Raw genomic sequence first — 72,089 nt, 5'->3', positions numbered from 1 at the left:
TGATTTCCCTCCAAAATTTTCCACTTTTGATTTTCCTTATTTAAACTCCAAACCAAACCCTAATACGCATTCTTAGGGGAGTGAACGGCGCCGGTTATTAATACTGTTTCCTTCCTCATTCTCAACTTATCTTCCTTTTTTTTTAAAGAAAATTTTATATATATATATAAACTATAAATATAAACTTCTACTTCTACTTCTACTTCTACTTGTACTATACTACTATTACTAATTTATAAACTACCAGCTCAGGCCAAAAAATTTAAAAAAACCTAGGCTCTGTCCTCGTTCGACTACTTAGCTTTTAGAGAGTGTGGTTGGAGTCTTCCTTGTAGTGTCGCAAAGCGACGGTGAAGCGATGGGAAGTGAGGAAAATTGCGGTTTTGTGGAGGAGAAAGTTGAAGGGAGAGAGGAGGGACGAGGGGGAAATAGAGATGTGGGTGGAGAGAACGGAGGGGAATTAGTGGGAAAAGAGGAGGGAATTGAAGGGAAAGATATAAAAAGTGGGGATTCGGAAGGGGAGGATGAAGACGTTGCTTTAAATAAGCTTAAAGAAAGAGGTAGAAAGAAGAAAGCGGCAGGTTCTTCTAAGAGGAGCAAAATAGATATTGAGGAAGAGGGTAATGTCGGGGGGAAAACTTCGGATTTTGCGGCTGAGAAGGGGGAAGTTGATTCGGGTGCTGCTGGTATTGGGGAAGGAGATAGCGGGGATGTTTTGAAGAAGAGACTGAGAACTGTTTCGAGGAGGGTTAATTATGCTGAGATTCTAGAATATGAGGATGACTTTGTAGATAACAAACGTAGACGCAAGGGCAAGAAAAAGAGGAAAGTTGTTCAACCTGGAGGTCAAGAAGATGGTTATAATGATTATGGCGGTAATGGGGCACCTGCAAAGAAGCTAGGAAGAAGAGGCAAGGCAAGGAAACAAGGTTCTGCAAGTGAAGGCAATGAAGGAAAAGCTGTAAAAGAGGAAGGTAAAGAAGAGCAAGAAGGCAATTTCGACGTAGCTGATGGAAAGAAGAGAGGGCGAAGAGGGCCAAAGAAGGGCCAAAAGAAGATGGAAGAGGAAGTTGCAGGGAATGGGAAAAGTTCGGAAAAACCAGAGGAGGATGGGTCTTTGGGAACGATCACTAAGAGAAAATATTCACTTAGGGACTCAGGAGTTCCCAAGAATGAAGAGTCTCTGCGGGATGCAGATAGAAAGAAGGTAAAAAAATTTGATTTTTTTAACTCTAGAGTTGTTTTTATGATGTCTTTTTCATTTTGTTTACCTGATGGATTCGAGTGTTGATGTGTTTGGTTTTTGCATTTAACAGTGGATTGCAGAAGAATCATCAATGTGCCATCAGTGCCAGAGGAATGATAAAGGCAGGGTTGTGAGATGCAAGAGTTGCAAGAGGAAACGATTTTGCGTTCCCTGCTTAAAATGGTATTCTTATTGGAGTGCTAACTGTATCTGCTCTTCCCTTAAAAACTGCTGCTTTTCCTGAACTACTTAGTATATTTTTCTGTTGCTGGCAACATATATTTTGGCCATCTTAATCGTAAGTAAATATCATATTGTTTCCCATCTAACTTACCATGTATTTGTTTTCTGGGGCTAGGTATCCCAATATGTCAGAGGAAGCAATTGCTGATGCCTGCCCCGTTTGTCGGGGGAATTGCAATTGCAAGTCATGCTTGCGCATGCTTGGCCCTCTTGAAGTTAGTTCTGAAATTCATGGCTTTACTGCTTTATTTGATGCATAATTGCTCATATAATCCCATACTTGATTTATGATATTGTGTACTTGATGAGTTGTAGGAATTGAAAGAGCAGGGCCAAAGTATTCTGCACTCTAGATACTTGCTTCAGACACTTCTTCCATACATTAAACAAATTAGTCAAGAACAAATGAAAGAAGTGGCCATTGAGGCAAGCATTCAAGGTATGTATATCTCCATGTTAACATGTTTTTTCTGCAACTTTTGTTATATTCTTTGCAAACTCTTGTTGATTTTGAAACTGAACATGGTTCTTTGTCTTCTTTGGAGCTTACTATCTGTGTATTTATTGGGAATAAATTTGAACAAGAAACTTCCAGATACTATGCTAGCCGAATTTGTTGTTTTGATGCCAAACTCTTTAAGTTGGCCTCTTGTTGATATGTGAAGCTCATTTTTTTTTTCTGTTCCTGATTTTAAGCAATCTGCCACTTCTTTATGGAAGTTGAACCATATTAAACCTACTCTTCTGTCTTTAGTAAACTAGGGCATCATATGAAAATTCTTTAGTCACAATATCAAATTTTCACCTTGATTTGGTGCAGTATACTGGTTGGTTTGTTAGGAATCATGTGCACCACCCTTGTCTCTACAATGTTATTTCTTGAGCCCTACCAATATCGGAAAACTGAACTAGCAATCAAGACTATGGAAGTTGAACCATATTAAACCTACTCTTCTGTATTTAGTAAACTAGGACATCATATGAAAATTCGTTAATTACAATATCGAATTTTCATCTTGATTTGGTGCAGTATACTGGTTGGTTTGTTAAGAATCATATGCACCACTCTCATCTCTCAAAATGTTATTTCTTGACCCCAACTATTATTGGGAAACTGAACCAGCAATCAAGACTATAAACTTCTTGTTATCTTAAAATGCATGTGGTATGATAATACATTGTTATTTATTTCTTTATTCTCAAATAAATATAGTTCATTTTTAACACATTTCTTGAGTGAGTAGGGGTTCTCCCAGAGCAAATACAGCTTACACAGGCAGTTTGTCGTGAAGATGAGCGTGTATATTGGTAGGTTATTATTATTTTCATGATGGTGAAATTAAAATGGGATCTTTTTGTTGTTGGGATTCGTTTTACTCAAGTTCCTGATGGCAATACATGTTTTTTTCAGTAATAACTGCAGAACTTCAATTGTCGACTTTCATAGAAGCTGTCCTAATTGTAACTATGATCTGTGCCTTACGTGTTGCTGTGAAATACGCGATGGACATTTGCAGGGTGGACGAAGGGAAATATTTAAAGAATATGTTGATAAGGGTTCTCGTTACTTGCATGGAGAACCTGTGAACCCTTCGTCTTCAAAAGTGGGGAATTCTCAAGAGTATTCCCCCAAGGAAAGCAACTCTCAAGAGCGGAGTGCTGTAACCTCTGGGTGGAAGGCAAATGAAAATGGCAGCATTCCTTGTCCACCAGAGGATTTGGATGGGTGTGGTAATGGCCTTTTAGAGCTAAGGTGTATGTTTAGAGGACATGCTCTTGTTCAGTTAACACAAAAGGCTGAGGAAATTGCCAAAGATCTCAATCTTGGGCATGGTCCTCAATTTTCTAACCAACAATGCCCTTGTTACAATCCAATGGGAGAAGTTAACATTGGCAATAATAATTTAAGGAAAGCAGCTTCTCGTGAAGATACCACTGATAACTATTTATATTGTCCAAAAGCTAAAGATATTCAGAGTGGAGATTTGGAACATTTCCAAAGGCACTGGGCTAATGGTGAACCTGTTATTGTCAGCAATGTACTTGAGAATGCAACTGGGTTGAGCTGGGAGCCAATGGTTATGTGGCGTGCTTTTCGTCAGATTAAGAATACTAAACATGAACTACAGTTGGAAGTTAAGGCACTTGATTGCTTAGATTGGTCTGAGGTCAGTTTGGTTATCAACTGTGTTCTTATTATTGGCATATGATGCTAACTTTGATTATTTGCTGTTTATTTTACCTACATGAGTCAAACTGAGTACTTCAGAAGTAACAGTAATGTTTGATCTCACTTCAACTGACTTTTTATTATAATATGTTTTGGCTTCTGTTGTCATGTTTGAGAAAAAGTTATATGACTCATCTTTTATAATTTGCTATACTGTAGAGTACAAATTCAACATATTTTGCAACTTGAAGCAAGGAGAATTGAATAACATATCCACGTTTGAACTTTGTTGCTTTTATTATATCATGATTATTTTAATATCTATTCCTAGTATTTTGGCTTTTATAGCGAATTAGGAAAGCATGCTTGTCTTTTCTCAATTGCTTTTTGGCTGGATTACCTTGGTTCTATAATCAGCTCTTTTGATGAAATGTAGGTAGTGGTCAATATTCACCAATTCTTTAGAGGGTATACAGATGGTCGTTTTGATGCAAAATCATGGCCTCAGATACTGAAGCTAAAAGATTGGCCTCCATCTAATGAATTTGAGAAGCTTCTTCCACGCCATTATGCTGAGTTTCTTTGTTGTTTGCCTTTCAAAGAATATACTAATCCTAGAAGTGGGCTTCTTAATATTGCTACCAAATTGCCAAAAAAATCTCTAACCCCAGATATGGGGCCAAAGTCATATATTGCTTATGGAGTTTTTCAAGAGCTGGGGCGTGGAGACTCTGTAACCAGGCTTCATTGTGATATGTCTGATGCGGTATACTCTCAGTTTTTCCTTTATTTTTCCTTGAAAATTTAATGTTAATAAATAGTAGATTATTTATTTGGCTGGAGTGAAAAAATGTTAATTAGGTTGTGTAACTGAAGGAACTTTCTTTATGTGGCTGCCTCTTTTTGTGAGTTACTTATACAGCTATATAATCATGGGCTACTGAGATTGCTGTTAGGCATCAAACTAGTGAATTTCATATCTGTTCCTGTTTCTCTACAAGTATCTATCTATGCATTTATACCAGAATTTTATAAGTTTTATAAGTTGGGCAGATAAAGTAAATCATGTAAGTGTTTTTGTAATGATATCTTTAGTACATAGGTGTCTTTTTGTTACAGAAAACCAGTACTTTTTCATCATCTGGATCAAAGGCCATTATTTCTTTGGTTTATTTTGTTGGCCCTAAGTATAACCAGAAGGTATTCAACATGGAAATGCTTTGAATGGCAAGCCATTCTTTCTGTTTTATGGTTTGACTGTGTACCGTTTGTGTTCATCTTTGAGCCTTAATTCTTGAACAATTCTTGTTCCTTCTATGCCTTTCAAGGACATCATGAGTACTGGCATAGCTTCTTCTAAGAATGATTTTGTATTTATTCAAGTTGTTTATGCATTTGCATAACTCATTAACTTCTTTTCCTTTCATCATTTGGTGGTGGACTTTACCTTTGCTTTTTGTGTGCGGATGTGTGGGTTGTAAGACATTGCATTGATTAAATTGGCTGAAAAAACTAGTTGGTAGACTGTTGGATGTTATAAGTGGTAACTCAGGGATCTAATCAATTAATTGTATAGCGTTGAGTGCTGTACTATTTTTTTGGTTAATGAGATTTTGCCGCATTCTGCTAACATAGCTTAATTGGTATGTCTAAATGTACCAATATATCAATTATTTTGGTTGGCCTGAGGCACATCCTTATTGGTAAAGCCACTTCTCTTGACAATGGATCTCTCATGCTCAAATCCCCACTTTTGCTAATTATTAGGGGGAAAAAAAAAGGGGTATCTGGGTTTCAATATTGTAGGCTTGTTGTTTCTGAATTTGCTTCTGGAGATCAGGTGCTATTTATGCATCTGTTCTTTTTAAGACGTGGAAAAATGAGCTTCTGTTGCCATTCAAGCTGACTGTTGCTTGTGGTTGTGGCTTGGCTTGCTTTTCCGCCTGTGCTATAAAATGTCATGCTAAAACAATAATAATTGTCGTTTGCTAGTTCCTAATGCATGTTTGATTGTATTGGGATTTCTCTTTAGGTGAACGTTTTAACACACACTGTTGAGGTGAAGCTTAAACATGAACAACTGACTAACATCAACGAGGCAAGAAAAAGGCACTCTATCCAAGACCAGCAGGAACTTTATGGAATGAATTCAAAAGTTGACTGGAATAAGTCTAGTGATAGAGGTGGTTTTCAAGGTGGGGGGGTTGTTGGGCAAGGTCAAGATGGTTATTCTAGTCTGAATGACAATAATTTGGTGAGGGAATTTGAAATGGTGGAGAGTGGAAAGGCCAAAATGGTTCAAGAAGAATGCTGGGAATCCTGGGATAATGGCAGATCATCTAAAACTTCTGGGAATACGATTGAAGAGCCGGAAGCTGTTGAGGGAGGTGCTGTTTGGGACATTTTCCGCAGGCAAGATGTTCCTAAGCTGCAGGATTACCTTAAAAAGCATTTTTGGGAGTTTAGATATGTTCATTGTTGCCCTGTTTCACAGGTACCTTTTCTACATTATATACTGAGCCAGAAGCACTTTGGTTTTTTTTGAATTATAATATAATATATGGGAGCCACATACTTCCTCTTCATTGGATCTTTCTACATGTTTATAGTCTCTTGTTCCCATTTCATTATTTTTTGAAATCCACTGATCTCAAAGCTGTGGCCAAGAGATGGATGTGATATGCTATTTAAGATGTGCCGCCTATTATAGTTACTTGAGAACAACGGAAGAAATGGATCTTTATTGTCTGTATGCACACATCTACTGGAAATGTCGTGGGATCTAAAGTCACAGCACTTTCACTTGGAGAAATTGGTGATTTCAGAATCTCATGTATGTCCTTATTCTGCTGGGTAAAGAATATGATCTAATGGGCATTCACAGAGAGGGCACTTGAATAACTATTTGTTGTTAGCATATTTATATGCTATAAATTTTAATGCATTAAATGTTTTAGGTCGTTGATTCTTAGACTTGGAAAACTGGTGACTTCTACATCTCATGTACTCTGCTTATTGAGCTGGGTAAAGAGCAGAATCTAATGGGAACTCACAGAGAAAGCTGTTGAATTTATACTTGTTTGTTATTAGTATTTTTATATATATATTTAAAATCTACTGTGTTAACTTTTATAGGCAATTGATTTTGATGATTGATTTATACTGTACAATTTACTGTCTCTTGGTGATATAGGTTTTTCACCCTATACATGATCAGTCCTTTTTCCTGACTATGGATCATAAAGCAAAGCTCAAGAAGGAATACGGTATGTTAAAATGTAGAGAAAATATTATTGGGACAAAAATACAAAACTTCAATCATCGGTTATGTTTATATGAAATGCTGTCACACAGGAATTGAACCATGGACTTTTGTTCAGAAACTTGGGGAAGCTGTTTTTATACCTGCAGGTTGTCCTCATCAAGTGCGGAACATTAAGGTGATACAAATTACTTGTATCTTCTATTATGCTTTTGTTTGAAAGAGATTATGTATCTCTAGTGTTTTCAACATTAATGTTGTTTTAATTGTAGAGCAAATCTCTTGAACAATATAAACTATATGTATTATGAATTTTTCAACATAAGTCATGTAAAATTTTTTGAAACACATTCAAGGAAAAAGGTTTGCCAACTTATTGTGTAGAATGTTTTTATTAGCATGCCTCTCATTTAGTATATCCCTTTGCACTTTAAGAAAGAAATATGTTCTACTTCAAATCATAATCTTAAGATCTATCGGTAAAGATGCACGCTTACAAATTTAAACAGTCGAACTTCTGGAGTCTGTTTTCTTGTTACTTTCTTCCGTGATGGTGTATGCTCTCACTTGAGCAAATGTCTCAATTAGGAATGCTTGGGCTAACAGCCCATTTAGTATATCCCTTTGCACTTTAAGAAAGAAATATGTTCTACTTCAAATCATAATCTTAAGATCTATCGGTAAAGATGCACGCTTACAAATTTAAACAGTCGAACTTCTGGAGTCTGTTTTCTTGTTACTTTCTTCCGTGATGGTGTATGCTCTCACTTGAGCAAATGTCTCAATTAGGAATGCTTGGGCTAACAGCCATGTAGTCTGTTGATAGAATGTTAGACTTTTAGTTTTTGTGATCAAGGGTCTAAACTTGGCAACATCAAATATCAAAAAAATAAAATAGAAAAAGAATCCTTCAAGCAAGTAATAGAAACATCAACGTAATGATTGGAGAAGTATTTATGAATCTTTCTTTTGAATCAATTTGAATTGTGTACTGATTTGAAATTCCTGTCAATGGTTTGACATTTCAATAGGGAAGAAATATTGGGGCATTTTTTAAATTCTAAAGCACTTCTGTTTTCTTGGTGTCATGTTTGATATCCTTGATGGGTTCTTGTGTTTGGTCATACCTTCTGTGGTAAAAACCGTAATTGCCCACCTATATATTTTAGAACTTCACTCAAAATGGCTATGTTCAGTAAAAACTAATAATGCTGTATGTTTTGTTCTTTGGCAACCATGCAGAATTGATATCCTGTGCTGGTAATTCAATATGTATAGGCTGTTTCTTTGATGCCCTAACATTTTTTTTTATATACCACAGTCATGCATAAAGGTCGCTCTTGATTTTGTTTCACCTGAAAATGTTGGTGAGTGTGTTCGCTTGACTGAAGAATTTCGTGTGCTTCCTCGTGATCATAGGACAAACGAGGATAAATTAGAGGTATGTGCATAGTCCTTGAGTGTTGAAAAATTGATGCTATAATATCTCTGCTTTTTCTGTTAGTCCTATGGCAAAGAGGGCAAATGGCTAGCTTTACAGTTATCTTACTGGTATTGAATTATCATACCTACTCCAGTTTGTATATATCCATGACATAATTATGAATCATTGCTACTTAGACTATGAAAACATTAGTCACCTGCACCAATGATCAATGAATGCTGTTTACTGTAGCACAACATACTCTGAATTGCAGTATTCCATTGACTGCAGCTGGTAATTGTGACATTTCCTAGCCGTGCAAATTATTTCCTTCAATGAATTGAGCTTCTACCTGTCAATGAATTGGGCTTCTACCTGATTTTTTCACCATCTGCAGTATTTTTGATAGTAGTTTCTTACGTGGCCTTAATTCTTTTCATTACATCCAATGTGGTTGTTGGAGTTCAACTAAGGTTGATGCTTTGTTAAACAAGTAGTTAGCAGTTAGCAAAGTCATAAAAGGTTTTATGGTCTGCACGTAACTTTTTCTTGAATTTTCAATTACTAGAGTTTATTTATCTTTTGAATGTTTTGCTTCTTTCTATCTGCCATTTGTAACAGGTGAAGAAAATGATTGTACATGCGGTGTGTGAGTCTGTGAATAACTTGGATAAAAATGCAAAGTAAGTCTCTTATGTGCTTATTTTTTGTTTGATTCTGAATATTGGTACTGTGTATTGTTTGGCTCTGAACCTTTCTTATATAACAACAATAATTTCTTTCTTCCCTTGAAATATGATAAACTATGATCCTGAATTTATTTCTTTATGATTCACTTCAGGCCTTGCTTGGTATAAAAGATGGAAAAGAGTGAGGATAGAAAATTTGTTAATCTACTGATTACGTTACAAAATAGCAAAGTGGTTATGTATCTTAATTATTTGATTAACAAGTTTACCATATTTGGTCCTTTCCATCCTTCATTCCAAGCAAAGCCTAAATGTGAAATTGAAATGTTGTCTTTTATGCATGCAAGGAATGCTGAAAAAGAATATTGTAGCTGTTTTATAAGATGGTACCCTTGTTAACATTTTGATGATCTTGTTGGGGCCTCTGGGTTGAGTAAATTTTATTATTTTATGCTTGGAGTATATCTGTTAGAAACGTTTCTACTCCATTTTTCATGTACCCTTGTTTCTGCATCTATCAGTTTGTTTATTGAAAATTTAATGATCCAAATAAATGTCTGTTTTCTTTATGCTATTTGTCTGACATCTGGTTCTTTTGCCGCATGAAAATAAAATTGATAAAACTTCTAATACTGATCTCTATGCCTTTTTAAGTCGTGGTTGTTGGTCGTAGAATAAATTTAACTCAATCCAGTTCTTGCATGCCCTGATTCAGGATTAAGCTCAAGACTAAAGCTGGATGAGTTGCAACTTTGTTCCGATATCTTAGCTGAAAGTCATACTCACACTTGTAAAGTGGGCAAACGTTTTGGTTTTGCGTTTTCTCAGAACGTAACTGGCTTTATCTGCAGCATCTAGTAAGTTGGTGTAACAAAGTAACTGCCGTGTATATATATAACCCTAAATCTTGCTTGCTTTTTATATTCTCTGGGCTGAGCTTGGTGGATATGTTTAGGTTGTCTGTTGTTTTAAGTGCTATTGATAAACAACGCACAACCTAGTTTTTGCAGCCTTTTTAATGTTTCCACTATTTTATTTGAAAATGGCAATGAAGGATTGGAGGGTGTAATGTTGCTTTACTTGATCAATGTGTATTTTAGCACAGGCGACTAGCCTGCTCTATAAAACGAAAAATAGTAGCTTTCCTTTACGTGCGTATACCCCAAATGAAACATTGAATAAACTATGCACTAATACCAAAAGAAAATTGTTGATCATGCCATTGGTTCAATGGTAAAAAATGAGTTTCAAGTTTGTTGGTTGCTATTTAGACAATGATTTTTGTGTTCATTTATTTATTGTAATGTAATAACATGCAAGGCTTAGTGTATTATTGTTATGTTTGGTAAGGTTTAGGGTTTAGACTTAGAGCAGGTTTTTATCTTGACACTTAGATGATATGCTTCTTCCAATATTGTAACAAAAAAGGGGGTTGTGTTAACAAAAGTAACATGTAGTGCATTATATTCCTCTAGATATCTCTTGTAATTCATACCTCTTATATAAAAAAAGACTTTTGTAGAAGAAAATATAGTAAAGTTAAAGGAAAAGGGATTGCTCAAATGTTGTGGAAGCGTGGAGCTTCTTTTTGGGGAATGTGTCCAAATATTAACTGGCACTCGAGGGTCATAGTTTTGCATGGTTGTTACTCCAAATGAACCGGGGTTTTTTATCCTTCAATTGGTACGATAAAGTTGAATATGGATTAAAGCAATAGTTAAAAAATTAAAATTATGAGAGTTAGATAAGATAGTTACTTTAATCAATAGTTGAGGGTTTAATTATTGTCTTGGGTGTAGAGTAGTTTTATAATTCGTGGTCAACATTTACTCCTTTTAATGTGCTTATAGAATGCGAAAGATTAATTATATATTTTGAGGAATAAATTGAATGAAGGATATAATTTTTTGAGAATTTTTTATGACCACACCCAATAAATTTAAAGTTAATGGTACGATGGGTTGATTTATTCGATTACTTTCTTTGCGTAATTTTAAAACTCTTTTTATGTTTTCATATAAAAATGAGTAGAAATAAACAATGAAAAAAGTATTATAATCTATCTGAAGTTTCTTCCTTAAATATACTGGCCACAACCACATAAATATTTTTAAGGATGTGCTTTTCTCTTTACTAATAATGATATTAAAAAAGTTATCTAGACATAATAACCCTAATTTCTAATTAACCTATCATTGAATACAACCTAATTATTATTAAAGTATCTATAAATATTTTTCAATAATGAGATCCCATCAAACTTTTATCGTCCCAATTTCTTAGTGTTGATGGGTTTTTTAGTTTTATTTTTGTGTAAAGGTTTAATTCATGATTTAAATATATTTATTATTTTAATTTTTTTTTATCTATACCTAAAATATTATTTTGTTATAATATTTTGTCCAATTTTCTAATCGACAATAAAAAAACCGATGCTTGTATCAACCAATAAAATGGCACCATGTGACATTTTTAATAAAAAATATATAATTTTTTTATTAAATATGTCAACTTTAAAATTTTATAAAAATAGAAATAAATATATTAAAAATCCAAAAATTATAAAAACATAGCAAATAATTAAATATTTTTAACCAAAAAAAAAGATAAATTTTGGGTTTCTCCTCAAACATGTTCTTCAATTTTTCTGGGTGATTTCAGGATAAATTTATTTGGTAAGGTAGTTGGTTTTTTGAACATTTTTCTTAGATTAAGATTTGGAATTTTTGAGCCATTTTTTATGAGAGTAGAGAGTCTTTACTAATTTCTGCAGTTCTTAGAGAATAAAATCAACCCAGTAAAGAAAGTGTTGTTCATTGTTCTTTGTTCTACTTCCACAGTCAATGGTTTTTGGCATTCATAAGTATTGTAATTGTGTCAACCGAAACAAAAACAAAGAAGAAAAACACATTGGATCAATGATGATTCTAAAAAGAACCAAAAATGGTAATATTGGTATCATCTTCCATATGCCAGAGAGAGAGGAAAACCAAATTGAAAAAGAAAAAAAAGTAGTTTTACCAATGAGAATTTTTGTTTGTTTCAGATTTTAGGTATTGGGGTTTTCTTATTCAGATTTCTAGCTTTCCTCCTTTCTCAGTTACAAATAGGAATGAGAAGGAAATATGATGTTGGATAAGAAGCTGAAATAGAGAACGTGGGGAAAGATAAATTAATATATATATATATACATATATAATATTTTTATTTTTACTAATAAAATCTATTTTTAGTTTAATAAATTATTTATCATATATATTTTTAGAGTTTATAATATTTTTTATAATATATTTTTTCCTGAATTTTTATATATTTAATTATTTCATATATATTTTAGAGTTTATATATACTTTTTATAATTTCTTTACATTTTTATGATTTTTATATATTTTTTAAATTTTCAAGGTTTGTATATATTAGATAAAATAAATTATTTTTCAAGAAATGCCAAGTGGTGCCTTTTTATTGGTCAAAATATGCTCATCCATTCGCCAAAACTAATCAATTTTTTTATAATTCTTAACTTAACTTAAGCATAGTTTAAATTTCAAATTGAAAAAAAAAAAATACTGAAGTGAAATAATGGGTAAACTTTAAAAAGTCAAATCCTAAATTAAGCCTTGTGTAAACAACTGAAATATTTAGGTTAAATCGATAAAAATAATACATAAATACTTGTTTTTGATACTAGGCTAAATTAATTATTGAATACATGTACAACCACTTTTAACTTTTTTTTATATATATAATTAGAGGTAGGGTTTAGTAAAATTCAATTCGACTCTAAATATTTGAAAAAAAGTTGAATTTCAAATTATTCAAATCGAATTAATTGAAACAACTCGATTTTTTTAAGTTCGAGTTCGAATCGAGTTGAATTTTTGGATTCAAATAATTCGAATAAATCAAATACCAAACATTTTTACTTTCCTTCCCCCTAAACCCCTAAAACTCTTTTTTTCTTTTTTTTTTTTACTTTCCCCTCAAAACTTTTATTTCTCCAAACTCTCAATTTTTTTCCTTTTGCTTTCCTCCATATCTCAAAAACTTTATTTAAAAAAATTTAAGTCTACTATTTATATTATTGAATTAAATTCACATTTTGTACTATTTATATTATTGAATTGTTTAATCATGCTGAATCTTTATTAATTTCTGTTAAAATTGAATTATTGATGATGTCATAAAATATAGTGTTAAAATTTTCTATTAGTATCAATTTTACATTTTATTTTTAAAATAACTTTTATTAAAAAATCAAAATTTTTTACATTTAATATATATTTTTTAATTTCAAAATACTTGGTGACAATAACTAGAAGATAATTGAAGCAATTAATTAAGCAAGCAAAGAATTTAACTCGTATATAAAAGATTAATAAATAAATTATGAGGGGATGAAAGTTAATAACAAATTTGATTACGGTAGGTAAATTTGATTATAGTGGGTGACAATGGCTACAAGGACCCAAAGTCATTTTTTTTAAAAATTTAACTCGAACAAATATATTCGATTTTTTTCGAATTTCATCTCACACAATTCGATTCAAGAAAATTTCAAATTGAGTTAGGATGACAAAATATGATTCATCAACTCGATTAAATCAAATTTTTTTCATTCGATTCAATTCTATTTGATCGAACGCTCATCCTAATTAGGGAGGGGAATGAGATTACTTGGTAGCGAACTCAAGTTCTCATACCTACAAGTTAATGCTCTTACCATTGAGCCAAGATATTATTGACACATGTAACGCCTTTAAATATATTTGAAATTAATATTAGACAATGATTTATTAAATTTTGTAACTTTTTCCTAGTTAGTTATTTATGAATCTTAAATTGACTTGTGAGTTGATTTACGAACTAACTTTTGTAAATACATCATTTAAAAATATAATAAAATAATTTTTAAATTTAATAAATATGATAAATTAATTAAATATATTTTGTTTAAAAAATTTAATAGCTTGATTATTACAACAATCAAGGTGCTAATCGAGCTACAACTCAATCAATATAAAATTCAATATTTACTTAGTAAATGAAGTTAAAGTAAAAATCAAATTATTTGAAAATTTATGTAAAATATAAGACAAAATGAGATACAATATGTCAATACAAAGATTATCAATGGGAGTATTTGGGATGGTTGGATGCGGTTCAGATTGTAGTGTTGAGAGACACTAGGGGTGTTTTTAAGTGTTTGGAGAAATCTGAACAAGATTTTTGGTAATAATAAGTGGTCCAACCTTCTTGGTGGATAGGAAAGGCTTAAAGAGTTTAGAGCTTGTTGTGAATCCCATCGAAGACCCTATTGCTTAGGCTTCAAGAGTAGGGTTGTGGGTAATCATGTTAAAGAGTGTCTAAGTTGATTTGATGCAACCAATTGTGTAAAACTTTGTTCTAGCGGGTTGGTGTACATAAGAAGTGATCCAATGGATTTCCTTGAGATTTTGCAGGTTCCTCCATCAAATCCTTATCGCGAAGTGGTTATGCAAAAATAGGTCACTTGGCTAGGTCTTTTTAGGAATTTTTATATAGGTATAACAATTACTCACTAACTAAAGGGAGGTTTTAAAGTTGCTTGCTACTGATAGTGAAATTGTTAGAGCGATGTGTGTTTTTGTGAAGAAAGAACCATAATGACGTTTGATTTTTTATTTGATTTATTCTAATGGTCATCTCATTGTTTCTCACCCTCGTGCTATTATTGCCTTTGCTTGCATTTTATGTGTCATCATTTGTTTGGTAGGGCTTGTGACACATTTCAATTATTTATTATGAACTTGTTTCATCGGTTAATGGATTACTCCTCGCCATTTGATTTTCCCACTCAAATAACCATAAGTAGGGATCCTATGGTTTTCCTTTCCTTATTTTCCTCTATATTTATTGTTGGGGATCAACTCGATTAAACAACGAACAAGTGAAAATAGCGGAAGAAATTGAGAAATTGAACACACAATTTTAATGTGGAAAAACCCCTTCAAAGAAGATAGAAAATCACGAGCAAAGATAATTTTACTATAACGGCAAAAGAACGAAGAGTACAAAAGATGAAGATAAAAACTAGATCCTGAAAACTTGAAAACAAAGAACCCTCAAAACGTAAACACAAAATTCTCTAAATGTGTTATGAGTTATGTGTTATGAGTTTTAATCTTTAATAGATGTATTTTCTAATATTGTAAAAGAGCCTATTTATAGGCTAAATTCATAGGTCAAATAATAATAAAATAATCTAGGTTAATTAGAGTTTGATTGAAACAAATAAACAAAGTTTAACTGGAAGGTTATTTCTCAAATTTGACTGAAATATTAGTCATACTCAACAAATCTCCACCTTGACTCATATTTCCACAACGTCATCTTTGCCAAAGCCCGCCACGGGCCTATCTTGAACTATGCAGGGAATTAACTAAGTTGAATTTGTGCTTAGAAACTGGAAGACTTCTAGCCTTCGACTTGTATACTGCCAAATTAAAGCTAAACCGGGTCTGATTTTCATGAACACAATGTTTTAACTTTTCAAAACCTGCGTCCAAAAGAGAACCTTTCTTCAACGAAACAATCATACATTTTTCCCCCCATGGCCAAGTTGCCTCCGCTCCAAACGAGTTAACTTTGACTCCATAACGGACAAGGGACGTCCGATTTCACCGGTCACTGTAGAACCTTTCAGAATATAAAGACTACCAGTTCTTTTACCTTTTAACAAAATGAAAGCTCCATGAAATACTTTAATGCCACTCGACTCGATGTTGATTCTGCATCCTTTCAAGTTTAAAATACTCAATGAGATGAGATTCTTTCGTAAATCAGGTACATACCTGACATCTGAGAGTGTCCTAATTGTTTCATCGTGTTTCCTAATTTTAATAGTACCAATACCAATTACCTTATTGGATGAATCGTTTCCGATGCGCACAACTCCACTTTTAACCGAACTGTATGTAGAGAACCATTCTCTATTGGGACACATGTGGAAAGAAGATTTTGAATCTAGTGTAATGACCCAAAATCCGTGGGCATCGAAAAAGTATATTATCGGGCCTCCGTCTTAGTGAAACGGGTTCGTAAATAATTATTAGGAATAATTATAAGTCTAGTAGTGTGTTTAATTAGGTTTTAATTAAGTGAAATTAGCTCAATTTAGAGTAATTAGTAAAAAGTACTAAATTGAATAAGGGGTAAAAATTGAATTATAGAGTAATAGAAAATAAATAGGACTAAAATGACAATTAAGCCATTTATATGAAATGAGCCGGCATATATGCATTAAAATTCTAAGATTTTTGTTTTAATTAATATATATATATTATATTATATTATGTTATGTTAATTTATAGAATTATTAATTTATAACTTAAATAAGTAAATAAACCAAAACATGTCAATTGTATGGTTATAATTAAATATATGTGTAAAATACAAGAAAATACACTTGTAATATATTTGTATATTTTTTTAAATAATAAGTAAAAGATATCTACTGATTATTATTATTTAATTGATATTATATTAGTGAATAAATTAATAAGTTGACAAATGTAGGATAATGAGATGATACATGTGTGATAATATGTATAATACAATTGTAATAAAAAGTATTATTTATTAAGTAGATATTTATTATTTATTATTAATAAGTTAAAGATATTTATTAGATAAATAATTAAAATTATAAGATTTTTGGTATGAAAAACAGATTAGATAATGACATTTGTAATAATATGAATATATACATTTGTATTATAATTATGTATTTACTTAAATTTTAAGTTAAATATATTTATTAATTAAATATTGATATTATAATATTTTTATTTGTTAAATAAATAAAAGAAAGACAAATGGATGGTGATAATAGTGTACAAATGTACAAAGATACATGTATACAAATGTATTAATTATATTATTATTAAATAGATATTTTATAATTATTAAATTAATAATAATTTATATTAGTTAAATGATAAAATAATACAAAGAAAATAAAATATAAAAGAAAAACAAAGAAAGCAAGAAAACAGAACCGAAGCATTTCGAAACAGGGAAGAAAAAGAAAGAAAGAAAAGAACAAAGAAAAACTAATGTTTTAAGGTTTAAAGCTTTGATTGGTAAGGCAATTAAGCCCTTTTTACTTAATTTTGATGTTTTAGAAGCTTTAGAATAAAGTTTTGATGAGATTAAGTTGAGGTTTTGGAAGTTTTTAGGTTTTTGAACATAGTTCATGTTGAATAAAATAATGAATTAGGGATTTAATTGAATGAATTTTAAGTTAGAATTGATTAAAGGATTAAATTGTAAACTAATCTGTAAGTTTTGAGTTTTAGGGATTAAATTGAAATAAATTCAAAATTATGAAAATATGATAAAAATTAAATAGTTAAATGTGAGTTTGGAAAGAAATTGAGTAGCAAAATGTATGAATTGAGAAAGAAAAATATATAGGTTTAGTTAGGATTAAATTGGAATTAAAGTAAAAGTTAGATAAAAATTCCAACAATTAAATTTTGTTGTGTTAATGATTGTGAAATTATTTTAATTGTTTGTAGCGAATATCGAGCTTGAAGCATCGACCCAAAAAGTAAAAGAAAAGATCGTTGAGGATTAAATCCGAAGCGAATTCTGGTTTGTATCACTATAACTCAAGCTTTATAATTAATATGTGTTTAATTTAATATGTATGTGTGGTAAGTATTTTAAGGTAAGTATTTAATGAATTGATAAAATTTGTGGTTGGGTATTAAAATTGAGATTGATACTGAACTGAATTATGGGATACTGAATATTGTTTTGAATACCGAATTGAACTGTGAAATTACTGAATATTGTTACGTACACTGCATTGAACTGTAAAATTTCTGATGAAACGAACTACTTATTGCTGTGAAAATTGATCGAAACAATAAATTATAATTAATATTGAATCGAAATGGAAATTGTACTGAAAAATGATTTGAATACCCTATTAACTAGTCGGACTAGTCAGATATAGTTGGCATGCCATAGGATATGGAAGACTACAGGTTTTTACCGGCTTACTAATCAGGCACTTATGTGCCGACTACTGTTACTGTTACCGTTACTATTACTGATTCGACACTTTGTGTGTCGAATACTGTTACCGTTACTATTATAGATTCAGCACTTTGTGTGTTGAATACTGTTACTGTTACTATTACTGCTACCGTTACTGATTACTGTTTAGGTACTGTGTACCGTTAAGGCACAATGTGCCGTACTGGTGTGTTGGTTGGAATCCGTGTATTCGCCGAGTCCGAGTCAAGTTAATAGGGACAAATGAAATAAATTTACTGATAAAACTAAATTTGAATGATATGACATATGTGAAAGGTGAGAATTGAAATAAAGAAATAAGAATGGTATATATATATTCAAATGATAACATAAAAAGATTGAATTGTTCATTAAGTGATGATAATTTTAATGTAAAAGTATGTGTGTGTTTTAATGTATTTAATTATAGATTGAATTATAGTGATACCACTGAGTATATGCATACTCAGCGTACGGTTGTTTCCGTGTGTAGGTTGTAGAAGTCAAGTACTGAACTAGCATCCAAAGCCAGACTCGACTTCAGCAAACTTTTGGTGATGTATATTTTCTTTTGGTAATGTGGCATGTACATAGGATGTGTATAAAAGTTATTATGTTTTGAATATAAATGGTTAAAAATGTTAGTATTACAAGTCTAAGAATTATAATGAAAGAAGTTTATCCATTTCAATTTAATTAGTACATTGATAAATTTAAATTGATATTATATTGATTGAGTTTGATTAGAAGGCATTTAAAATAGAAAATGAGTATGTGAAATGAGTTGGTTGAATTGGTTATATTTGAAATGGATACGGTTTTAATTGCAAGGGGTTTTATGTAAAAATAAGCAGAAATATTGTCGAAATTTATTAAAAAAAATTCGAAGTACTTAAACGAGTCCCGTTTCACTTTTAATGCATGTTTTAGACTTCGAGAGTTCATTATAGGGATTTAGTAATTAAATTATACTATGAATGTTATTTTATTTGTGAATTATTCGTAAGTTTTCTGATATGTCCGGTAATGCCTCGTAACTCTGTTCCGGCGACGGTTCGGGGTTAGGGGGTGCTATATCTAGGATCCACTCAGACGTAAGCTTGGATTTATCACTCATTGACACTAATAAGAAATATCACTCATTGACACTAACAAGAAATCATCACCGCTTTCATTGGCCAAATTAGCACCAGTTACATCTTCCTCGTTACTCTCAGCAACTCTTTTATTTCGCAGTTTATAACAATTTGCTTTGACGTGACCTAACTTTTTACAATAGCGACACATTTTGTCTCGCTTTTTTGATGCTACTAAAACGGAAGCTTGCCTATCTTTCTTGCTATCCAAACCAAACTGATTATCGAGTTTGTCTTTACTCAACAAATGACCCTTCACATCTTCAAACAAGAGTTTGTATTTGCCATAAATTAGGGTTTCCTTGAAAGACTTGTATGAATGGGGTAAAGAGCACAATAATAGTATAGTATGATATTTATCGTCAATCTGAACCTCAAAGTTCTTTAAATCATTTAAAAGAGTAACAAATTGACTCATATGATATCTAAGAAGCTCACATTTGTTCATGCGAAATGTAAGTAGACGTTGTTTCAACACTAAACGGTTAACCAGAGACTTAGTGTAACACCCCGTACCCATGACCGTTTCCGGAGTCGGACACGAAGTGTGAACGAACTTAACTCATTTATTTATACAGTTCATTTTATCATTTCCAGACAAGTTGGCCAACTGCGTCACTGCTACCTTAAAAATCATATCTCGAGTTACAAAACTCGAAAACCAGTTCCGTAAATTTTTCCTGAAACTAGACTCATGTGTCCATCTACAAATTTTTTTTCTAGAATTTTTGGTCGAGCCAATTAGTACAGTTTATTAGTTAAATTCTCCCCTGTTTCAGGGTTCAACTACTCTGACCTCTGTGTATTACGAACCAGATATCTCTCTGTACAGAGATTCAATGACTATGCCGTTTGTCCCTAATAAAAGTAGACTCAATATGGAATCTGTACATATAAAGTATGACTTCTAATTATCTTTTTAGAATTTATGGTGAATTTCTAAATTCGGGACAGGGGATCCAGAAATCGTTCTAGTCCTGTTTCACAAGATTTTAAATATCTCATACAGTATAGCTCATATACTTGTTTTACATCTTCCATGTAAAAATAGACTCATCAAGCTTAGATTCTATAATTTATCCATTATTTAATTCCATTTCTACTATTTTTAGTGATTTTTCAATTTCACAACACTACTGTTGTCTGCCTCTATTATTAGAGTAAATTTAGCATGCATATCACCAAGTATAATCATGACTAGCCATACCCAAGGCTAATCATTACCAAGCATTTCCTTACTACTCAATAACCATATCATGAGTGTAACACCGGAAATGATTAGCCATGACAAACGGCATAATAATTAAATAGACTTTAACCGTTACTTATAACTAAGTATCATAAGACCCAATTCAACTTAACATTTACGCCATTTTCGCATGGCTAAAAGTATACATACCAAAGTTCAAACAAAACATAATAGCCTATACATGCCGAAATGTTCTCTTAGACCAACTAAGAAGAAGATACCAAAAAGTTGCAAGCTGGTGCGATGACTTCGACGGTGATCCCGAGCACACAAAAATGGATCAAAGGAACCTAAATAAGTGACAAATAAACACACCAATGAGTATATAACTCAGTAAGTCATAAGCATTACATACCGTATAATTATAAGAGATCATAAGAGAAGCAAATAATGCAAAAAAAATCAGTTACTCCAACTATACCGAGCTACGCTATCATTTCTTAGAATTTCGATTCAATCTCATGCCAATTCCTACAATCAAATCAAACACCAAAACAACCCAATTGATTTAGACCCGATCCCTCAAAGCATGGAATTTTGATGCACTAGATAAATTTGTACCTACTCAGTACATGCCTCAAGTTCGATATTTTAGTTACTAGTTCTACCACTTCGTTCTTTCACGCTCACTTTATATTATTAATCGAATTTGCACACATAGTGCTCGTCACACTCGCACACATAGTGCCATAGCACACCGCACACTCAGTGCATTGGATTTTCTCTAATACTTCAACACCCAAATCGGCACACATAGTGCTACTTAATTCCGCACACATAGTGCCACATGTTAACTCATTTTGATAAGGAAATTTACTTAATTTAAATAGCACATATGGTCATATCAATAAATAGGAAAATTATTCCAAGAGAACTCCTAACGAAAGGAATCCCTTTTATGATTCACTAATATTATTTATATACAAGCTAATCAACCTCACAGGAGTGCTTAAGGACTTACCTTATATTGGATGAAATGATTCCCAATCGACTACTCGATTATCTTTGCTTTGCCTTTGTTTGATTCTCCCCCTTTGATGTCTTGATCTAGAATAAACACATTTAGTAGTTTAATTTTCTTGCTGGATACTTATGTGTATAATTTAATGGTTTTCACTCCATTTCACAACTATCCTTGTTCAAAATATCAAAACCTTAACCAATATTCGATTAATGCTTCAAGGCCGAATGTATTAACACTATTAAGGTAACCTAGTCTTAAGTATTTTTAATTCTAATATACAACATCATGAATCAACTCAACCTTATAAGCCAATATTACTCCTTCAATCGATTATTGAGAGTTAACAAAAAATATTATCACAAACATATACACCTATATGGCCGAATATTCCAAATTAAATTTAACCTTACTTATGTAATTACCTATAAGTTATTATACATCAAATTTCATACATTTAACCTTTTAATGCCTATTAACCATTCTTTTGATCTTAACCTAAAATGACAACTCCCATACTCAACATTTCAACCGAATTATCCCTATCACCCGAACTAAAATTCGCACCTTAACTTCATACATTTTTTTTATTTTTTATTATGACTTTCATAATTCATTCGGCCCCATCAAAGGACCCCTTTAACATACAAGGAAAATAATCATAGAGAAAGAAATTAACATTCTAATTAGACTCAATGTAACCGAATGTACCAAGTGCTACTAACCTACTTATTCAAAAATCTTCATTCCATACTATCATCCCCCTTTTATCCCATACAACATGAAAATGACCTCCAATGTTAACACTTAGATTCACGGCATGATGCCCAAACCACCATAAAAGCTCCAACTTTCTTAACATTACTAAGAGTGCATCCAATTACTAACTTAACCTATCATAAAACTAAATCAACAATTCAAAACTTACCTCTTACTAGCTAAAGAAGAATGCTGAATTTCTTTTGGCAAGTTCCCCTTATTTCTTCATCTCTTCATTCAGCCAAGAAGAACTGATTTCTTCTTTTGTTTTCATCACATTTTCATTCTTTTTTTTTTCTTTTATTATTTCCTTTCTTTTACATAAAATAATGACCACTTCATGGAAATTTACCACATATTCTAATATATGCTCCATCATGGCCGGCCACTATGTATAAAAAAGAAGTATTTGTCATGCAAAACCATTATTTTCACTACATGCTTTAAAAGGTCCTTATAGATTAACCTATCACATTTCAAAAGTGTCACACATAAGTCCTATTAACTAAATTCACATGCAATCGACTAAATCGAAGCTTAAAACTTTCACACATTCATATTCACATATTCTAGACAATAATTATCACATTCAAATACTTCGGTGACTCGGTTTAGCGGTCCCGAAACTACTTCCCGACTAGGGTCAATTTAGGGCTGTCACAACTCTCCCCCACTTAAGAAATTTTTCGTCCCCAAAATCTTACCGGTAAATAGGTTTGGGTATCGTTCTTTCATAGAGTTCTCGGTCTCCCAAGTAGCTTCTTCCATCCCGTGTTTGAGCCATAACACTTTTACTAAAGGAACCCTTTTGTTTCGTAACTCTTTCACTTCACGAGCCAGGATACGAATCGGTTCTTCTTCATAACTCATATCGGGTTGAATTTCAACCTCTGATGGATTAATTATGTGCGATGGATCAGATCTATAACGTCGAAGCATCGAAACATGAAAGACGTCGTGAATCTTTTCAAGTTCAGGGGGCAAAATCAATCTATACGCAACTGGACCAACTCGTTCGGAGATTTCGTACGGCCCAATGAATCTCGGACTCAATTTGCCCTTACGGCCAAATCTGAGTATCTTTTTCCAAGGTGAAACTTTAAGAAACACTTTGTCTCCCACCTGATACTCAATGTCTTTTCGTTTCAAATCCGCGTACGACTTCTGGCGATCTGTGGCTGCCTTCAGACTTTCACGGATTACTTTTGCTTTCTGTTCAGCATCTTTAATTAAATCAACTCTGAAAATTTTACTTTCACCGAGCTCGGTCCAAAACAATGGTGTACGGCATTTACGACCGTACAAAGCCTCGTAAGGTGCCATCTTAATACTTGATTGAAAACTATTAGTGTAAGCGAATTCAATCAAAGGTAAATACTGTTCCCATGAACCACTAAACTCGAGGATGCAACATCTCAACATATCCTCAAGTATCTGAATTATCCGCTCGGATTGACCATCGGTTTGTGGATGAAAAGCAGTGCTAAAATGCAGCTTGGTACCCAAAGCTTCTTGCAATTTCTTCCAAAATCGCGAGGTGAATCTCGGATCTCTATCTGACACAATAGAAATCGGTACCCCGTGTAATCTCACAATCTGAGAAACATACAATCCAACTAGTTTATCCAATGAAAAATCCGTTCGTACGGGGATAAAGTGAGCCGACTTAGTCAGTCTATCAACAACAACCCAAATTGCATCTTTCTTACTTGCCGATACTGGCAACCCAGATACAAAATCCATCGTGACTCGATCCCATTTCCATTCAGGTATCATGATCGGCTGAAGTAAACCTGTAGGCACTTGATGTTCCGCTTTCACTTGTTGACATATTAAACACTTCGATACAAAATCAAAAATGTCTCGTTTCATACCATGCCACCAAAACTGACGTCTCAGATCATTGTACATTTTCGTACTCCCCGGGTGAACTGACATTCGGCTACAATGAGCTTCATTCAGAATCATCGAAATGAGTTCTGAATTTCTTGGAACGCACAAACGACTCCTGAACCTCAAACAATCGTCATCATCAATTTGAAACTCTGATTCCATATTCGGAACACATTCAGCCCATTTTGCAACCAATTCATCATCAACTTTCTGAGCTTCACGAATTTGATGAATCAATAATGGTTTGGCCTTTAATTCAGCTACTAACACATTGTCGGGTAGAACAGACAAGTGTACATTCATCACTCGTAAAGCAAACAGTGATTTCCAGCTTAAGGCGTCCGCAACCACGTTAGCCTTTCCCGGGTGATAATCAATGACAAGCTCATAATCTTTCAACAACTCAAGCCAACGCCTTTGTCGCAGATTCAAGTCTCTTTGAGTCATCAAATATTTGAGACTTTTGTGATCCGAATATACATGGCACTTCTCACCAAATAAGTAATGTCGCCATATTTTCAAGGCGAACACAATGGCAGCTAGTTCGAGATCATGGGTTGGATAATTCTTCTCATGTGGCTTCAGTTGTCTCGACGCATAGGCCACAACTCGACGTTCTTGCATCAATACGCAACCCAACCCAAGTAGGGATGCATCACTATAAATGACAAACTCTTTGCCTGATTCGGGCTGCACTAGAATTGGAGCTTCAGTCAAATAAGTTTTCAGTTGATCAAAACTTTTCTGACATTTTTCCGTCCATTCGAACTTAACATCTTTTTGAAGTAGCTTCGTCAGTGGTGTGGCTATCATCGAGAAACCCTTTACAAACCGTCTGTAGTAGCCGACTAGTCCCAAAAAGCTCCGAACCTCAGTAATATTTCTCGGAGGCTTCCAGTTAAGTATGGCTGAAATTTTGCTCGGATCAACTCGAATACCCGATGCAGATACCACATGACCCAAGAAGCTAACCTCTCTTAACCAGAATTCACACTTACTGAACTTGGCATATAACTGCTTATCTCGTAAAATCTGCAACACTAATCTCAGGTGCTCAGCATGTTCGGTCTCACCTCTTGAATAGACCAAGATGTCATCAATAAACACAACTACAAACTGGTCCAAGTACTGTCTGAAAATCCGATTCATCAAATCCATAAATACCGCATGGGCATTAGTGAGCCCAAACGGCATTACTAAGAACTCGTAGTGACCGTACCTCGTTCTGAAAGCAGTTTTGGGTATATCCGAATCTCGAATTCGTAACTGATAATAACCCAATCTCAAATCTATCTTTGAAAACACCGAGGCTCCCTTTAGTTGATCAAACAAATCATCAATACGCGGTAACGGATATTTATTCTTTATTGTCACCTTATTCAGCTGACGATAGTCGATGCACAACCTCATGGTACCGTCCTTATTTTTCACAAACAATACTGGTGCACCCCAAGGTGAGAAACTTGGTCGAGCGAAACCTCTATCCGTCAACTCTTGCAACTGAGCTTTCAACTCTTTTAACTCGGTTAGTGCCATACGATACGGAGCTATCGAAATCGGGGTAGTCCCAGGTACAAGCTCAATACCAAACTCTACCTCCCGAACAGGTGGTAAACCCGGTAATTCTTCGAGAAAAACATCCGGATATTTAAATACCACCGGTACCGATTCAAGTTTCTTTTCTGGCTCTTTATTATCAAGCACGTATGCAAGATACGCTTCACACCCCTTTCTCACATATTTTTGAGCTAACATCGAGGATATTATTGTTGGCAATCCATTCAAGACAGTAGACTCAACTCGAATTATTTCATTATTTGCACACCTCAAATTAATAGTCTTTCTTTTACAATTCACAACCGCATCATGCACGGTCAACCAATCCAAACCGAGAATAGTATCAAATTCATCAAACGGTAAAAGCATCAAGTCGGCCGGAAAACAGGAATCTCGGATCATCAGAGGACATTTCTTACACACTTTGTCAACAAGTACATATTGACCCAAGGGGTTTGACACTCGAATTACGAACTCAGTAGACTCAACAGGTAGAGTCTTACTGGATGCTAAAGTCTCACATACATATGAATGAGTAGAGCCAGGGTCAATCAATGCAATCACATTAGTATCAAAGAGAGTGAAAGTACCAGTGATAACATCAAGAGAGGACGCCTCCTCTCGTGCGCGGATGGCATATGCTCTAGCGGGAGCACGAGTCTCAAATCGAACAGCCGTATCAGAAGTCCCTCTCTGGCCACCACCCCTACCTCCTGAAATTCTCGGCGGTCTACCTCTAATCGTTGTTCCACTATGTCTTGCACCTTGCATCTTATTTTTCTCATCAAGTTCCGTGCAATCTCTAATGAAGTGATCCTTCGAACCGCATCTGTAACAGGCCCTGTTAGTAGACTTACCCCAACATTTACCTACGTGTCGTCTTCCACATTGTGGACATTCAGGTTTTTCTTGACGATTATTACCCACACTAGCAACCGAAGTAGCTCGAGAGTTCGTTGATGGTCGCTCTCTAATAGAAATTCCTGCAGTCGTCTTCGATTTATTAGTATCTTCCCTGAACTTCTTTACTACCGAGAATGAAGTTTTTCCCGCCAATCTTTTACGGACGTCTCTAGTTTCAAATTCAGCCTTCTTTTTCTCCTTTCCAAGTTCTTCTGCCTTACAAGCCCGTTCAACTAGTGTTACAAATTCTTTTATCTCCAAAATACCCACTAGTAGCTTTAAATCTTCATTCAATCCTTCTTCAAATCTTTTACATATAGCAATTTCATCAGCTACACACTCCCGAGCGTATCGACTGAGTCTTACAAATTCGCGTTCGTATTCAGATACTGTCATACGGCCTTGCTTAAGTTCCAAAAACTCTTTACGTTTTTGATCGATAAACTGTTGACTAATATACTTTTTTCGAAATTCTGTCTGGAAGAAATCCCAAGTAACTCGTTCCTTCGGGACTATAGTAATCAAGGTTCTCCACCAATAGTAGGCTGAGTCTCGTAACAAAGATATGGCACACTTTAAACACTCATCAGGTGTGCAAGAAAGCTCATCAAAAACCCGGATGGTGTTATCAAGCCAAAACTCGGCCCTATCAGCATCATCAGTAGCTATGGCTCAGAATTCCTCGGCCCCACGCTTCCTAATCAAATCCACAGGAGGTTTACTCGGCCTTACAGGATCAGTATCTGGTGGTATTATAGGCACCTGAGGAGAATTATTTAAATTCGGGAATGGTTGAGCAGTCGAGTTAGTTCGGGCATATTGTGCGACCCACTCATTCATCATGGTAAAGAAGGCTTGTTTTGCCCTATCATCTTGATTATTCGCGGATGATTGAGGTTCAACAGGCAGTGTCCCTTGCGCAGGAGCAGCCGCTACACTTTCAACGTCATTCGCTAAGGTTCTCTCTAGATTGGGTTCCATTTACTAATAAAAAAAAAATTTCGACCGTCAGAAGTCATCACACTATCAAATACTAACATTAAGGCATGTATAGCTAGACTCATACGCGCTATGGTAGTCCTAGAACAGACTAAACCATAGCTCTGATACCAATTTAATTGTAACACCCCATACCCAAGACTGTTTCCGGAGTCGGACACGAAGTGTGAACGAACTTAACTCATTTATTTATACAGTTCATTTTACCATTTCCAGATAAGCTGGCCAACTGCGTCACTGCCACCTTAAAAATCATATCTCGAGTTACAAAACTCGAAAACCAGCTTTGTAAATTTTTCCTGAAACTAGACTCATGTGTCCATCTACAAATTTTTTTTCTAGAATTTTTGGTTGAGCCAATTAGTAGAGTTTATTAGTTACATTCTCCCCTATTTCAGGGTTCAACTACTCTGACCTCTGTGTATTACGAACCAGATATCTCTCTGTACAGAGATTCAATGACTATACCGTTTGTCCCTAATAAAATTATACTCAATATGGAATCTGTACATATAAAGTATGACTTCTAATTATCTTTTTAGAATTTATGGTGAATTTCTAAATTCGGGATAGGGGATCCAGAAATCGTTCTGGTCCTGTTTCACAAGATTTTAAATATCTCATACAGTATAGCTCATATACTTGTTTTACTTCTTCCATGTAAAAATAGACTCATCAAGCTTAGATTCGATAATTTATCCATTATTTAATTCCATTTCTACTATTTTTAGTGATTTTTCAATTTCACAACACTACTGTTGTCTGCCTCTATTATTAGAGTAAATTTAGCATGCATATCACCAAGTATAATCATGACTAGCCATACCCAAGGCTAATCATTACCAAGCATTTCCTTACTACTCAATAACCATATCATGTGTGTAACACCGGAAATGATTAGCCATGAAAAACGGCAGAATAATTAAATAGACTTTAACCGTTATTTATAACTAAGTATCATAAGACCCAATTCAACTTAACATTTACGCCATTTTCGCATGGCTAAAAGTATACATACCAAAGTTCAAACAAAACATAATAGCCTATACATGCCGAAATGTTCTCTTAGACCAACTAAGAAGAAGATACCAAAAGTTGCAAGCTGGTGCGATGACTTCGACGGTGATCCCGAGCACACAAAAATGGATCAAAGGAACCTAAATAAGTGACAAATAAACACACCAATGAGTATATAACTCAGTAAGTCATAAGCATTACATACCGTATAATTGTAAGAGATCATAAGAGAAGCAAATAATGCAAAAAAAATCAGTTACTCCAACTATACCGAGCTACGCTATCATTTCTTAGAATTTCGATTCAATCTCATGCCAATTCCTACAATCAAATCAAACACCAAAACAACCCAATTGATTTAGACCCGATCCCTCAAAGCATGGAATTTTGATGCACTAGATAAATTTGTACCTACTCAGTACATGCCTCAAGTTCGATACTTTAGTTACTAGTTCTACCACTTCGTTCTTTCACGCACACTTTATATTATTAATCGAATTTGCACACATAGTGCTCGTCACACTCGCACACATAGTGCCATAGCACACCGCACACTCAGTGCATTGGATTTTCTCTTATACTTCAACACCCAAATCGGCACACATAGTGCTACTTAATTCCGCACACATAGTGCCACATGTTAACTCATTTTGATAAGGAAATTTACTTAATTTAAATAGCACATATGGTCATATCAATAAATAGGAAAATTATTCCAAGAGAACTCCTAACGAAAGGAATCCCTTTTATGATTCACTAATATTATTTATATACAAGCTAATCAACCTCACAGGAGTGCTTAAGGACTTACCTTATATTGGATGAAATGATTCCCAATCGACTACTCGATTATCTTTGCTTTGCCTTTGTTTGATTCTCCCCCTTTGATGTCTTGATCTAGAATAAACACATTTAGTAGTTTAATTTTCTTGCTGGATACTTATGTGTATAATTTAATGGTTTTCACTCCATTTCACAACTATCCTTGTTCAAAATATCAAAACCTTAACCAATATTCGATTAATGCTTCAAGGCCGAATGTATTATCACTATTAAGGTAACCTAGTCTCAAGTATTTTTAATTCTAATATACAATATCATGAATCAACTCAACCTTATAAGCCAATATTACTCCTTCAATCGATTATTGAGAGTTAACAAAAAATATTATCACAAACATATACACCTATATGGCCGAATATTCCAAATTAAATTTAACCTTACTTATGTAATTACCTATAAGTTATTATACATCAAATTTCATACATTTAACCTTTTAATGCCTATTAACCATTCTTTTGATCTTAACCTAAAATGACAACTCCCATACTCAACATTTCAACCGAATTATCCCTATCACCCGAACTAAAATTCGCACCTTAACTTCATACATTTTTTATTATTTTTTATTATGACTTTCATAATTCATTCGGCCCCATCAAAGGACCCCTTTAACATACAAGGAAAATAATCATAGAGAAAGAAATTAACATTCTAATTAAACTCAATGTAACCGAATGTACCAAGTGCTACTAACCTACTTATTCAAAAATCTTCATTCCATACTATCATCCCCCTTTTATCCCATACAACATGAAAATGACCTCCAATGTTAACACTTAGATTCACGGCATGATGCCCAAACCACCATAAAAGCTCCAACTTTCTTAACATTACTAAGAGTGCATCCAATTACTAACTTAACCTATCATAAAACTAAATCAACAATTCAAAACTTACCTCTTACTAGCTAAAGAAGAATGCCGAATTTCTTTTGGCAAGTTCCCCTTATTTCTTCATCTCTTCATTCGGCCAAGAAGAACCGATTTCTTCTTTTGTTTTCAACACATTTTCATTCTTTTTTTTTCTTTTATTATTTCCTTTCTTTTACATAAAATAATGACCACTTCATGGAAATTTACCACATATTCTAATATATGCTCCATCATGGCCGGCCACTATGTATAAAAAAGGAGTATTTGACATGCAAAACCATTATTTTCACTACATGCTTTAATAGGTCCTTATAGATTAACCTATCACATTTCAAAAGTGTCACACATAAGTCCTATTAACTAAATTCACATGCAATGGACTAAATCGAAGCTTAAAACTTTCACACATTCATATTCACATATTCTAGACAATAATTATCACATTCAAATACTTCGGTGACTCGGTTTAGCGGTCCCGAAACCACTTCCCGACTAGGGACAATTTAGGGCTGTCACACTTAGTCACATAAAGAGTTTCTAACCTTTTCCACAAGGCGGATAAGGATTTCTCCATCAATAATTCCTACAATACCATATTCATGAGACACAACTGGATAGCAGACAAAGCCTTTTCATCAAGCTCTTCCCATTCTGTTTGATCTAGATTCTCAGGTTTTTTCTCGATAACAACCTCTTTCAGGCCAGTTTGAACTAGAATTGCCATTATAGAAACTTGTCACATATTGAACTAGTTCTAATACTACTTGTTAGGGATCGAACCGATTAAGCAACGAATAAGGAAAAATAGCGGAAGAAATTGAGAAATTGATATAAATTTAATGTGGAAAAACCCCTCCAAAGAGGATAAAAACCCACGAGGAAAGATAATTTTACTATAATGACAAAAGAACGAAGAGTACAAAAGATGGAAATAAAAACTAAACTCCGAAAACCCAAAAACAAAGAACCCTAAAAACGTAAACACAAAATTCTCTAAATGTGTTATGAGTTCTAATCTATAATGAGTGTATTTTCTAATGTTGTAAAAGAGCCTATTTATAAGCTAAATTCATAGGTCAAGTAATAGTAAAATAATCTAGACTGATTAGAGTTTGATTGAAACAAATAAATAGAGTTTAACTGGAAGATTATTTCACAAATTTGATTGAAATAGAAGTCATACTCAACATATATTTTTCATTTTCTTTCTTAGTCAATTTTCGTTGTTTCTTTTATCGATCAACCTCTTTAAAATCAATATTTTTGTTATTTTTTTGGCCATGTCGAATAGAGTGCATATAGAAAAAGGGAAAGATAAGATTGTTCCACTAGTTGATGTTGGTTTTCCATAAGAATATCCATTTATAGGAAGTTTGACACTCTCATAGAAAGCGTTATCTAGGAGTGCTCCACCTAGATGAAGGAGGTGGTGAGTATTTTGGTGTTGAGGGGTATAGAATTGAAACCCTGTAAGTATGACTTTGCAATTCCTTCTTGGTCCCATAGGTTGAGTGATTCTTTTGCAGATAGAAGTAATTTTTTCTTTCCCTTTTATTTGTTAGAATCATAGTTTCATCATTGTTGCATTCATGGTTTGCAGTTATGTTGTTGATTATGAAATTGCTATAAGTCAATTGGCAAGGTGTGCCTGCCACCTTTTAACGACTTTCTTTTTATATTGTAAAAAAGATGCGTGAATCATATTTTATTTTTAGCTTTAAAAAATTTTCCATTATCGAGTTTTTTAGTGATGAAGAGAATTGGGGTATGTGTCGCTTTGTGATGCAATGCGAGATGGGTTCACATTTGGATTTGGGTCGAGATAAATTACATGTTCAGAAGTACAATTATGTGTATATAAAAGAAAATGATAGGTGATGGGTTTCCTTTTCCAACATCTTAGACATTTCCTTATTCTAAGCACTATGCTTATGCTTATTCCATGGAAATTAATGGTATTCTCTAACAGTTAGAGCATCATAAATATGGGTGAGCTCTTTAAATTGATGACCTTTTAGCTTTAAACCATTTTTGAGATTTTGTTACGAGAAAATTTCAAATGGTGTAATATTAGATGACCTGCCTTATTTTAAGGAACTCTTTGACTTATCATCATGGCCCATCACAAAGAATTGATGGTCAATAGATGTTAAAGATCCTTTGTTTGGGATAATGTTTCGTGAAGTCACTAAACCTGCAGGTCGTTTGGAATTATATTAGATCATTTTGTTAGGTTGCCTATTATTGGTGATGAAGAAAACATTTCAAATGAGGTTCAAGAGGAATATTCTAGTAGGTTTGTTACAATTAATCCTGTTGATGTTGTCATCTGACAGTGACTAATTATCCCATCGTGCATCCTAATCTGAATAGTACCAATACCAGTTACATTACTAGGTGAACCATTCCCCATGCACAGAACTCCATATTCAACTAAACTCTATGTGGAGAACTAGTCCTTGTTGGGACACATGTGGAAAAAACACATTGAATCCAAAATCCACTCGAACATAAGTTCAGAGCTTTCACTTGTTGACACCAACAAGAAATCATCACCCTTTTCATTGGCTAAATTAGCAGCCGCTAAATCTTCCTTGCTGCTCTTAGCAACCCTTTTATTTCGCAGTTTGTAACAATTTGTCTTGATGTGACCTAACTTCTTACAATAGTGACATCTCTTGTCCTGCTTTTTTCACGTGTGAAAATGATATACAAATTGTGCAAGTATACATGTTGGACCAAGTAATAAAGTGATATGTAATACCCCTACCCGTATTCATTGCCAGAATAGGGTACGAGGCATTACCGGAGTTTACGAATTAAATTTTTTTTAATTCAATATAGTCCCTTTATAAATATCTAACCTTCCCTGCAATATTAAATCGAGACCAATCCACATCAACCAAATCAATTCAACATATTTTCAAGATAAATTCATGCATATTTATAAGATAACGTCATCACATTTCTAAAACCAAGTTTGTTAACCATACTAATGGCTAACTTTACATTCGTTTCACGTTAACATTTACTTTGTTAGCTTATACATACCATTGATTTCCAAAATAAAGTTTCTTTATATACCGAAATCCTGAGGTTGATAGTGTGATGTGTCTCTGACCAAATCCGACCTCCGAGCTCTTAACACTACAAAACAGGGAAAAAAGAAACGGGGTAAGCACTTTGTGCTTAGTAAGCTCATGTAACAAGAATTATACTTACCTAATATTTTCAATACAATATAATAAACATTCATATATCCATTCAATGCATTATTACCCTAATATGCACAAACTCAACATTCAAGTTAGTACAATAATTTCCATGTACCAATAATATATACTATGATTGATGAGCTTATCAATACCACGATTTCCATTTCCTTGTTATTTTTCCATATTTATCCCGTTGAATTTCTTGGAGTTTTTCGATGGATTTTCAGAGGTACACTTTTAGTGTACAATTCCGGGTCCGTCAATTCATATTCATGTGCGCATATTTCCATTTCAGAGAGCACACTCCCGCGAACCTCAACCTTGCAGCGGGATTACCAGTCCAGGCTAAATCCCCTACAATATAAACTCATAGAGTATTGTCGGGATTACCAGTCCAGACTAAATCCCCTGCAACGATCGGTAAAATTTTTCTATCAATATTTTCATACGATTTTCCTATCATATCAATTTTTATGCAAAAATATTGAAATAAATTTCTCTTTAAATCAAATATTGTCCTCGAAAATCTTACCAGTAAAGAGGTTTGGGTATTGTTTCCTCATTGCCTCCTCCGATTCCCATGTCGCTTCCTCAATTCCGTGCTTTTGCCACAATATTTTCACCAAATTTATCTTTTTATTTCTAAGCTCTTTTGTCTCCCGTGCCAATATCTTGACCGGTTCTTCACTGTAAGTCATATCCGGTTGAACCTCTACTTCTGTCGGAGAAATAACATGTGAAGGATCTGATCGATATCGTCGTAACATAGATACATGAAAAACATTATGGATTCTATCAAGTTCCGGTGGTAATGCCAATCGATAAGCGACCGGTCCAATTCTTTCTATGATTTCATAAGGCCCGATAAATCTTGGACTCAGTTTACCCTTTCGACCGAATCGGAGGACTTTCTTCCAAGGAGACACTTTCAGGAATACCTTGCCACCGACTTGAAATTCAATCTCTTTTCGTTTAAGGTCGGCATATGATTTTTGACGATCGGAAGCTGCTTTTAGACTATCCCGAATAACCTTCACTTTTTCTTCTGTTTCTAAGATCAAATCAACCCCATGTATCTTTCTTTCACTAAGCTCTGTCCAATATAACGGTGTTCTACATTTTCTACCATATAAAGCTTCATACGGAGCCATTTTAATATTAGACTGATAACTGTTATTGTAAGCAAATTCAATCAAAGGTAGATACCTCTCCCAATTACCTTCAAACTCTAGTATACAACATCGGAGCATATCTTCTAATACTTGAATTACACGCTCAGATTGACCATCTGTCTGAGGATGAAATGCAGTGCTGAAATACAATTGAGTACCCAAGGCTTCTTGCAATTTTTCCCAGAAACGAGACGTAAATCGGGGATCTCTATTTGATATAATGGAAACAGGCACCCCTTGTAGCCTGACAATCTCAGATATGTATAGTTCAGCTAGTTTATCTAAAGAATAATCTATATGTACCGGAATAAAGTGAGCTGACTTTGTTAATCGGTCAACAATCACCCAAATAGCATCTTTTTTCCTCAGAGACAAAGGTAACCCCGATACAAAATCCATAGTGATTCTTTCCTATTTCCATTCTGTATAGTAATTGACTGAAGTAACCCTGAAGGTACCTGATGTCCAGCCTTAACTTGCTGACATATTAAACACATTGATACAAACTCAGAGATATTACGTTTCATTCCCGACCATGAGTACATCTTTTTCAGATCATTATACATTTTATTACTCCCCGGATGTAGAGACATAGTACCGCTGTGAGCCTCGCGTAGAATCTTCTGTATGAGCTCTGAATTCTGAGGTACACATACCCTACCTCTGAATAATAAACAACCATCAGAACCAATTTGAAATTCAGAATCATTATCTGACTCATACTGTGCCCGTTTAACCTGTAACTTCTCATCATTCTTCTGAGCTTCAAATATTTGTTGTAGAAATGTTATTAATGTGGTATTAAAATTTTGTTAGGAAATTTTAATGTTTGGGTAGTCAATTAAATGAAAATGACTAAATTGTAATAGGTGTAAAAGTTGCTAGAATGATTAAATAGCTTAAGAGTCCAATGAGAAAGGATTTAAAAGGCAATTAGACCCAAAAGTTATTTGGGCTGGACGGCAAGGGTATGAAATCAGCAGAAAAATTAATAAATTAAGGGTAAAATTGGAATATTGCAAAATTAACAAAATAAAACTAGGACTAAATAGGAAATATCTAGATTTCTCTTCATTTCTCTTCAATTCCAGTAGCTAAAAACGCCATAGGAGGGTTCTCTAAGCTGGTATTTCATAATTTTTGCACCAAATCCGGAAGATTCAAATACGAAGCTAGATCGAGGAAAGGAAAAAGTTCAGGAAAAGTAGATTTTTGTACACGAACAAGTATTAAGGTAAGTTTGTGTAACTTGAATTATATTCTTAAATGCTTGAGATTGTGTGTTATTTATGTGAATATGATTTAAATGTTCATTGTATGAAAATTGGTGAAACATTGATATATTTGATAAAAATGGGAAGAAATCCTGGTTGAATGAAAGGAAAATTCGATGGATCTCTGAAAAGGAATTGACGGTAAAAAGGATCAAGCCCGGACGGGTGATCCTATCCTGATATAGCCCTCCCGAAGAATACGTGGAAAATGGATTTAGCCCGGACGGGTAATCCGAATTAGGGTCTGAATTTAGCCTGGACTGGTAATTCAGATCCAAGCTCATTAGAGTAATTGTCGTTGCAGTGGATTTAGTCTAGACTAGTAATCCCGACAATACTCTATGAGTTTATATTGCAGGGGATTTAGCCTGGACTGGTAATCCAGCTGCAAGGTTGAGGTTCGCGGGAGTGTGCTCTCTGAAATGGAAATATGCGCACATGAATATGAATTAACGAACCCGAAATTGTACACTAAAAGTGCACCTCTGAAAATCCATCGAAAAACTCCAAGAAATTCAACAGGATAAATATGGAAAAATAATAAGGAAATGAAAATCATGGTATTGATGAGCTCATCAATCATAGTATATATTATTGGTACATGGAAATTATTGTACTAACTTGAATGTTGAGTTTGTGCATATTAGGGTAATAATGCATTGAATGGATATATGAATGTTTATTATATTGTATTGAAAACATTAGGTAAGTATAATTCTTGTTACATGAGCTTACTAAGCACAAAGTGCTTACCCCGTTTCCTTTTTCCCTGTTTTGTAGTGTTAAGAGCCCGGAGGTCGGATTTGGTCGGAGACACATCACACTATCAACTTCAGGATTTCGGTATATAAAGAAACTTTATTTTGGAAATCAATGGCATGTATAAGCTAACAAAGTAAATGTTAACATGAAATGAATGTAAAGTTAGCCATTAGTATGGTTAACAAACCTGGTTTTAGATATGTGATAACGTTATCTTATAAATATGCATGAATTTATCTTGAAAATATGTTGAATTGATTTGGTTGATGTGGATTGGTCTCGATTTAATATTGTAGGGAAGGTTAGATATTTATAAAGGGGCTATATTGAATTAAAAAAAAATTTAATTCGTAAACTCCGATAATGCCTTGTACCCTATTCTGGCAATGAATACGGGTAGAGGTATTACATGATAAGTGATATCGTCTCCACAAGGATCGGATTAGGTGTACAAATGGTTAAATTATTATGATAAAGTTAGATTAATGTTATAGTAAAATAATTATAAGAATGCAGTGGTAAACAAAAAGAATATTGATGTGAACAATATGTGTAACTGATGAATAATCGAAAATGCTATGTCAATACAAGAGTAAAAATGTAATGACAATTAAGAAAATGATTATATGAATAACATGTAACTGAACAAGTAAACAACTAAGGATGCAATGGCAAAGATACTACAACAAGGGATAAGGGATATACAAAGTTGATTTGGAAGGTTGAGATTACTAAGAATCTACCCTTACTATCAATAATGCCTTAGCAAAGTCATACTCAATCTACTACTCAGAAGAGTTCTAAAGTGGTTTGCTTCTTTTGAAAGCAGAAACCTCATGTTACCTTGCCTGTGTCTATAGGCCTTTAATACGGTACCTGTATTGTGTTCCTGTATAAACAATGCTCTATGTCTAGAGTGTACTACAAGTATCTGTAGAGTGCTTGCTCATATCATTCAATTTAGTCCAACTAATCCAACCTTTTTAAAATTAAATTAGTTTACAGGTATGCTGCACAGTCGTCTATGTCTAGGGATTGCATGCATACAATTTAGAAATAAAAACAATTGAATGAAATAGTAAATTAATTCAGATCTATGCTTCAACCATTAAAGAAAATAAAGGTTTCATCAAGTAACCCTAACCTATGAGATTTAGCTTATGGGTTGGCAAATAAAATTCAAAACCCATTCAACATCGTTTCAATCAAATTAATTCATGAAGGAACAAATTAAGAAATAATAGAAGAATGTCAGAAAGATAGCTTTCGCATGTCCAGTTCACACTTTAGCGGCACAGTGTCCTGTGATGGCTGAGAGGGACTGCCTTCGCTTTCCTCTTTCCTTCTCTACTCAGTTGCTACCCTATAGTTTCATCTATGGATCACCACCCTTATTCGTCTTTTTGGGTTTCATTCTTTGGCTTTTTATAGCTTTTTCCTAGGGTAAATCCAACAACCCATGTTTATCTTTTCCTCTTTTTAATTTCTTTTTTCAACAATCTAAGATTATATTCTCCTCTTTTTAAAATTTTTTTTCTAGGATAACAACCAACATCCCAAGATTATCTTCTCCTATTTTTTAGACATATTTTTCTGGTACAAGTACAGTTGGGCTAAAATTGGTATTCGTTGAGTGTTGGCTCGGTCTTCCTGGAATTGCCAAGGCATTCGTGCTGACAAAATGTCTAACCTTTTGCCTTAACAAACCTTCACTTCTTTGTTTCTTTCTCCACATTCTGCACCTGCCAAACCACCAAACACACCCTTCCACATGCAATTAAAAGTAACAAATAATAACATTTAAGCACGGTCCAAGCTTCTTATGCAATGTTCTAAAAATGCTAAAATAATATCTTAAAATGTAACTAAGTTCACTTAAGTACAGACAATTGACCCAGTCTAAAGGTATGAATTATAACTCTTTTCAAGAGTTATCAACTTCCCTAATGCTATTAAAATCGACACTTGCCTATCTGACTTTTTATTCAAACCAAACTCATTGTCAAGTTTGTCTTTGCTCAATAGATGACCATTTACATCATTGAATGAGAGATTATTTCTGTCATAAATCAAGGTCTCCTTGAAAGACTTGTATGAAGGGGGTAAATAACACAATAATAGCATAGCATGATCTTCACCGTCAATCTGAACCTTAACATTTCTAAATCATTTAAAAGAGTAATAAATTGATTGACGTAACCTCTAAGGTGCTCACTTTCGTCCATGCAGAACGTGTATAGACACTATTTCAATACATATTGGTTAGGTAGAGACTTTGCCGCGTAGATGATTCTAACATTTTCCATAAGGTGAATGTCGTTTTCTCCATCAAAACATCCTACAAGACATTATTTACTAGACATAATTGAATCGTGGATAGAGATTTTTTTTATCTAACCTAGCCCATTTGATTTATCCATGTCTACAGGCTTTTTCTCTATAAGGACCTTCTTAAGATCGTCTTGAATTAGGATTGCTGTCACCTGAACTTGCCTCAGATTGAAATTTGTGATGCTATTGAACTTATCAATATCAAACCTTATTGTTGCCATCTCTGAACAAGTTGATTGCGAAAATCGAACTAGTTCTGATACCAATTTGTTGGGAATAAACCCTATTAAGTAACGAATAAGTAAAATAATGAAGAAATTGAAAAGATCGAACACAAATATTTTACATGGAAAAACCTCTTCGAAGAAGATAAAAAACCACAATGAAAGATAATGCCACTAAATAGACAAAAACAAAGAGTATAAAAAACAGAGATAAAACTAAACCCCAAAACCCGAAATAAAAACTCTCAAAACATAAACACAAAATTCTCTAAAAACTTATAAAAACTAATACCTAAATGTGTAATGAGTTATCTTTTTAGGTTGGAAAAATGGTCTATTTATAAGCTAAATTAATAGGTCAAATAATATTAAAATAACCTACATTAATCAGAGCTTAAGTAGAAAACTAAAAATATAGTTTAATTGAGTAAGAAAGGCCGAAAAATGCGAGTAATTTAGCCATGCTTAGGAGATGGCAAAGGAGTGTCATGATGGAGCACAAAAAGAGGTTGTAACGTAAAAATTGATGTAGAGCGTTTATTTCCAATGACCCAGGAGCATTCTCAGGAATTTAGCCAGGACGACAAGATGTTGCAATGAGGAAGTCACAACGGACCAGCAAAATCTTCACATCCATTAAGAGTTTTTGTGACATTTCCAAGCTCCAAAATCCTTTGTATGAATAGACTTTTTAAAAATATTTTTCAAAGAATTCCCTTTATTTTGAAATTACTTTGTAAAACCTTTCATATTTTGTAATCAGATCTATTTTCATTTCATTGTTTTATAATTTTCAACACTTGATGTGAAAGAAGTAGAGATCGGAAGTGGAAGTGCATAGATTTAAGCTTGGGCATTTTTAATCTTGCTACTCGGCACCTCTCTTGACCTTACTTTTATCTTTTATATTGTAATTATAGTTGGATTAGTAAATGTTGATGTGTGTTTTGGGTTTAGTTATAATGTATAGCTAAATTTCTATATCATCAATGACTTGTATGTGGATGTGAAATGATTTGATGCTTATAGGTTAGCTATGAAAACATCGCATTTATTAATTACATGTGCTTAATGTTACTTCAGCTTCAAAACCTTATGTAATGATGTGAAATGATTTAGCTATGAATACATTTTTGTAACTGTTTTTTTTTCTTTAAATATAAATTAAATAACATTATCCCTCCAATATCCAAATTTATTAAATATTCAATTTTGATTTTTTAGTTGATTTGCAACATGTACTAAAATAAATTAATTTAAGTTAATAAAATTCATTTTTATAATTTATTATTATATTTAAGTATTATTTAATAAATTGAAAAAATAAGTATTAAATTTAAATTATAAAATCAATTTAGTATATTACTTAAAATTGAGTGTATAATATAATTATAGAATACATGATAAATGTAAATTTGAAATTATCATTTTTTTATCTTCATCTTTGTTCTTTAAATTATTTTAAACAAAATCAAATTTTAATTATAAAGTTTGGATTTTATTATAGATGATCAAAACGCGTTTAAAAAATTAAATTAAATTTATTTATTTTTTTCAACTTAGTTATAAAATTTTAAAAATTATTTTTATAATTGATGTAATTTAACTTAACAATGATTCAATTCTGTATAAGCACAATTTTTCTTTTAATGAATATTGATTTAGATCATGAATATTTACAACCTAATTCGAAAAAAAAAAGAGAGTAGACACATGAGATAACAAAATGGATAGTAGCAATTCACAATGCTCATTATTAGCATATCAATTGACACCTTGATGGTCAATATAGCTGTGATTAAGCCATTGTTGACATCTCAAGTCTTGTTGATGTTTCTCGATTTGTGATTTTTCTAATAAATTTAATTGTTAACAACAAAGGGAAAATTTTTAATGCAGGGATGTGAAAATTTTTCTTGCTGACCAGCTAAAATTAGGTTTGACAAAAATCTAATTGAGGAGACAACATGTTTGAATCAATCACTTCGCGACAAATAGGGTGGTCAAACCGATAAAAATAATTTTGTGGCTATTTTTTGGAAGAAGAATATATAGTTAGAAATAGGACAGTAAAAATGTAAGTAAAAACGATATATATAAAGGCAGAGTTTTGAATGAAAGGAATAGGATTGGGGGAGTAGAAGAATTTTGCTCCTTTCCTTCAAACGGTGATTCATGCGGGACTTGTCCGTTGAAAGACCCTAAACCCATATCACCATTCCGGAAAGGCAATTAAGCAACCCTCCTTACCTACTCTAAGTAACCTTTTTGTCTAATTAACCTTTTTGTCTTTTTCACTTCATTTCCAAACTCACGGTGTTGCAGTAGTGGAGCAATGGAAGGCGAAGGATTTGTTGCCGCAAGCAAAGTGAACATCTATGAAGGCCGTGTCACCGCCTTCGTCATCTGCACTTGCCTCATTGCTGCCAGTGGTGGTCTGCTCTTCGGCTATGACCTGGGTATCTCAGGTGGGGTCACATCAATGGAGCCTTTTCTGAACAAGTTCTTCCCTAGTGTTTTGGAACAACAGAGTAAGGCATCCCAAACCGAGAACCAGTACTGCAAATTCGATAGCCAACTACTCACTCTTTTCACTTCTTCCCTTTACCTTGCTGCTTTGGTCGCCTCCTTCTTTGCCTCCATTGTTACCAGGATCTTTGGCCGCAAAATTTCCATGTTAGCTGGAGGTGTTGCATTTCTCATCGGTTCCATCTTGAATGGTGTTGCCATGAACATTGGTGTCCTAATCTTTGGCCGTTTGTTGCTTGGTGTTGGCGTTGGATTTGCTAATCAGGTAAGTGAATTAAAAGTTGTTGCATGCTCCAATTCCAACTACCTACTAATTTATCCATGGCATGACAGTCTGTTCCTGTATACTTATCCGAAATGGCACCTGCAAGCATTAGAGGAGCTTTGAACATTGGTTTCCAAATGGCCATTACCATCGGTATTCTAGCTGCGGGCCTTATTAACTATGGCACAGCAAAGATCGAAGGTGGATGGGGATGGCGGCTTTCTCTAGTTCTGGCAGTTTTTCCTGCTGTAGTGATGACCGCCGGATCATACCTGCTACCAGACACTCCCAATTCCATCCTCGAGAGAGGCCAACCCGAGAAGGCGAGGCAGATGTTGCAGAAAGTCCGGGGCACGCAACATGTGGATGCCGAGTTTCAGGACTTGCTCGACGCCACCGAAGCTGCCAAGAAGGTGGATCACCCATGGACGAACATCCTCCAACCAAGATACAGGCCTCAACTTGTCCTCTGCATCCTCATCCCATTCTTCCAACAGCTCACCGGAATCAACGTTGTTATGTTCTACGCACCTGTTCTCTTCAAGACCTTGGGTTTCGGTGATGATGCCTCGCTCATGTCCGCAGTCATATCTGGCATCGTCAATGTCCTTGCCACCATGGTTTCCATCTATTCAGTCGATAAGTTCGGACGAAGGGTGTTGTTCCTCGAAGGTGGCGCACAAATGTTCCTTTTCCAGGTACATATATAAGACTACTTTTAACCATCATTTAAGCTTATCTACAATATATGCACCGTTTGATTGATTAACATTATTATGTATGTACAGATTGCGATAGGAACGATGATTGCGGTGAGGTTTGGGGTGAATGGAGATGGAGAGTTATCAAGGTGGGATGCCAACATACTGTTGCTGTTCATCTGCGCATACGTGGCAGCATTTGCATGGTCATGGGGACCATTGGGATGGCTGGTTCCAAGTGAGATCTGTCCCTTGGAAATTCGATCAGCAGGACAAGGCATTAACGTGGCTATAAACATGATCTTCACCTTCATCATTGGTCAAGTATTCCTGAGCATGCTTTGCCACATGAAGTTTGGGCTCTTCTTTTTCTTTGCCGGGTTCGTGGTAATAATGACGGTCTTCGTCTACTACTTCTTGCCGGAGACAAAGAACGTGCCAATAGAAGAGATAAACCAAGTGTGGAAGCAACACTGGTTTTGGGGAAAGTATATCCTAGACGAGGCCCTCATTGGACTGAGCCGCAACGATGAAGGAAGAGATACTTGAATTCAATACGCAGCATCCAACCTCAACACCCCCCCCCCCAAAAAAAAAAACCCTGGCTTTAACAAATTATGTATGTGAGCTGGGGGAAATCTTTTTTATTTTATTTTTCTTTTAAAAGAAGTGATGAGATTAAAGAGTGACAGAAAGTTGAAGTTTTGTGCCCATTCATTCTTTAACACTATTTACCTGAACTTTTTCATACTTCCCCTCTCTAATTATGACCAGTTTTTTGAAAGTTTGCAATACGAATTCCAACATTACCTCCGATATTATTTTCAACCTCCACAAACTCTAAATTTAAATCATAAATATAAATTATAAATTTTAAGAAAAAATTGTGTAATTTAAAACTAAAAATATTCATAATATGCATTTATACATAATCTTATTATTTTGGTAATAATTTCATTGCTAGGAGAGCTTTACTTGAAATCACCTTGCTTAAGCAAAAATAATCTCAAATCATAAAATGAACTAGGACACCTACTGTTATACAAATAATATAAGTTAATGTAACCTAATTTAAAATGTGGTTTTTTCAAGATATTTATATTTATTGTATAATTAGAGTATATAAAATAGTGATTGCCTTTAATAAAAATAATCAATTGTGTTATACAATAAATAAATAAGTAAAAAAATAAAGAGAGAAATATGTATTTCTTACACATTAATAGTATTTCTACAAATGTTTATAGATATAAATATAAAAAGTATAAATATATAAAATTCCACTCTTAATGAACATTAGAACAAAACATCACTTAAAGGAAAATATTACATCGCGTATTTACTTTTCTCGTGACAACATCACATAATATCCTAGAACCAACGCATATCAATATTGAATAGTAGATTTCCAAATTATCATTTGAACGGATTTGTTGAATAGTTATATTACCATTCTTCTTAAGGTCACGAGTAAAGAAGAACTTTTGGGAAATATATTTTGTTCAATCTTCTTTAATATATTGACCGCCTCTCATCGTCCTCGTGAACGATAAGAGAAATCAACACTAAAACAACTATCAATCAAATACTACGTGTGGTGTTTGCAAGTGTGATAGGTCAGTTGTGATATATTTGTACAACGGGATACAAGAGTACTCCGAGGATTGAACCCAAAGGAGTTGGCGATTAAGTGAATTCTAGCTACAAACATGTAATTAAAAAGTCTAAAAAATTATTAGCTAGCCACTATAGTACGACAAACCATAAATGAAGTTGATTAAAACTAATTAATTACCTAAAACATAAAAGGACTAAATTATAAAGAAAGCAAACCACACAACTACCAAATACGAGTAAATACGATAACAGAGAGTGGTTGGTTAACTTCCATGTGGTTGGTTGGTTTTCGAATTAGGGATCTAAATTGCAATTACTCCTAAATTGGCTCTATTTTATCTCTTGGCCTAAACTTTACCCAATTAGACAAATTAGTCTGATTTATCTCTCGACCTCACCGACTAACCCGAGACTTATCAAATTGGTGCCCAATAAGATCTCCTTTCAGTCTCACTTTTCTCGATTTTCCCTTAAGGGCGTCAATCCTAAGTTTTTAAGTCTATTCAATTTAGTCTAATTTTGCAATTTAGTCATCAAACCCAAAAATCAATTACCCAATATTTCCATCAACCAACCCCTAAATATTTAGCTACTCGTTGCCAGTTTTAAACTAACAAAAAAAAGTAACCATGAAATCCATTGGCATAAAAAGAAGATAAAATGTTGGATTTTTACTTGAGAAAATGTAAAGGAAAACTGTAACACCCCTTACTCATACCTAAGACCGAGACAGAGTACGAGGCATTACCGAGAACATACAAAGACATTCGGGAAATATGGCTATCAAATTTTGTTCGAAAATAAAAACATTCATAATATCCCTAATATGGGCTTACGAGGCCCGAAACATATTAAGAAACCTATTCAGGAACAACTCGGGTCCTTAAAAGAATTAAAAAAAACTTCATTAAAAATAGGGGCACACGCCCGTGTAACCCTCTCTACATGGCTGTGCTGATGGCCCGTGTGTTTCACACGGCCTAAGCACCTAGGGACACACCTGTGTCCCTTACTCGTGTGGCCAATTTAATTCACAATTTCTCATAAATCAAGTGCAGACTTCACACGGCCAGAACACACACCTGTGTCTATGGTCCGTGGAGCATTCTGCCAACTTAGCTATAAACAAAGAAATCACACGGCCAAGGCACATGCCCATGTCTGTTGCCCGTGTCCTCAGCCCGTAGAGCTCTTTGTCTAAATGGTCATGGTCTAAATAAAGTCGCACAGCCGAGACACGCGCCCGTGTACCAGGCCGTGTGGCTAAAAATAGGCTATTTACCAAGCCTTCAAGCCATCCATGCCAACAATAACCTACATAGCATTCTACCATAGCAATATCCCTATCAACATGGGACCAAACAACCACAAGAAACTTCAATTCAACTAACTACTAGAACAATTCAATTAACCAAGAGGGCAACAACCTTTAACACATGATTCAATATGAATATTAGCCATTAACCATGGCTTTATACAAAATGAATTAATAACACATTCATGAACCAATACTTTGGCTAAACTAATGACATGTGCCAAACAAAATAAACAAAATTCCTATACATGCTATTATAACAAAATAAAAGCTTCCATATAGCCAAAACGGAATTAGGTCGAGAGTGTGATCAACGCTCCAACCGTCTTCCAATCCTCAAGAGTCCACAAGTATTGTAAAACAAGGGAAAATGAAAGGGGTAAGCATTAACATGCTTAGTAAGTCCGGATAACGGGAAAGTAAACTTACAGGTTATTTAGTATATAACCGTAATAAGCACTCAATCCAAACAAGTATGGGATAGATTTCCTATCACATGCACTCAACCATTAAGTTAGTCTCACAGAATGACAAGATAATAACACATCTAGATGAGCTCATCACATCATCATTCCCAATTTACATTTCATGTTAGTCCCATTGAATTTTTTGGTTTTTCGATAGATATCTCTTTTCCCGTCAGTTCTTACAAGTGATCATTTCGAGTACGCACTCCCGCGAACCTCACATCTTATGGCGGAATTACTAGATCAGACTAAATCCCCCGTAATAAAAACTCATAGAGTAAATGTCGGGATTACCAGTCCAGGCTAAATCCCCTACAATAACATATACTCTAATGAGCTCGGATCTAAATTACCAGTCCAGGCTAAATTCAGATCCTACTTCGGATTACCCGTCCAGGCTAAATCCTTAATACACACATATTTTTTGGGAGGCTAGGTCACTATAGGATCATCCATCCGGGCTAGATCCTTTTTACCGTCAATTCATTTTTGAGATATTCCATCGAATAACCCTATTCATTCAACTTGGGGCATTCTTATACTCATTTTACACACTTTATTAAATCTCATAAATTATCATGCAATAAACATTTACACAATCAAGAATATACATTTTAAGTACATTAAAAGTCTACTTTGAGTTATTCGAACTTACTTGGTGATCGTCTCGGATTTGAGTTTTGATCACTCCGAAACCTTTTGTTTCCCTCAGTTGACTTTCGAATTCAGTCTCTCGGGGTCTATATCAGCAAAATAACTATATCAATACATCATTTAATTCCTTTTTGGTCCATATCTCATCCTAGGGCAAAATGACCAATTTGCCCCTAAACCTTGCTAAAATTACGATTTTTCCCTCTGGCTCGTAATTCGGTTTTCATTACATTTTCTAAACAATAAAACCTAGCCTAATAATATTTATACTTATGGCATCTTACAAATCCATCTATATCATATATTTCATACTAACTTCACAAACTTTGCTAAATGGTCCTATGAGGGTTTTCATGAGAAATCTCTTTACAAAAGTTTTTTATCACATAACCAAACTTCATATTCCTCCATAAAAACTCAAAAAATCTTAGAAACTCTTACATGGCAGCTCCTTATAACCTTTACCATTTTGCAAAATAGTCCCCCAAGAGAAAGCCCATGCAAAGGGGACTCCAAAAGTACAAAAATTTTCAAGAAAATCACTTACTTGTGTGAGTAATGAGCTTCTGAATTTTAAAGCTTCAAAAACCCTTCTCTTTGCTGTAAATTTCGGTGGAAAAATGGGGAAGACGAAGTATGATATCATCTTTTCTTTATTAAAATATTTCAAGTCAAATAAGTTCACCTAATTCACCTAAACTAAAATTTTTGTCTCCTAAACTACTATGGCCGGCCACCCTTGTTTTTAAGGGGATAATTTCCCTTTAAAAGCCTCCAAAATTAGTCCATGACAATTTAACACTCTTTTTCTATCTAATTTGGACTTTCGCACTTAATGCGATTTAGTCCTTTTTCACAATTAGGCTCACAATCGATGAAATTAATTCATCAAAATTTTCATGTATCTATGTAATCATGCTATTACATCACAAATATTAATAAACTAATTTTATTAGCCTCGGATTCGTGGTCCCGAAACCACTGTTCCGGCTAGGCCCTATTTTGGGATGTTACAAAAACAACTAACAACTAAATAAAGAACCAAGAACACTAAAGTTAAGATTGTTTACAGATGAAAAGAAGCAAACCAAAATAGCATTAAACTCAACATTAAAATGTGATTACAACAGATTTTGAAGTACTAAATTTATAAATAAACCTCAGTTACAGTAACAACTAACTTAATTGCTTAAGAAAATGCTAGGAAAACAAAGAAATTGCAGAAAGCTAAGTGCTACAGCTATAGAGAAAACTAAACCCTAAAGAAGATAAAGAGAAAACTATTCTAAGTCTAGTGTCTAAGTGGCTTTATCTCTCTCCAGCCAATATTTTGGCCTTTTTAGCATATATCAGACCCAATTTTATTGACCAATTTACCCCTGAGCGTGTCTTTTTTATTGGGGAACATGTTGGACAATGACTACCCTTCTGGTCATTTTTTGTCTACTTTCGACAGTGATATCGCGATACTCAGGCCATGTATCTTGATATTAGCTCTAGACTTGAAATGGGGAAAGTCCTTAGGAGTTGGATATTGCAATATCCATAGTTGATATCACGATACCACTGGGAAAAACCTCAATCCTCTTCAACTCAGCACTGTCAGGGGTGTCAACTCCTATAAGGCACTTATCAACTCCTTGACCCTACTTGTGGAGTTGAAAAACTCCACTAATCGTGTACCAAATATTTTCCCTTAAATTTTTTATTAATTTTGTAAGTTATTTTCATTATTTTAAAATTTTTACCATTTTAATAACTTATAATTTTTTAAAAAAATATTTTATTATTTTTTAGTAACCACATATAGAATGAATCTAAACAAATAGATATTTATATTCAGATAAATGTGAATTTCCATTTGATCAGATTCATTCTAAGTAGGGGTGAGCATTTAATCGAATCGAGTAAAAAATTTTTGAGTTAATCAAGTTGACGAGTCCTATTTTATCATCCTAACTTGATTTACAAGTTTTTCGAATCGAGTCATGTGAAATGAAATTCGAGTTAAGTCGAATCAAGTAAAATTATTCAAGTTAAATTAAAAAATTGAATATGTCAAATTAAAATCTCGTTACACTATAACTAATTTCATGTTAGAGCACATAAATTTGAAACCGTATATATTTGAAAACTTTTTCAAAGAAAAAATAAGCTATGATAAACTTAAATCTTTAATTAACTTATCTAGTTCCAAAATTATTATTTTAAAAAAGTTTTAAAATTTTAACTTTCCTTATATATTTTTAAATTTTTATAATTTTTAAAAAATATAAATTTTAGAGTTTTTATAAATATTTTGAATTTTAAAAATTATTTCAAATCTTTTTTGTAATTTTTGTTGTAATTTTTGTTAAAAGAGACTAATTATGGCAGGGAGCAAAGGAGAATTTACACCAATCTGCTATAACGACCTAAAATTTGTGGGTATTGGAAAATTGAATTTTTGGGTCATCATTTTTGCAAAATGAATTCGTAAAATATTTATTAGAAATATTTATGAAGCTAATAGTGTAGTTAATTAGACTTTGGTTAAGTGAATTAGCTTGAATTAAAACTAATTTAGTGAAAGGACTAGATTGAATATAGTATAAAAGTTTAATTATAGATTAAAGAAAAGTCGAAGGACTAAATTAGCAAATAAACCTTAAGTGACAAATGTGTGGTAAAAATTAATTACATGTGTATAAAGTATAATACGTACATGTGTAGTATAAATATATGTTACTTATATTATAAGTAAATAATAATATAATATAATAATTAAAAGTAAATAAAAGAAACAAAATAGAAAAAGGAAACATAGAATGAAAACGAAATAGAAAGGGAAGAAAAGGAAAGAAAAATAAAAGGAAAAATTAGGGTTTTAAAGTTTGAAGCTTATTTGGTAAGTCAATTTAATTTATTTTCTTGTAATTTTGATGTTTTCGTAATCTTAGAATAAAGTCCTACTTGAATTATGTTGAAATTTAGAAACTTAGTAAATTTTTAGATGTTAACTAGATTGAAAAAATAGATGAATTATGAGATAAAAAGGATTGAAGTGGGAGAAATTCAAGGATTGAAGTGGGAGAAATTCAAGTTACAATTGACTAAATTGTAGAATTAGTGTTTTATGAAGGAAGTTAAATGTTAAAACTTGTTAAAGATGGGTTAGAATGAAAATATGAGATGGTTTTGAAGAAAAAGAATTAGCTATGGCTTAAAGACTAAATTGGAATTTTTGTAAAAGTTACATGAAAAATATAAGAGTGTGTTATTAAATGATATGTATTGATGATTTTAAATGTTAATTTTTCTGTAGCTAACGTAGCACCAGAAACATCATCAAAGAAGGGAAAAGAGAAAGTGAGCGAAGATAATGAATAAACTTGAGAACCACAGTTTGTATTTCTATAAACTAAGCTTTTAAATTAAATGTTGTATGTATTACTTTACTATGTATGGTAAGTAAGTTAAAGGTGAGTATTGTTAAATTTGAAATGTAATAACTGTTATACGAAAATTTGAAAGTGAAATGAAAACCCTATTAACAGTATCGGGCTAAGTCGAATATAGTTGGCATGCCATAGGATTGGAAGTGTTTAGGGATATTCCGACTTTGTGTCGATAAGGCACTATAAGTGTCAACTACTGTTACTGTTCCGGATTCGTTCCGATGAGGTACTCTGTTGACCACTACTATTACTGTTACTATTACTGTTACTGTTACTATTACGGTGTATTTCGACTTCGGCCGATGAAACACTGTATACTATCCCCCTATGTGGGTTGGATTCGTGTATCCGTTTAGGTCCAAGTTATGTTAATAGGGGTAAATTACTGCACTAAAGACTGAATGATACTGACTGAATTGAATATCTTACTAGTTTCGATTCTAATGATAAATGTTATTATGAAATGAAGACAATTAATTGAATGTTCATGATGTGTTTATTTATTGGATTCTATGGTTGAAGTATAAATGCATAAATTTAGTATTGATTTATAAAAATACCACTGAGTGTATACTCAGCGTACGGTTTGTTTCCGTGCGTAGGTTAGGTACAAAGTAAATAACGTCTAAGCATCCAAGCCAACTCCCGAACTCAAATACTTGGTGATGTATCTTATCTTGAGGAATGGCATGTACCTAGGTTATCTTAATGTTATTTTGAGTATGAATATTACTAGTGTAAGCATGATAAAGGTTAATCTATATAAGTAAAATTTATGTTTATAAAATAGTCACTTATATAGTTTATTTTGAATTGATTTGGATGATATTTAAGTATAATGTTCGAAAATTCTATGTTAAATAGTTATCGAAAATACGTGAGTTAAATCGTTATACTAATGGTTTTAGTGTGTATTAGATATGTTTAATCATGTTTTGGACTGGTTGAAAGATTGTAATTTTAAATTGCTTGCTATTCAAGGTGTGCAGGGTTGGTAAATTTGAACTATAAGGTTCATTTGGAGTCCACACGGCATGTCACACGGGCGTGTGATCAAACCGTTGAGACACACGGCTTGTACACGGGCATGTTGATAGACCATGTGTCCCCTGCATCCTTAAATGAAGTCAGGATAGTACACATGTAAAAGACACGGCCGTGTGTCTTGGTCGTGTGAAGGACACGGGTTTCAAGCATGGTCGTGTGTCAAAATCGTGTAAAAATGGCTTAAAAATGGTGAAAAATCAGTTTACCGCACAGCCTAGCCACATAGGCGTGTACCTAGGTCGTGTGCCCCTTTGATGCTTAAGAAATTGCAAGTCAAAATTGCCCACGGGCTGGCCACACGGCCATGGGAGCCACACGGGCTGGCCACAAGGGCATTTGCCCCTAGCTTCTAGAATTTTTTTTTCAAAGTTTTCCAAAGTTACCGGTTTAGTTCCAAATCATTTCTAAAGCATGTAATGGGCCCCGTAGGCCCATATTTGGGACGTTATGGTGAAATTTCAAAAGTTTTGATTTGGAAAGCAAAATTATGACTCGTTTTGTATAAATGCTAGTGTATAAGTTCGGTAATGCCTCGTAACCCTGTTCCGGTGACGGATACGGGTTAGGGGTGTTACATATGCTATTCAAATTATTCAAATTATTCGAATTATAAAATTCAACTCGACTCGAACTCGAAATTCGAATTACTTATTTTAGTTGACTCAAAAAAATTGAATAACTCGATTCGATTAACTCAAAAATCAAAAAAAATTTTTATTTTTTTAATCGAATGGAATTTTGCTCATTCTAATTCTACACATATATTTTTTTAATATATATATATTTTTTATTTTCACTAACATGATATATCACGTCAATATATTTTTATGCGGTATGCATATATGTCAACTTCTTAAGATTTATGTTAATTACATCTAACAATTAAATCAATTAGTGATAGATCTTCATTAATAGGATGAGTCAATTAATTTTTTTAAACACCAAAAATTGGTAAAATCTTAATTGATTTTTTTTAGGATAAGGTACATCAACAATTATTCAACTTTGATTAAAATAACAAAATAGTCACTAAAATTTTAAAAGATACAACTCAGTCACTAAATTTTACAAAAATAACAAAATAGTCACTAACGTTATCGAAAAATGACAATCAATCATCCACTAACATTTTTCGTTACAAGCCTAACGAGGCAGGTGATGTGGCCTGTAATACCCCGAAAATTTTTACAGTAAAATATTATCCGTGATATAGTAAAATAAGGAAATAAAGTGACAAAAAGGGAATTTTTGAGTGATGTCAATATTGGGAAGTATATTATGATATATTAATTCAAGAAAGGACTAAATTGCAAAGATGAGAAAAGTCTTGTTGCACAAGAGTAAATACTCAAAATTTAAGGGGTTGAAGTGTAAATATAAAAAAGTTGAAGGAATAATGGTGCAAATATTTTAAGGGTGGAATGATCTAGAAACCAAGAAAAATTGATGAATTAGGACCAAATTGAATAGGTAAAAAAATTATGAGGGACTAAATCACAATTTTACCAAATTAAGTGATGACTCAAGGATGGAATTCTAAAAGATCATGAAAGGAAAAATGGTCAATTAGTAAGAGAGAGAATTCTAGAATGTGATGATTATGTTGATGATATTTTAAATTAATTAATTAGATAAATATTATTTTATTAACATTTTATGAGATGTTTATTATTATTATATTATTATTTATTTAGTATAAAAGGAAGGAAAGATGAAGAATTATCAACACATTTCCTTTCCCATGCAAACTAACGTAAGATAAGAAGAAGAAAAAAAGTTTGATTTCTTTACAATTTAGTCCTTCCACCAAAAATTCATTATTTTCACCTAAAAATTGAAAGAATTTCCATAGCCATCAAGAGAGAAAGATAGCAAGGAGATGATGGGGAGCAAGAATATCAAGTTGGATTCAAGAAATCGAAGCTGAAGAAGAGAGAAAAATCAAGTTAAAGATTAAAGTCAATAAGAAAATGTAAGTACATCAAGATTTCAATATGTTTTTAAGTTTGTTATTATTGATAAAGCATGGAAATAATGTTATAGTAGAGTTTTCTTACATAAGGTCCTATGTTCTTGATATGTTAGTGAAGAAAAAAATAAGAGAAAGTGATGAGAAATGGTGTAGAAAAATAAAATAAGGATGTTATAACATGGTAATTAATATCTTGTACTAAAATAGTTTTTGACAGCAGCAGTAGTATAAATTTGAAAAATCATCAAAAATTGTAGAAATCTAATTATAGGATGAATAAAATATGAAATTAAATCTTATTAAGTCTAGTTTCTTATAGAAGAAATTATGTAAGCAATGGAATTCTAAATCATGAGATATGATGAATTTTGTGAGACAAGGTCAGAATGATTTCGGGTTCCCCTGTTCTGAATTTGTAAAATCATAAAAAAAATTGGATAAAAATAATTAGGGGCTTAAATTTATATGTTTAGAATCCTGAACGAGTCCATTTTCAATAGAAACAAATATGAACATCATTCGAATTCTGTACAAGGAGATAATTAATTTTTAGTGAAGAAGGGTCACAACTGTCAGACAGCAGAATAGGGGTAACTTTAAAGAATAAATTGTACTTATTTACTGAACCAAAAATTATAAAAATTTTATGGTAAGAATATATATGAGTCTAGTTTCAGGTAAAATTAGCGGATCTTAATTTGGAGTCCTATAGCTCCAGATATAAATAATTTAGTGACTATGACACAGATGGACAGCTTGAATATTCATAAAAGTAAATAATAAAGATTATAGATAATGTTACTTACAAGTGTGCTACATACATCAAGGATGTGGAATAGATAGGAGGAGGAGGAAAACATATATGAATATTCATTAAGCATGGCTAATTTGCATATTTTAGGCTTAGGGACTAAATTGAATAAAAGTAAAACTTTATGGGTAATTTTGTAAAAATTTTAGAAATGACCAAATTGCATGAAATGGATTATTTTATTATTTAAATTACAAAATTGAATGAAATTATTAATTTAGTTCAATATCGGGGGGAAAACATGTTTTAGGGATTAAACTGAAAAGTGTTAAAATTATGGAAAATTCTGATATTTTATAGAATTCATGGATTGTTATCAATATATATGAGAATAATATCTGGAAATAAGGATTAAATTGCAAGAATTTTATTTTCCTGACCCTAAGGACGAAATCGTCATTAATTAAAAGTTTAGGGGCAAAATGGTAATTTTGCCTAGAGCATTAATTAAATGCATTAGAAGATGAAATGAATGAAAATGATGATCAAATTTATTTATAAAGATCCGGATGACTCAAATATGAGACTTGATCGTGGAAAAGAAAGGATATCGGATTAATGAAATTATAAACACAAACAAGCAATGAGGTAAGTTTGTATAACTTGAATTGTATTTTAAATACTTGAAATATGTGGTTATGTGATGAAAATATGATTTGAATGTTCAATTCATGATATTTGATGAAGTATTGATAATACTCGATATAAATTGAAAATAAATCCCAGTTGAATGAAAGGAAAATTCGATAGATCTCTGAAAAGGAATTGACGGTAAAAAGGATCTAGCCCGGACGGGTGATCCTATTCTGATATAACCCTCCCGAAGAATATGTGTAAAATAGATTTAGCCCGGACAGGTAATCCGAATTAGGGTCTGAATTTAGCCTGGACTGGTAATTCAGATCCAAGCTCATTAGAGTAATTGTCGTTGCAGGGGATTTAGCCTGGACTGGTAATCCCGACAATACTCTATGAGTTTATATTACAGGGGATTTAGCCTGGACTGGTAATCCCACTGTAAGGATGAGGTTCGCGGGAGTGTGCTCTCTGATATGAAATGTGTAAGACCATGGTTGAAAGATACCATGGCAGCCTGATATGAAATGTGTAAGACCATGGTTGAAAGATACCATGGCAACCTGATATGAAATGTGTAAGACCATGGTTGAAAGATACCATGGCAACCTGATATGAAATGTGTAAGACCATGGTTGAAAGATACCATGGCAATGTGATATGAAATAAACAAGACCATAGTTGAAAGATACCATGGCAACATGACAGAAAATGAGTAAGACCATAGTTGAAAGACATTATGGCATCATGTCAAAGATAAATAAGACCGTAGATGGGAGATGCTCTAACATCTGTTGAACAATTGATATTCAGGTAATATGTATCAGATGACGAATGGTTATATGAAATAATTATGAAGATAGATAAACGAAATAAGTATAAGTACATGGAATATAATTTATGCTAAGTTTGATATAAGCTATTACCGGAATAAATATACATAAAATATATGGAAATGATGGAGCATGAAATATTGATATAATGAAATGAATGATATATGCTTATGAAAAAACGGTAAGAGCATGATATGTTTCATGACATGTACATATATGATTATCTTTGATATGTTGATACAAGGAAATTATGTAAGTTGAGACTATTATTAAACTCAAGTGGTATATGTTGAGAAAATAGATATATCAATGTTGAATTTATATGAGATATGTGCAAGTATACTAGCAATGTTGCTGTTTGATGCTTATACAAGTGTCAAACTGTTGATTGAATGATAATATATTTATTTATATGATGCATTGAATCGGTAAGTATTTAAATTTTTTTTGGTGATCTGTAAATGGTAGTAATGCTCTGAAACCCTATTCTGGCAGCGGATACGGGTTAGGGGTGTTACATGGCCCGTTAACTAGCCACATTGGACATGACCATCTGAAAGAAGAAGAAGAAGAAGAAAGGGAGATCACAGTGGGTATCTCAGAACTCATTCTACTAACCTCTTCAAACCAGTCATGTCCACTTCCCTCTTCAACATCTTTCAACTCCTCTTTTTCTTTTCTTTTCTTTTTTTCCCAAAAAACTTAAAAGAAAAACTTTGAATTTGTTATTCTCTTAACCACACCATCATCGACTTCTCTAAACATTAATCACCATCACTATCCAGTTAACCAACCTCTATACATCACCATCACTGTCAAATCCAAACCCCCTCACAACCACTCCATTTACCATCGTCGCAATAAACACATTGTCACCACAACCTTAACAACCAAACAATTCACACCAACAACACAAAAAATGCAAAATGAAGGATAAAAAAATCCAAAGAAAACTAAATTGAAGGTTGCAATGGATAGAAAGGAAACAAAATCAAAGAAAGAAAAAACAAAATATATAGAAAAGAAATAAGAGCGTTGAGGCCAATTTTGAGGTCTCGGGTCGTTATCTCAAAAATCTAAATGGTAGGAATGTAATAGAGGTCACAAAAACAATTGATTCGACTTTCGGATTTTGAGATTGGGTAAGGAATAGTTTGAGTGTTCAAGCATAGATTCGAGTAGTTTGGGGCATTTTTTGGAGAATCCGTCTCCAGATTCATGTTTGAAAGGTAAAAAAAAAGACTAGATAAGAGTTTGGAGTTTTCTGACCACCACTAGCAAGCAAACACGAAAGTTCGATGTTGATTTTTGGATTGCTTCAGTGCAGAGAAAATTTTGAAGGTGAGAATATTAAATAAAACAAAAAGAGGTTTTGGTTGTATTTATTTAGAAAATTAATAATAACAATTAAAAGAAAAAAAAAAGAAATTTGATAGTGGGACCATGTCCAACGTGACACTCTAATGGGCCACCTCAATTGTCTGTTACATCTATAATGGAAAATGAGCTCGGGTGATTGATATATCATTTTTGTGTAAAGTTTAATGGCTGAGTTATAACTTTTTAAAATTTTATTATTTTAGTCAAAGTTGAGTGAACGCTGATGTATTTTATTTTATTTTATTAAAATTTTTTTAGTCTTTAGCCTTAATTAAAGTTGGTAGAAAAGCCCTGAAAGTGAAAACTGAAATATCTGGCCGACGCCGTAAAGCATAAGAGAGAGAAACATTTCTTTAAAGAAAACCTTAAAAGCAAAATTTTATCGCTCTTTGTCTGTCTCTTTGAAATCATTTCCCATACCCCAAACATGTCGTTCGTCGGGGAAGTCAGCAGCGGCGGCGGCGCTAGCACCGTCGGCGTAAACAATAAGCAGTTCTTTTGCTACCAATGCAACCGTACCGTCAGTATAACTATCTCCCCTTCATCTGATCCCTCTTGTCCCTTATGCAACGATGGATTTCTCGAAGAATACGAAAACCCTAACTTTAATCCAGGATCCGCCTTCCATAACCCGAACCCGAACTTTAACCCATTCTCTGACCCCTATTTAACGATGTCGGATCCTGTCTCCTCCTTCCTCCAGCTCCTTTTTCCTTCCTCCTCTTCATCATCCCCTGCTTCCGTCGGGTCGACCCGTTCTGGCAGTGGCGACCCGTTCTCTTTCGATCCATTTGCCTTCATTCAAGGTCATCTCAGCGATCTACGTTCACGCGGGGCGCAAATCGAGTTCGTGATCCAAAACAATCCGTCCGAGCCGGGCTTTCGGCTTCCGGTGAACGTCGGGGATTATTTCATCGGACCGGGCCTCGAGCAACTAATCCAGCAGCTGGCCGAAAACGACCCTAACCGGTACGGAACCCCACCAGCATCGAAATCAGCCATGGACACGCTACCTTCGGTGAAGATTTCGAAGCATAACTTGAGTTCGGAGTTCAACCAGTGCGCAGTTTGCATGGACGAGTTCGAGGATGGGACTGAAGCAAAACAGATGCCCTGCAAGCATCTTTATCATAAGGATTGCATATTTCCGTGGCTAGAGTTGCATAATTCTTGCCCTGTGTGTCGTCACGAGTTGCCTACAGATGATCCTGATTATGAGAGGAGGGTTCGTGGGGCACAGGGGACTGCTGGTGGCAATGATGGTAGTAGTAGTGGTCTTGCCGATAATGCGCAGAGGTCTGCCGGGGATAATCGAACGGTGGAGAGGAGTTTCAGGATATCGCTTCCTTGGCCATTTAGGGCTCGTGGGTCGGGTTCAGGATCAGGCGATAATGCGGAGACCAGGCAAGAAGATCTGGATTGAGAACTGTGAGTAACCCCCCCCCCAAAAAAAAAAACAGTATGTGTATTATTATATCCCCTTTACTGGTGCTGTCTTTGTCTTGGCCTTTAATTTGGGTAGTTGAGAATTGGGATTATAATTCAATTTCTTGTGTGTTCTAATCATGAAATTAGTTTAACTGCTAATACAATCTCACCTGAGAGCTTTTGGTATGTTTGGTTAGTTTGGTTACAGGCCTTTGGTCCATGGTATTTTAATCTATGTGATGATGCTCTTTTAGAGTTTTAGGATGGGACCTGCAGGCTGGCAGCATTGGTCGATAAATTACCTGTATAATTTGTGTGGATTTGATAGCGAAGTATTTAGTCAAAGAAATCATATTTATGCCTTCTTTCTTTGAAGTCCCATACACTCAAATGTTATGCTCGCATGGCCCTTTAGATTATTTCCATGCATTTATTCTTCTATCCATGGATTATGGTCGTATTGATTTGGGAGGGCATCATGATGGTTTATATTGTGGAAATGTTTATAACTATTTAGTCACTGGTATTATATTTTCTGACTAGTTTTCATTGTCACGAATGTATTTCTCATGTTTCATGCTTTTAGTTAGTGTATTTCTCAGAGAATCTAACTATATCTTAGCTTTGATAGGCTTTGTGTGCAATAGTAGTTCTCCGAGTTCAGTAAAGGCAAAATTTTCAGGACCATTGAAATTTGGGGTGGCTGAAGAAAGATGTGTTTTCAGAAATATTTATAAGTAGAAAGATTATAGGAGCATGTCATTTTCTTCAGGAATTCTCTTAAGATTATTTAGGTGTTCCTCCAATGTAAAACTAGAAGTTAGATTATCTTTTTTCTTTAGGACGTGTTGTTAAGGAAAGCATTCAAAGAACTTGCAGGAGAAAAAAGATACTTGTGAGTGTCAGGAATAAGAAAAGCGTAAGTTATTTTTATACTTCCAAGGTATGATTTGTGGCACTAACAACATATTCAGTGGAAGAAACTCCTCACAAGTTATAATGGTCATGTAATGTCTAGGTTATGTTATGTGTTGTCACTCAATTCGATATTTATTTGCTTGATTTTGTTTCATTATTAAGCTGTCTGAACTTCTCCTGGTAGCTGGGGTTGAAGCAATTTATGTATTTCTTCGGTACAATATCTAGCTGAAATGTCATACTTGATGCTTAAGAATGGCAAGGATCTTTTAATGTTCACTTATGCAGCATATGGCTTTTCTTGCATTACATACTGGCCTATGACGATAAGGTTTAACTTTATTGTCAAAATGTTCAGCTGCGGTGAGTCTGGGGTAGGCTGAGGTTCAATTTATACTGAGAAAAGTTTCATATCTTATGTAATAAAATTTTGTTAGTTTTTCCATGAAGACTAATCGCTACAACCGTTCCTTATTACTGGCTACAAATAGAACTGTCTCCAGCTATACTTGTTTTCCTTTGTACTTTGGTTCATGAATTTAGGGTATACTCGATGGAAAGGTGGAAAGATAAAGGGTGTGATTCTGTTATTAACCACTGGAGTTGGAAGAAGCCTATACTTACTGAATTTGAGATGTACACAAATCAAAGCTACTTTCTAATGGGGGCACTTATGTATTGCATGGTGCAGCAATATTTGGATTCAATTTTTGTGATGCAGATTTAGATAATTGCCTGCATTTTCAGGGCCATTTTGAATGTACTTTTGTGGAGTCATATTTGTATAATGGCACCCTAACTTGGATTTGATTTTATGGCAGATTGAAATACAACAAAAAGTATCAGCATTTCTTGTATAAGACATGATGATAGAACAGCCTGTTTCAAAGTTGGGATATGCAGAGTTGTGTAAACATGGAGAACTAAGATTAGTTTGGTAACCTTTTTAAGGAAGTGCTAGTTTTGGTATTTTAATATTACTTGCCCATCTGATTTTTTTATATATATATATATAACAGATTTGCTTGTCTATGACACAGCTTCATTTACTCTTTGTCACAATGTATAGATTCACTGGTCGATGCTCAATTCCCTTTCCTCTTATATCAGCAAAATATTACCTCTGATTTTTTTTATTTTTTGACAAGCATAAACTATTGACATGTAGCAGCCTTCATTATGATAGCCTTTTCTTTATAAATTATAAGACATAGTGAAACCTAAAAACTTGCAAATGTAGGTGTGTTTCTCCTTAGTCACGGTCTGTTTAGGCCATCAACTTATCACATATGAACCACTAATGTTTGAGCTTCGTTATTGAAGAGAGAAGTAGTAAATAAAAAGATAAATTTGGTAAATAGTTTTTACAATAAAGTTTTGGTGATTTAAGCATTTATGGATTAAATGGATAGATAATAGAATGATATTAAAATTTGAGATTGGGAATTAAAATAAATGATAAAAACATAAATACAACTGTTATTAAACAATTGAGTTAGCATAGCATGTTTGTAATCTACATTACAATTTTAAATTAGTTAATAGAAATTGGTAAATGAAAAAGACTGTGGTGGGAGATGATTAAGGAATGTTTTATATTTTAATTGATGAGGATTTAAGTATATCTAATATTTTTTTATTATATAGAGAATGTGGGGTTCGCTTCTTTTTCCCTTCTTTTATTTTAGCCTTTGGTAAATTAATTTATTTGATTCCCAAACTTTACAAAAAATATCATTTTAGTCCTCCATTTAATTTTTCATCTCTTTTACCCAATGTCTATTAATTTTACTGACATGACATTCACATTATCATTTTTTTAATTTTTTTAATAAATTTTATATATTTTTCAAAAGCAACTGTCGATGTGGGGTATACATATATACCACATTAGCAAATTTTATAGACAGTAACATTTCCATCCATTTTTTGGGGTGATTTAATAAACAACATAAGCTCAATGGCTAAAAGAGACGAAGAAATAAAGGTAGGGTAAAATGATTTTTTTTGTAAAATTAGAGGGTCAAATAAATCATTATGCTAATAAGAAATTTAGTTATATGAAGTTTATCAACTTTTTAAAATTTTGTTAATAGAAAATTTTGGTAAAAGGTTAAATAAATTTACCAAATTTATAAGGAGACTATTTGATGCATTTACAGTATATAAGTCTCATGCATCAATGTGAATAATAACACGACACCTCATCATTAATCAAAATAAAAAATAGCGAATGACTTATAAATAAATAATAATAAATTTATTTAAACATACTTAATTACAATTAATTATAAATAAATGCTAATACCTTGCACTTGAAATCCTAGACCTACACCCTAAACACTTAAGCCCAAGATCCTAAATCCGAGAGTTATTATTCATTTATAATAGGCATTTTAATGTTTAATTATGTTTAAATAAAATTACTATTTATTTACAAGTGTTTTATATTTTTATTTAATTTATTGATGATGTGTCATATTATTATTCATTGATGATAGAAGAGATTTATGCACCGATGCTGCATCAAATATTATTCCTAATTTATACATAAAATTAAGGCTTAATTGAGCAAGAGGCCCTTAAACTTTACAATTTTTTTTAGTTAAGTACTTTTTTTTTGTCAAATCAGTTACTTAAACTATAATTTTGTAACCAATGTTAGCCCTTATTGTTAGACTCCGTTAAAAAAAAACTAGAGTCAATCAAGAAGCGACACTTCACGACATCATTAAAATCTAATTAAATAAAAATATATATTAATTTTAATATTAAATAAAAATAATCATATTAATTTTTTTTAGAATTGAGTGACCCAAATCCTTATTTAAATAAAATACAATAGTAAAATAAAATAAAAGTAAAATTCATATAAAACTACACTTCTTTTATTTTATTTTAGAATAAAGTTTTTAATCCTTATTAAACTCCATCTATTTGATATTGATTAGAATAAGGTGCTTCAATCTTACTACACTCCTATTAGAATATGGTTTTACAAGCCTATAAATAGACATAGTCTACTCCTCTTATAATTATTCGAATTCAACATAGTGAATTATCTTCTCCTCTGCCCGTTGTTTATTCCCGAAAGAGTTTTCACGTAAAAATCTGTTGTTCTTTATTTTTCTTTCTCTTTTCTTTGTGATACATTGTCATTATCGACGTTCTATTTTTCAAAAATTGGTATCCGAGCTTTCGGGTTGTTCATCTTGGTCACGGTAATGGCGTCTTTGAAGTATGAAATTCCGTTGTTGGATTGCAACACCAGACTTGCGTTGTGGTAAATTAAGATGCAGGAAGTTATTGCGCAAATGGATTTGAAGGATGCCCTGCTAAGGATAGATAATATGCCTTCGACATTAAATGATGAAGAGAAGAAACGTAAGGATCGAAAGGCATTAACACAATTACATCTGCATTTGTTTAACAAATTTTTGCAAGATGTGATGAATGAGAAGACTGCTGCTACATTATGGAAGAGGCTGAAACAAATATGTATGTCGAAAACTCTAACTAGCAAGTTGCATATGCAGCAGCGTCTTTATGCTCATCGTTTAGAGGAAGGTGCGTCTGTGCACGAACACTTAACAGTTTTTAAATAAATTCTCCCAAACCTGGAGGCCGTGGAGGTTCAGTATGATAAGGAAGATCTAGGGTTGATTTTACTTTGTTTGTTGCCCCCGTCTTATTCAACCTTTAGAGACACGATTTTATATATTCGCGAGTCTCTCACAGTTGATGAAGTTTATGATTCTTTGACCTCGTATGATAAGATAAAGCATCTTGTGATAAACCTGACTCTTAAGGACAGGGTTTTATTATTTGTAGGAGACAAGATCGGAATGCTGATGATGTTCGTGGAAGGACACAAGAACGGAATCCTCGCGATAAATCTAAAGGAAGATCAAAGTCTTCAAATAGAGGTAAAACTTGTAACTTCTGCAAGAAGAAAGGACACATTAAATCTGAGTGGTATAAGCTGCAGAAAAAGATCAAAAGGAAGGCTACAAATCAAAAGGGAAAACAGCCAAAAAAATCCGGTAAAGCTGGTGTTGTAGAAGACTACAGCGATAGTGAACTTCTAGTCGTTTCTATCAACAATTCTAAAGTGAGTGAGGAGTGGATCCTTAATTCGGGTTGCACCTTCCATATGAGTCCTAATCGGGATTGGTTTACTACTTACGAAACAGTGTCTAAACGTGTTGTTTTGATGGGAAATAATAATTTGTGTAAAATTGTAAGTGTTGGAACGATAAAAGTTAAGATGTTTGGCGGAGTTGTCAGAACACTTAGTGATATGCGACATGTTCCAAAATTGAAGAGAAATTTAATTTTATTGAGTACTCTTAATTCAAAAGGGTACAAATACACAACTGGAAGTAGGGTTTTGAAGATTTCTAAAGGTTTCCTCGTTGTGATGAAAGTGCAGAGAAAGACTACCAAGTTATATGTCTTGCAGGGTTCTACTGTTGCTGGTGATGCAACAGTCGCTTCCTTTTTCTTGTCAAAAGATGATGTTACTAGACTTTGGCATTGCGCCTAGGGCATATGAGTAAGAATGGCATGGCAGAATTGAGAAAAAGAGGACTTATTGATGAGTAAGAAATTTGTAAACTGAAGTTCTATGAGCACTGCAGTTTTGGGAAGCAAAAGAGAGTTCGATTCACCAGAGGAATCCATAACACGAAGAGACCGTTCGAGTATATTCATTCTGATCTATGGGGGCCATCTAAAGTGCCTTCGAGAGGTGGAGCTAATTATATGCTAACTTTTATTAATGATTTTTCTAGAAAAGTTTAGACGTTCTTCTTGAAGCAGAAAAGCGATGTGTTTTTCGCATTTAAGTTTTGGAAAACTATGATTGAAAAACAGATGAGAAAACAAATAAAACACCTCCGTACAGATAATGGCTTAGAGTTCTATTCTGATGAGTTTAATGAACTATGCAAGTCAAAAGGGACCGTGAAATACTTGACAGTTGGTCATACTCCACAACAAAACAACATTACAAAATGAATGATCAAATTGATCATAGAGAAAGTTCGATATATGTTGTCGAATACTAACCAGCCTCTACTGCATGTTTTTTGATCAACTGGTCTCCATCTATTGCCATTGAGAAAAAGACCCTACAAAAGGTATGGTCTAGTAATCTTGTTAATTATTCTGATTTAAAGATATTTAGGTGTCCTGCGTATGCTCATGTTAATAATGGAAAATTGGAACCGAGATCCATTAAATGTGTTTTTCTTGGTTATAATCTGGTGTAAAAGGGTATCAGTTATGGTATCCTGAAAATAAAAAAGTTGTGATTACCAGAGATGTTGTTTTTGATGAAACTGCTATGCTACCTAACTTATCTCTTAAAGACTCTTCCAATAAAGAACATCAAAAGCAGGTGGAGCATCAGATTAATCCAGAATCTACAACAGAGTCGACTCCTCAAGTTAGTACCAAAATTCAGAATAAAGTTACTTTTTCACCACAATACTCTGTCGCCAAAAATAGAACTAGAAGAGAAATTAAACCTCCAAAGAAGTATACCGAGGCTGATATAGTTACTTGTGCTTTAAATGTGGCTGAAGATATGATACAAACCATGAGTCATCTAATTATTTTGAGGCGGTTAGCTGTGAAAACTCAGAAAAGTGGATGTTTGCTATGTAAGATGAGATGGACTCATTCCACAAAAATAGAACATGGGATCTTGTAAAACTTCCTAAAGGTAAAAAGGTTGTTTGTTGTAAATGAGTGTTTAAAAAGAAAGAAGGGACTCCAGGAGTTGAAGAACCTAGATATAAAGCAAGGCTTGTTGCAAAGGGTTACAGTCAAATTCCAGAAGTAGACTTTATAGATGTGTTCTTCCCAGTTGTGAAGCATAGTTTGATTCGAGCTTTGCTTGGTAATGTGGCCATGCATGATTTGGAGCTTGAGCAGTTAGATGTAAAAACTGCATTTTTGCATGGAAAACTTGATGAGGATATTTACATGCAACAACTAAAGGGTTTTACAGTCTCAGAAAAAGAGGATTGTATTTATTTGCTAAAAAAAAGTCACTTTACGGTTTGAAACAGTCACCAAGACAATGGTACAAGAGGTTTGGTTCATTTATGACTTCTCATGATTTCAAAAGAAGTAGCTTTGAGAGTTGTGTTTACTTTAAGAAAATCAGTGATGGTTCTTTTGTGTATCTACTCATTTATATTGATAACATGTTGATAGCAGTGAAAGATAAATGAGAGATAAGAAAGGTTAAAGCCCAACTAAGTGAAGAATATGAGATGAAATATTTGGGACCAGCAAAGAAGATACTTGGTATGAATATTCTTAGAGATAGAAAAAGAAGTAAATTGTACCCAAGTCAAAAGGGGTATATTGTGAAAGTTCTTTGTAGGTTCAATATGCAGAGTGCTAAACCTGGTAGTACTCCTTTAGCAGCCCATTTCAGACTTTCATTAGCTTTGTCTCCACAATCAGATGATGAGATTGAGTACATGTCACATGTTCCATATTCTAGTGCAGTGGGATCCCTCATGCATGCTATGGTTTGTTCATGTCCAGATTTATCATATGCAGTCAGTGCAGTTAGCAGATACATGGCGAATCTCGGTAATAAACACTGGAAAGCAGTTCAGTAGATTTTAAGATACTTACGAGGTACTATTAATGTTTGCTTACAGTTTGGAAGAACTAGAGATGGAGTCATGGGGTATGTTGATGCTGATTTTGCTGGAGACCTTGATAGAAAAAGATCTCTCACAGGTTATGTCTTTACAATCGGAGGTTGTGCAATTAGTTGGAAAACTACTTTGCAAACTACAATCGCTTTGTCTACCACTGAAGCTGAGTACTTGGTGATTACTAAGGCTTGTAAAGAAGCCATTTGGTTGAAGGGACTCTTTAGTAAACTCAATAAAGACCTTCAAATTAGTACAGTATTTTGTAACAGTAAGAATGCTATCTTCCTTACAAAAGATCAAATGTTTCATGAGAAAACAAACCACATTGATGTTCGGTCTCATTTTGTTCGTGATATTATTGCTCGTGGTGATATTGTTGTGAGCAAAATTAGTACTCATGAAAATTCTGTAGATTTGATGCCACTAAGTTACTTCTTATAACCAAGTTTGAACATTTCTTAGACTTGGTTGGTGCTCATTGTTGAAGTTCAACCCTTAAGAGGTTTTATGGAAGAGGTGGAGAACTTGTTCGTTGAGTGTTCATGATGAAGAACTTGTTCATTGAGAATTCGTGTTAAGGTGGAGATTGTTAGAATGGAGTGACCTGAATCCTTATTTAAATAAAATACAACAGTAAAATAAAATAAAAGTAAAATCCATATAGAACTACACTTCTTTTATTTTATTTTAAAATAAGATTTTTTAAACCTTATTGAACTCCATCTATTTGATATTTATTAGAATAAGGTGTTTCAATCTTACTACATTCCTATTAGAATATGATTTTACAAGCCTATAAATAGACATAGTCTACTCCTTTTGTAATTATTCAAATTCGACATAGTGAATTATCTTCTCCTCTGTCTGTGATTTTTTCCCCAAAGGTTTTTCACATAAAAATCTGTGTGTTCTTTATTTTTCTTTTTTTCTTTTTTTGCCATACATTGTCATTATCGGCATTCTTTTTTTCACAGTTTTAAATAAAGTAAAAAATATTTCCCTTCTCCCTCCACTCCATTTTTTTCCCTTTCATCCACTTCATCTTCAAAATCCCACAAACTTTGATTTCAACATTTCTTTACCACATTAAATCATCATTTCAAATAAAAATTTTAGGTTAAATTCTACAATTGGTCCCTATATTTTTTCATTTTGAGCAATTTAATTTTTTTCTTTTATATTCTTTTAACTTTATTTTTTTTCTTTATTTTCCACTCTCTTATACTTCTCTCTCAATTTTCCTTCTTTCTTTATTTTTTTTTTGTAGTTTTTCAATGCTTTCCATTTGTTAAAACTAATTCACAAGCTCACCTCACTCCAAAAAATTAAATTCTTCAAAAAAAAGTAAAAGTATAGAGACTAGTTTTAACAAATGAAAAACATAGAAAAAAAATTGGCTTATGTATATATTGATTAATCCACTCATGTAAAAGGAAAATTTAGATTATTATTTCAAGTATTAGTGAAAATTTGGGTGCGATTTTTTTTTTTGAAATAATAAGACTAGACTTTTATTATAAGAAGATGGCCTAACCACTTGAGCCCAAGAAATGAGTCTTTAAACATAAAACAAGAGTCCAACAAACAAGACCCGACGGACAAAATATAAAGAAAAAGGAAAAAGGAAACTAAGACCCTTATCCAGTCAAAATTAATTGAACTGCTACCCACCACTCCCCATATATGTCCTTATTGCTGTCGGTTGTAGTTTTCCGGAGAAACTTCTAGTACCCGTATCCTCTGTTTGCTCTTTCGATCACTAAACGACTTAGGCTCTCAATCAGGTTCACGTTCGCGGTGTTTTCCCAGACCCAACGACACGACAACGTAGTGAGGGATGCATTGTTCCAAGTAAAACTCTTCGCATTTCTTCAAACTCGTTTGTACTGTAAGTTAACTAGAGTAGGCAAGAAGTCCCAAGAGACTTTTCAAGTTGAAAGTTTTATAGAAACCTTTCATTACTTTCTGTACTTCAAGTGTATCCATGTCATTACTAAAGTCCCATAGTAATCTATATGCACTTCTGGCTGAAAACTCGCCCGAAGACTCCCCTTTCCACACTAGCAGATCAGCGTGTTCCACCGTTGCCAAAGGAATCCGTAGAATTCTATCAATGTCCATATTTGAAAAGGTATCACGAATCACATCCTCTTTCCAAATTCAATGCGAGCTATCAATTAATTTCGCAACAATAGTTATCCCATTATCACAAATAGAACCACTAATTTTGTAATTAATTGAACCAGGTATCCAACCATCCTCCATAACATTAATTCTGTCACTTGTGCCCATTCTCCGATAGAGATCCATTTCTAGAAGCCCTCGGGTTGCCCAAATACTCTATCAGGTATACGACTGTAAATTCCCCAACCTAGCTCTCAAAAAATCACTTTGCGAAAAGTATTTTGCTTTTAACACTCGCGCTAATAACGAATCGGGTATTGAATAAGATGCCAGCCCTGCTTCGCTAATAATGCTAAGTTAAATTTAGCTAAGTTGAAAAATCCTAAACCTTCGATCTCTTTCAACTCACATAGCTTCTTCCAATCGCGGTAGGGGATACCTCTTCAACCATGCCCTTTTGCCACCAAAACCTAGAAATAATACCCTCTAGTTCAGTGCAAAAATATTTAGGTAACAAAAAACACATCATAGAATATGTAGGAATAACTTGAATAACTGCTTTAATAAAGACTTCCTTCTCCATAGGGATAAGAACAGTATACTGTAACTGTCTAATCTTTGCTTAAATCTACCTTTTAAAGTTTGAAAAGTGAACTTTTTACTTCTCTCCATCATATTAGGTAACCCCAAGTACTGCTCGGGGTCATTCGAGTATCTAACTCCTAGGGCACCAGAAACTGAATGTCTATCTTCTTCACCCACATTGGAATTAAAAAAAACTATTGAGTTCTCATAATTTATTCACTACACAAAATAGATCTCGTACTCATGTAAAACAATCTTCAGCGGATGAACCCCTCTTTCATTAGCCTCTCCAAACAACATACAATCGTCGGTAAAAAGTAAGTGTATAATCAAAGGTCCCCCCTCTACTCACCTTGATACCTTTAATTAAGCCTCCATTCATCACTTCATTCATCAAAACTGATAACCCTTCACTATAAATCAAGAAAAGAAAAGGGCTTAAAGGATTCCCCCTTACTTGGTTTGAAAGCTTTTCCCACCTTACCATTGACAATAACTGAATATAAAACAGATGAGATGCACCTCATGATTAAGTCAATCTAAGACAATGCAAAACCTATTCGCTCCATCATCACACAAAGGAAGTTCCATTCAACAAGATCATATGCCTTACTCATGTCAACCTTTGAAGCCGTAGACCTCTTTTTACCCAATCGTTTCTATCTAAATGAGTGCAAAATTTCATAATCCACTAGAATATTATCTGTAATCAATCATCCTGGCACAAAAATACTCTATGCACCATCAATACACCATTCTAGCACTCGCTGAAATCGATTCGCTATTATCTTAGCGACCAATTTGTACAATACATTACACAAACTAATGAATCTAGAATTCTTAAAAATTAATGGCTGGGGAGTTTTCAGAATAAGCACAAAGATTGGTAATATTAACGGAATCAAGAACCTTACCACTATTCAGTACCTCCAAGCAGAAATTAGCAATCTCCCTGCCTATAATATGCCAAAAATGCTGAAAAATAATGTCGAAAAACTATCATCACTAAAAGCTTTTATCAGTCTCATACTTTTTAAAGCATTAACAATCTCATCCTCAGTATACCTTTTGGTTAACATTAAATTTTCCTCATCAAAAATTTACTTTCTCACCCCCATTAACAAATGATCCGTAACCATACTGCTATTAGTCGTAAAAAGCTCCTTAAAGTAGTCCATTGCGATACACTCCATCCCAGCCTCCTCGGTCGTTCCTCTCTCATCCTCATATTGTAAACCCATAATTTGGTTTTTTTTTCTCTGTGAAGCATATTTATAAAAGAAAGTTGTGTTTTTATCTCCCAAGTGAAGCCAATTCACGTGTGCTCAATGTTCTCAAAACATCTCATCTTTATCAATTTCTAAATTCAAGATAATTTTTGTTTCAATCAACTCCTCGAGGGTTGCATCATCTCTCTCTTTCCAATAAATCCCCTAATTTACTCGTCAAATCCTGCCAAATACCATCCCTTTTTCCCCGAATCAATTTGGCCCATTGACACAAATCAATCCTGATTTGTTCTAACTTAATGAAAATATCTCATTCATCATTACCACAAATTTTCTAACATTATCCTCAAAAGACTCTTACATTACCCACAAAGCCTCAAATCAAAAATGCATAGGTCTGTGATGAATGCCCTTCTCTATCGGAGAGGACAATGATTTGAATAAAAGTAAGGTAAATGACGTACCATAAAATTAGGGAATAAGTTTATCAAGCCTTCATTAGTTACCCCTCAGTCGACGTTCTCTAATATTCATTTCCTGAATATTCCCCTCTTCCATGCATACCAAGGTCCAGAGTATCCCAAATCCACTAAGTGACAGTCCTCCAAAACTCCTCTAAGCATTTCCATCCTTCTCTCGTCCCTAGGCACACCCCTCACTTTCTCAAATGAATACAAGATTTCATTGAAGTCCCCACACACCATCCAATAGGAGTCTTGCGAAGTCCTCGGTGACTTAAAAATTAGCCACGAATCTTCCTATCCCCTAACATAAGAAGCCTCATAAAACTCGGTGAAATTCCATCGTAAATTACTTTCATCTTCATGAACATCTACATCAATATGGTTCATTGAATAATTTCTAAAAGAGATAGTATTATTACATTTCATGTTATACACAAGCCACCTCTCGAGCGCTCCGTCAAAACATCAAATCCATTCAAACACCAAAACGCCTATGAATATTCTCCATCCTCTTACTATTTAATTTAGTCACCATAAAGTATACTAAGTGGGGATTATACAACTTTAGCAAATGTCGAACCCTTCTAACTGCCCGTGGACTCCCCAAACCACGGACATTCCAACTCAAGATTTTCATTGTGACCAGTCAGCTTGCCTCCTGGCACCGCCAATACAAAATGGGTTTTCCCCACTGGTCTTTCCTCCCTAACCACTAACGCATCTTCTACACAATTAAAGCTCAGTGTTTCACCCTCCTTGCGAAACCTCTTTTACCTTCGCCAGTCCCAATCGAAAATTCCTCCTTGTCATGTTCCATATCAATCCGACCTTCCCCCTGACCCATAATACCATTTCCTCTAAATTAATTCCTAACATGGGATCCAACCGAACATGTCCCTCTTGTGGTCCAGTATTCAGATTCACTTGTTGACTAAGATTTCCAAGTCTACCCCAATCACTATCCTCAATCAACCACACACTCTACATAGCAGCAGCTCTCTTAGACTGTGCATGAAGGGTCAAATCCCAACCTAACTCTGTAGATTATTCCCTTCTTAACATTCGCAATTGGTAGAATGAGCCATTATGTCCAAGTCGACCACAATAAAAGCATAACATAATTAACCTATCATATTTTAAGGTAACTGTAACACCTCTAACCCTTATTCGTCGCCGAAACAGGGTTACAAAGCATTACCAAACTTTTCAGATAAAAAAACAAAAATTACATATTATTTAACATACATGTCATAAATCAATTATATTGTCCCTTATATGAGCCCTCGAGACCCAAAATATATGTTAGAAACAAATCGAGACTAAATCGAGTAATCAAAAAAAAAATTCGAAAACATCAAAAAATTTTAAAGAAATAGGGGACACACGCCCGTGTGACTAGGCCGTGTGGCTCACACTGTCAAGAAACATGCCCATGTCTCAGGCCATGTGTACATTCAAAATAGGGGCACACGGCCGTGTCCTAGCCCATGTCTAAATTTAAGTTTTTATTGACTTAAGTCACACGGCCTAGCCATACGCACGGCCAAGCCACATGCCTATGTGCTAGGCCGTGTGTCTCACACGGCAGAGACACACACCGGTGTTTCTGCCCATGTGAAAATACCTGAGTATTCCGTTTTGAAATTTTAAAGTTATAGGGGATACACAGTCAAACCACACGCCCATGTGTTAGCCATGTGGACTCAAGATGAACCTTAAACATCAAGTTTACCATTCCCTGCAATCTTGAATACTAAACAACTCAAAATTAATTGTTCAACCAATTCG

General features: G+C 33.8%; 3 protein-coding genes across 7 annotated transcripts in view; all 3 read left to right on the top strand.

Moving 5' to 3' along the window:
• Positions 1–10,183, top strand: part of LOC107886373 (lysine-specific demethylase JMJ25) — a 10,614-nt gene extending 431 nt beyond the window's left edge. The window contains exons 1-13 of one of the 2 annotated variants that reach the window (XM_016810300.2): positions 1–1,207; positions 1,317–1,429; positions 1,605–1,704; positions 1,805–1,928; positions 2,734–2,797; positions 2,901–3,657; positions 4,096–4,425; positions 5,692–6,153; positions 6,853–6,925; positions 7,014–7,099; positions 8,243–8,362; positions 8,966–9,027; positions 9,749–10,183. The exon at positions 1–1,207 is cut by the window's left edge and continues 431 nt beyond it. In XM_016810300.2, coding sequence (XP_016665789.1) covers positions 359–1,207; positions 1,317–1,429; positions 1,605–1,704; positions 1,805–1,928; positions 2,734–2,797; positions 2,901–3,657; positions 4,096–4,425; positions 5,692–6,153; positions 6,853–6,925; positions 7,014–7,099; positions 8,243–8,362; positions 8,966–9,027; positions 9,749–9,776 — 3,168 coding nt within the window. In that variant the 5' untranslated portion in view covers positions 1–358 and the 3' untranslated portion in view covers positions 9,777–10,183. Of the gene's footprint in view, positions 1,208–1,316; positions 1,430–1,604; positions 1,705–1,804; positions 1,929–2,733; positions 2,798–2,900; positions 3,658–4,095; positions 4,426–5,691; positions 6,154–6,852; positions 6,926–7,013; positions 7,100–8,242; positions 8,363–8,965; positions 9,028–9,727 lie in introns of both variants that reach the window. The other variant, XM_041082962.1, reaches the window with a different exon arrangement.
• A 31,174-nt stretch (positions 10,184–41,357) lies between these two features.
• On the top strand, positions 41,358–43,509 carry LOC107942275 (sugar transport protein 11). Of its 2 annotated transcripts, none has more exons than XM_041082961.1 (4): positions 41,358–41,494; positions 41,592–42,060; positions 42,129–42,758; positions 42,849–43,509. In XM_041082961.1, the coding sequence occupies exons 2-4, from the start codon at positions 41,602–41,604 to the stop codon at positions 43,308–43,310; spliced, it is 1,551 nt and encodes a 516-aa protein (XP_040938895.1). In that variant the 5' UTR covers positions 41,358–41,494; positions 41,592–41,601; the 3' UTR covers positions 43,311–43,509. The 2 variants fall into 2 exon arrangements, with proteins under 2 accessions (XP_040938895.1, XP_016731393.1); XM_016875904.2 differs by lacking the exon at positions 41,358–41,494 and having other exon boundaries at positions 41,656–41,797; positions 41,919–42,060.
• A 13,536-nt stretch (positions 43,510–57,045) lies between these two features.
• On the top strand, positions 57,046–60,246 carry LOC107942278 (E3 ubiquitin-protein ligase RING1-like). Of its 3 annotated transcripts, none has more exons than XM_016875906.2 (2): positions 57,046–58,298; positions 60,038–60,246. In XM_016875906.2, exon 1 carries the CDS (start codon positions 57,298–57,300, stop codon positions 58,291–58,293), a length of 996 nt encoding a protein of 331 aa, XP_016731395.1. In that variant the 5' UTR covers positions 57,046–57,297; the 3' UTR covers positions 58,294–58,298; positions 60,038–60,246. The 3 variants fall into 3 exon arrangements, with proteins under 3 accessions (XP_016731395.1, XP_016731396.1, XP_016731397.1); XM_016875907.2 differs by having other exon boundaries at positions 59,760–60,246; XM_016875908.2 differs by lacking the exon at positions 60,038–60,246 and adding an exon at positions 58,930–59,370.
• Positions 60,247–72,089: the final 11,843 nt, after the last annotated feature.

Source organism: Gossypium hirsutum, chromosome A12, assembly GCF_007990345.1.
Source record: "Gossypium hirsutum isolate 1008001.06 chromosome A12, Gossypium_hirsutum_v2.1, whole genome shotgun sequence".
Classification (NCBI taxonomy): Eukaryota; Viridiplantae; Streptophyta; class Magnoliopsida; order Malvales; family Malvaceae; genus Gossypium; species Gossypium hirsutum.
Note: the sequence above shows the minus strand (reverse complement) of the source record. Positions and strands in the feature narration are given on the sequence as shown.

Bases quoted from the DNA above. Each gene is read 5' to 3' on its own strand.
- LOC107942278 (XM_016875906.2), top strand. From the start codon at position 57,298: ATGTCGTTCGTCGGGGAAGTCAGCAGCGGCGGCGGCGCTAGCACCGTC.
- LOC107942275 (XM_041082961.1), top strand. From the start codon at position 41,602: ATGGAAGGCGAAGGATTTGTTGCCGCAAGCAAAGTGAACATCTATGAA. The intron at 42,061-42,128 runs GTAAGTGAATTA...ATGGCATGACAG, and splicing joins GCGTTGGATTTGCTAATCAG to TCTGTTCCTGTATACTTATC. The intron at 42,759-42,848 runs GTACATATATAA...ATGTATGTACAG, and splicing joins CACAAATGTTCCTTTTCCAG to ATTGCGATAGGAACGATGAT.